This window comes from Engystomops pustulosus, chromosome 4 (assembly GCF_040894005.1).
Source record: "Engystomops pustulosus chromosome 4, aEngPut4.maternal, whole genome shotgun sequence".
NCBI classification, from domain to species: Eukaryota; Metazoa; Chordata; class Amphibia; order Anura; family Leptodactylidae; genus Engystomops; species Engystomops pustulosus.
The window spans coordinates 27,077,531-27,149,619 of NC_092414.1; the positions used below are offsets into that span (position 1 = coordinate 27,077,531).

The 72,089-nt window shown below is 47.2% G+C and overlaps 1 protein-coding gene across 1 annotated transcript; it reads left to right on the plus strand.

Annotated features, from left to right (window-relative positions):
- Positions 1-287: 287 nt before the first annotated feature.
- On the plus strand, positions 288-10,530 carry LOC140128913 (dynactin subunit 4-like). The gene is made up of 3 exons (XM_072150606.1): positions 288-376; positions 7,801-7,898; positions 9,941-10,530. Exons 1-3 carry the CDS (start codon positions 305-307, stop codon positions 10,161-10,163), a joined length of 393 nt encoding a protein of 130 aa, XP_072006707.1. The 5' UTR covers positions 288-304; the 3' UTR covers positions 10,164-10,530.
- Positions 10,531-72,089: the final 61,559 nt, after the last annotated feature.

Below are 72,089 nucleotides of genomic sequence, written 5' to 3' on the forward strand. Positions count from 1 at the left end.
ACCTAATACAAGACCCCGGGAGCTCACCCCATGCTTACTACACAGCGACCACTAGATGGCGCCTCTGCCTAAAAGACCATCTCCCTACCTGTGGGCGGTCGGGTGGTTCCATCTGCCTGTAGCTCCTCCTCTTTAGGCTATTGGCCGCTCCCCTTCTGGCTGTAGCTCCTCCTCTTTAGGATCGGGTACCGGAGTGCTCTCTCCTGGCTGTTGCTCCTCCTCTACTAACGGCTGCTCTGTCTGACGTCACAAGGTAGAACGCGTGGGCGGAGCATCTGCATGTGGTCACGTGAGTTACTGAAAAATGGCGGCGCTTATAGGAGCGTGGGCCATGGCTGCTGATTCATTCACTGTGTGCACATTGCTGTATTTAGCGGTATATACAGACTGTACTTACTGCTATGTATATGTGCAGTGTATAGCAGTATATACAGACTGTACTTAGTGCTATGTATATGGGCAGTGTATAGCAGTATATACAGACTTTACTTACTGCTATGTATATGGGCAGTGTATAGCAGTATATACAGACTGTGCTTAGCGCTATTTATATATATGGGCAGTGTATAGCAGTATATGCAGACTGTACTTAGCGCTATGTCTATGGGCAGTGTATAGCAGTATATACAGACTGTAATTAGCGCTATGTATATGGCCAGTGTATAGCAGAATATACAGACTACTTAGTGCTATGAATATGGGCAGTGTATAGCAGTATATACAGACTGTACTTAGCGCTATGTATATGTGCAGTGTATAGCAGTATATACAGACTGTACTTAGTGCTATGTATATGTGCAGTGTATAGCAGTATATACAGACTGTGCTCAGCACTATGTATATGGGCAGTGTATAGCAGTATATACAGACTGTACTTACTGCTGTGTATATGGGCAGCATATAGCAATATATACAGACTGTACTTAGCGCTATATATATGGGCAGTGTATAGCAGTATATAGCAGTATATATAGACTGTACTTACTGCTGTGTATATGGGCAGTATATAGCAATATATACAGACTGTACTTAGCGCTATGTATATTGGCAGTGTATAGCAGTATATACAGACTACTTAGCGCTATGTATATGGGTAGTCTATAGCAGTATATACAGACTGTACTTACTGCTATGTATATGGGCAGTGTATAGCAGTATATACAGACTGTACTTACTCCTATGTTTATGAGCAGTGTATAGCAGTATATACAGACTGTACTTAGCGCTATGTATATGGACAGTGTATAGCAGTATATACAGACTGTACTTAGTGCTATGTATATGGACAGTGTATAGCAGTATATACAGTTTGTGCTTAGTGCTATGTATATGGGCAGTGTATAGCAGTATATACAGACTGTACTTACTGCTATGTATATGGGCAGTATATAGCAGTATATAAAGACTGTACTTACTGCTATGTATATGGGCAGTGTATAGCAGTATATACAGACTGTACTTAGCGCTATGTATATGGGCAGTGTATAGCAGTATATACAGACTGTACTTAGCGCTATGTATATGGGCAGTGTATAGCAGTATATACAGACTACTTACTGCTACGTATATGGGCAGTGTATAGCAGTATAATCAGATTGTGCTTAGTGCTATGTATATGGGCAGTGTATAGCAGTATATACAGACTGTACTTAGTGCTATGTATATGGGCAGTGTATAGCAGTATATACAGACTGTACTTAGCGCTATGTTTATGGGCAGTGTATAGCAGTATATACAGACTGTGCTTAGTGCAATGTATATGGGCAGTGTATAGCAGTATATACAGACTGTACTTAGTGCTATGTATATGGGCAGTGTATACAGACTGTGCTTAGCGCTATGTATATGGGCAGTATATAGCAGTATATACAGACTGTGCTTAGCGCTATGTATATGGGCAGTGTATAGCAGTATATACAGACTGTACTTAGCGCTATGTATATGGGCAGTGTATAGCAGTATATACAAACTCCCCAAACCCCCCCCACCCCACCCCACCAGTCTTTACAATCAGTTTAATATACATACATTGCAGTTATTATATCCACCTCACAGGGTGAAAGGCTACATACAAAAAACACCAATTAAGGAGGAATGTAAGCACCGACATATCAGCAATACAGATCAATTACATTTATCCAATAAGGTTACTTCCCCAATTCTATCCTATCCCTCAAAAGAGTCCCTGACAGCAGACCCGGTTCATCATGACAAGGAGCCCATAGTTTTTCAAACTTAGAGGCTGTGTTATGCTTTCCATATTGTCCCCCATGACGGCCCCCTGGAGGTTGCTTCCCCTTCCTCTCTAGGGACAGGAAATTAAGAGCATTAAAAGGCCCCAGCCTCAACCTCCCACCAGTGTTTTTCCTTTCCCTACAGGGATAGGGTTGAGAGTAAAACCTCTCTCTCTCCTCCAGGAGGATCTGGTACCTCCCATGTGTGCTTGCTCCTCCGGGGCTTCCCTCGTCCGGCCTCCTTGTGAGTTCTTCTTGGGGTCTCCAGGTCCCAGATTGCCATCGGGCAGTGTCTGCGGCCATGCGGCTCACTTATCGGGTCCGTGGCAGTCTGCACATATCGCTCTTTGGCGCGTGAAGTTACTTCCGGTTTGGCTGGAAGTGACATCAGAGACCTAAGTGTCACGGCCTAGGAGACGGGCTGTAAGAGATGACGCAGACGCCCTAACCCTGGGCTCTGTAAGTAGGACGATTAGCTGAATGGCAATGTGTACATTTGGCACTATACGCTGTGATTAGGAGTTTGCTTCTAGTAAGCATAAGGCTGCATTCACGCTAACGTTGTCCGCCGTACGGTAGAGAGCGCTGCTCACCCCCGCCCCTCTTCATAGGCATACATGTGTGCTGCACCGTACCTCTCCCGTAGGGCGCTGCGCGCCCATTGGCGTCTATGGGGGACGTATATCGGCCGTATATATGTCCCCCTTGCGTTAGTGTGAATGCAGCCTTACTCCTCCAGAAGGATAGCTCTGTAAAAGAAAAGGAAAAATCTAAAGATTGTGAGAAAGATGAACCAAAAAAGGCACCTTCTAAATGTTGCCAGATTTGTAACACAAAACTTGATGTGCTGGGATTGTTTAGATAAAATATTGAAAAAAGAAAATCCATCATTTATGGATGAATTATGGGTGGTTATGTGTGACGAGATAAAAGCTTCAAGGAGTCCGCCGCATAAGAGAGTTAGGGGGAACCCTGTATGTATAGATATTGATGATCAACAGCCTTCTTGTTATGAAGTAGATATGGATAAAACTTGACATGATGATGCAACAATCCATACCTATTTCCAAATGAGGATATGGATGGACTAATCAAGACGTCAGGAGACACCTTAAATATTGAAGACACAATAGAAGAAAGATCCGTAGTAGATGAGCTGTTTGGTGGATTAAGGCGAAAAAAAGGTTAGAGTTTTTCCTATTATTGATAATCTTAAAGATCTTATCCTGGATGAGTGGAAGGATTCGGAAAAACACTTAACAAGTGTTAACAAGAAATTTAAAAACCGCCTATTGTTTGACCCGGAAGAGACAAAGATCTGGGATAATGTACCTAAGGTAGATGTTCCTATAGCCAAGGTAGTCAAGAAAACTGATCTTCTGTTTGAAGATTCCACTCAGCTAAAAGATGCCATGGATCGGAAATCAAATTGTCTGCTTTGGGAAACCTCAATGGCGACACTAAAAATGGATATAGCAACTACCTCGATGTCCTGTACTCTTCTTTTCTGGTTAAGACAGCTTGAAGATCATCTTAGAGAAGGTACGTCTGGAGAAGAAATTTTAGACTCTTTTCCGTTACTAAAATCACTTGCGGCTTTTCTAGCGAATGCATCAGCAGAAACCATTCGTTTCTCAGCAAGAGAAGCTGCATTATCAAATGCGACTAGAAGAGCACTTTGGCTAAGGCTGCATTCACACTACAGTATGGGGGACGTATATACGGCCGATATAAGTCCCCCATACACTTCTATGGGCTCGCGGCGCCCTACGGGAGCGGTACGGTGTCCTATCTTTTCCTGTATTACGGCGCTGCGCTCACCTCCTCCTCCTCTCCCCGCGCTGCCGTTTGCCTGCCGTGCTACGGTGCGGCGGGCTCACGGCAGTGTGCATGCAGCCTAAGGCAGTGGTCTGGAGATGTGCGATCTAAGGCGAAGTTATGTAGCCTTCCATTTTCCGGTGACTTTTCTGTTTGCATCATAATTGGATGAAATCCTAGACAAATAAAAAGGGATTTCCGGAGGCTAGACAACAACCTAAGAAACAGTTTTTTTTGTAACTTTCGATCAACCAAAGAACAGCCAAAGTTCAAAAATAGACCTGGAAACAGAGATTCTGGAATACATCTAGAGGAGGGAAGGGCAAGCCTTTTCTTTTCATTTTCTCAAACAAGCAGAAGAAAAGACAATGACGCCAGAGTGGGGAGAAGAATGAAAAATTTTCTCCCCCAATGGGAACATATAACATCAAACAGGTGGGTACTCTCTATATTCAAAAATGGTTATTTTTTTAGAGTTTGTATCGCCTCCTCCTCATCGGTTTATTCTATCCAGGCAATCATCCAACAGGTTATCATGTCACTTTTGGAAGGAAGTATCCGGCATGTTGAAGCTGAACATGATCAGTCCAGTCCATCCAGAAGAAAAAGGTACGGGTTATTACAGGAGGTCCTCTACTTATGGACACCGGACTTACAGACGACCCCTTGTTACAGATGTACAGATGTTACAGCTTTATTGATAATCCTTAGTCACATTACAGCAAAAACTTTGAAACTCCAATTGTCACCGGGGCAAAAAAAAAAAAAAATGTCTGTTACTATAATTATAAAATATACAGTTTCGACTTGCATACAAATTCAGCTTAAGAACAAACCTATAGAACCTATCTTGTATGTAACCCAGGGACTGCCTGTATTCTGCTTTATTTTTTATTTAAAGACCAAATGGAACCTTCAGACTCATTACAAATTTGAAATCTCTGAACAGATGGGTAACATATGTCAAATTCAAAATAGAATCGGTAAGATCTGCCACTCCATTCATATCTTACAAAACCCTTTTATGCACCTTGGATCTCAAGGATGCATATTATCATGTGCCTATTCGCGTGTTTTGGTTTGGACGGCAATGAGTCTTCTGGGGACCATGACATCATGCATTCAGAGTGTGGCCTGGTGCCAAAATCACTCAAGAAGAATCCCAGGAACCTACAGAAAGGTGTAGACTGGGGGCAATGGCCATTAATTCCGATTCAAACAGATGCCAGTAGCTCCAGATGGGGGGGGGGGGGCTCTCCTGCCAGGAAAATATGTTCAGGGCCACTGGTCCTGGAAAATGGCTCAAATCTCTTCAAACGAAAGACACTAGAAGCCTGCGCCAATGATCTGAAGGGACAACACATGAAAATCATGTCAGACAATACCACTACAGTTCTAAAAAGACAAGGCGGAACCAGATCGGGGAAACTACTAAAAATATCACAAAAAATATATTTGTGGGCAGAGGAAAACATTCAATCGATTTCAGCCATCCATCTGAAGGGCTCGGAGAATGTGGTGGCAGATTACCTCAGGAGGTCTCAGATCCTTCCCCATGAATGGAGCCTGAACGAGCCTGACAATATCTGTCAGATCCTTGATTTGAAAAAGGACTATGACCTAGTACCATGAAAGTCCAAGACTCGGCTCTGAGCACCTTTTTTGACACAGTTCTAGCAGAACACAGGTGGGTAAAAAAAATTTCCAGGCCTGTACGCGCTTACCTCCTACTATTAAAGAGTCATCCCCTCAGTGGGAATTATCTTTAGTCTTGGACGCTTTTTGAACCAAATGACCCCTACAACATGCGTTTCTTAACACTAAAAAACGCTTTCCTAATAGCCATCACATCGGCTAGAAGGCTAAGTGAGTTGCAAGCCTTGTCTATCTGTCAATCACAGAAGATAGGATTACGCTTAAAGAGAACCCGTCATGCAAAATAACCCCCCTAAACTAAATATATTTTCATAACCTGCCATTAGAGAGCATTGCCTTTATCCCTTCATTGTCCCTCTACATGCCTGCAAACCTAAGCAATGAGGTCCTAAAGCTGTATGCAAATGACCTGTGAAATGTCCAATGAAGCATTAGCATATTCAAGCTGTCCACTCTATTCATGAGTGGGAGGCACAGCCACACCCCCAGTGCTTGACTGACAGCCTGTATAATGATGTGAGGCTGTATAATGATGTGCTTCCTGGTGCTGATGGCCACACCCCCTGCAGCCTGTGTGTGTGCATGTGTGTGTGTGTTTAGGAGAGATATAGCAGCTCCAGACAGCCATGTTACAGCAGAACATGTCAGGTACATGTGTAGCTGATGTCTGTGTATTAGGAGGATGCAGCATGTCAGCAGATGCAGCACACACACTAGCCATGCTTTACTATACATTACATACAGACATGAGCAGGGGGAGGAGAGGGGTAACAGGTGTGACATCACTGCCTCTGACCATGTGACCAGCCTCATTTACATGATAAAAAATAGATGATTTTACAATGAATAATGTATGAAATAACTAGATAAAGGCTGGGATGGGATCCTTGTGAGCTGCTCCAACAGGTAGTAGTGACAGGAGAAGTGACACAGACCTGATGACAGGTGACCTTTAAGCTTCACAGCAATTTTTTTGCCTAAAGTTGTTTCTTATTTCCATAGGAATCAGGAAATTATTTTGCCAACATTTTGTTATCATCCAAAATATCCTATGGATTAAATATCTTGAAGCTTCCAGTACTTGGAGAAAGGATTTAAATTTATTTATTCAATTTGCAGGAAAAAATAAAAGGCAAGAAAGCTTCAAAGGCCACGATTGGGCGATGGATTACAGATGCCATCAAGGAATGCTATAAAATTAAGTGTTCCGCTACCACTCTCAGTCACAGCCCATTCTACTAGGGCTAGATCTACATCTTGGGCTGAGAGAGGAGGAGCATCTATTGAAGAAATCTGTAAAGCTGCCACATGGAGCACAAATATCACATTTGTAAGGCACTATAGACTGAACGTCTCAGCTTCCAGAGTTCTTGTGGACCCTCCCTAACTGGGCATAATTTGGTATGTCTCCAGGGGGCCGTCATGGGGGACGATATGGAAAAAAGGAATTAGTCACCGTGACGGCCCTTAGATTTTCCCTCCCATTTGTGGAAAGAAAGTTGATATTATTACCTATGTATGTGAAATTAACATACTAAATAAAATTGAGGTGACACCTATACTGGTGTAGTTATTTGGTAAAACACTGGTGGGAGATTTAGGCTGGGGCCTTTTCATGCTGTTAATTTCCAGTCCCCACAGAGGAAGGGGAAGCAACCTCCAGGCGGCCGTCATGGTGGACTTATGGAAACCGAATTCCTTTTTTTGTGCCGCGTGGTGGGTATTTTCATACCCTCTGTTTCTATGAGAAGTTATTATGGTTACTGTGCTGCATCCACTTGTATGTTGCATATTAGTATTAATGGAATATTTACTATTCTGGAATAATTACTACAGCCATGTGGTAGTGTTAAAGGGGCTGGCAACCAATTACTATGTTCTGCCACCACATTATGGCCATAGGTCTCCATACACACTGCAGATATCCTGAGCTACCCCCCCCCCCCTTATTTTCTATTGAGTAGAGAACAGTTTAGGATCAAATCTACTATTAGGCCTACGCTACTACACTGCTACATCCACCGGGCGGCGCCACTGACTACAGGATCGGTGACTCACATGAGAATCCTCTAACACTTTCCTTGTATAACAGGTGATTGTACCAACTAAGGAGCTGGTCCTGGCTGGCAAAGTTGCCACCGCAGAATATGATGAGCTGGCAGAACCACAGAATTTCCAGGATGACCCGGAGTGAGTCTTTATCAAAAAATAAATAAATTGCAGCATTGGTTTTAACCCTTTTCCATCACCAGGCCATATTTAGCAGTTCTGTTCTGCTTGTCCTTAAAGGACATCTACCACCAGGACTGAATGGAGCCTGGAGCCCCTCGGGCTCATTTGCATAAACACCTATGGAGACTGCATCCCCTTAGGCTCGTTTGCATACAGTCCTTCATGCTGGTGGTAGATGACCTTTAAATGGCGATAACTTTGGAAATGTTTTTTTTTAATAATGACATGTGAGACTGTAACAGATGCAGGGGGTGCAAGTACTTCTGATACTGTCAGCTCTGTCTCCCTGCAGCTTCTCCATTCTGCTTTCAGTTAACAGGATGGGGGGGGGGGGGACTTCTGGTACTAAATAGGAGATTATCTCCCTTTAACAGGGTAGATATCCTCTGTTGGTCAAGAATTGTGGTATAAAAAAATATTTGACTGAAATTTAACAGTGGATATCTCTTGCAACATTCTTGCCTTTAAGATGACACCAGAACTGTGTTTCGATTTGCCCTGGTTCAAAAGATATAGCTGTTTGACATCCGCCACTGTCATTAGTCCTGCCTTCAAACTCTCAGTGGGTCATTTTTTGCCCATGTAAGCGATTCTACATAGGTCAAACTACCAGAGCCATGTTCACAAGATTCAGGGAACATAAACACTCAATCATAAGTGGCAAAGGAGCACCACGCCTGATTGAGCACATACAATCAATACATAAAGGGAACGTTAACCTACTTACATTTGCAGGCTTGGAACAAGTTCCCATACCTACATACGGAGGAGATCGACACAAGTTATTATTGAGAAAGGAAGCCCAATGGATTATAAAAACAGAGGCGTTAGGCCAGTTAGGCTTAAACGACAAAAACTACATGGGAGTATTCTTATAGAAGTATAAGGAATGCTAAAACCAATTGCTACTATATGTCTATACGTGTATCTTTTGGCTTCACCACCTTGCCTACTATACATGTTTTAAAATACAAAAGTGTCGTCTGCAAACAAATGTTATAAAACGCAGTATCTAGATAGCGTCTAAACAGGGCTCAAAATGTGATAGATGATCATGTTATGTTTTACAATAGAACTGCAAAGTATCGGGATAGATGATCATGCTATGCTTTACAATAGAATTGCAAAATATTGTTGTGCAAAATGTGAATTTAGATGGATGGAATGAGAACTAGCTCACCTTAGACATATGCACTGTGTAATTCCACCTCCCCTTCACGTTTGTAGGACGATAAAAATGTATAAAAACGCCCTCCCAGAATGTATCTCGATTTAGCCCAGCCTCCCCTCGGTCCCTCCCCCTAACTTGATCAGCAATGCCCATACCTCGTGACGCTAGCAAGTATTGTTTCCTCTCAGGTCCGCTCTTGCTATTCAGCTAAGCCCCTCCTACTCGCTAGTAACACTCTGATCCGATTGGCTGCGAATAGCGCAGCAGTTCTCATTCAGGTCCGACCACGCATCCTGCTAGACTAAAAGGGCGGAGTTGACGTGACGTCACCCCGCCCCACTCTGTTTTTAACCAATCACATATCTATTAAGGTGAAGGTGTGTCCAAGCTACCCTGGGCGGCCTGATTTAAATCAGGCGCGAACGCCAAGGGTTTCAGGCAAGATGAAGCGTTGACAGTAACGCGAAACGACTCGTCCCTGGAACGCTCCATAGCATGCTATCCTCCCTTCCCTGTGTGTGCCAACTTTTAAAGATGTTTTGAATAAAAGAAGAATTTTTAAGAAAACGTGGTGAGTGCCTACCTTCCCTCTCTTCTATAATTTATATGATCTTTGTTTACATGTCTGAGCTCAGCTGAGTAGGAGGAGCTGTAGAAGGAGAGTTAATACTCGTCCTGCTCCCTCCGCTTTCTTAAAGGCTGGTCTTGTAGCGATGATACTGGGACATGCCATCCCTTCATAAGTTGGGGATACGTCGTTCAGCAATTTCTAAACTGCACGTTCACCCCTCTGGTTAATCTCCTGCCTCCCGTTTCATCTCTCCTGCAGCGTGGTCGCCTTCAGAAAGGCTAATAAAGTCGGCGTCTTTATCAAGGTGACTCCTCTCCAAGAGAAAGGAAAGGTGATTGTGAGCTTCAAGCTGAGACACGACTTCAGGAACCAGCCCATCCCCATCCGACCGGCAGAAGACACCGAATCCAGCTCTGAGGCCGTGTGGCTGAGTCATCACGTGGAGCTGGACCTGGGGCCCGTGGTACCTGCCGCCCCTTAGTGTTATGGGTTCCTGTGCAGGAAAGGGTTACTGGGCCGTACGCTCATGAGAAATGGCTGCTCTATGCACTTGTTCTGGGAGGATTGTGCACAGGTTGTGCCCAGGAGGGAATAACTTGTTGTGTCATCTCTGTGATCCCTTTAACCAGGGGGAAAGACACTGAGTAAGAGGCACAGACGCATGAAACCATAGGGAGACCTTGTATCGTTACTGATGAGGAATTTCTCTTAAAGTATTTAATTATCTATTGGGGATCCCCCAACATATAAGCGGGGGCAGGGGAACTAATGACAAGTCACTGCCCTCCTCTTCCTCAGTAATCTCGTGGTTGCACTTCCATCTGCAGCCTACAGGGGTCACTATACTTAAGCGGCTGCATTTTACCCCAATAGCCCTGGCATTAGTTATTTACATCTAGCATAGTATTTATGGAAATTAAATATATATATATATTATTTCTATTTCTAGAAGGTTGTTACTGAGAAGCGTATGGTCAGAGGCTGGTGATATCTCACATTAATGGCCCGGGGGTATCCTGCCTAAAAGTACATCCACCATCAAGGACACCAAGCACTTACACACTGGTGTGTGCCCCCTCTGGCAGGATCCATCCCCCTTTAGCTTCTTATGTCCTTGGTTTTGAGAATAAAAGGCTTAAAAAATTATGCAAATGAGCCTGAGGGGCTACAGACTCTATTAAAACCTATGTAGCCCAGAGCCCCTCAGGTTCATTTGCAGTGTTAACATCATTTTTTTGTACAAACAAGGGCATACGAAGCTAAAAGAAGAGCGGATCCTGCCAGAGGGGGCACACACCAGTATGTCAGTGTGCTTGGTTTACAATCCTTGATGTTAGATGTCCTTTACAAGTGATGTGTGAGAAGAGGGAGAGGTTGTAACTGCTAAAGTAAAAGGCTCCGTAAAAACTGAAAATAATATCCCTCTGCCTAAGGTCCTTCCATTCTGTGCCCCTCCTGCTTGTGGAACCAGTAAATCATCTTGATTAAATACTTTCTTCTGTACCTAATATCGGTCTTGTGTCTCCGTGGTAACAGACTACAGATGAACCCTGTGTGGTCTGATGCTTCAGCCTCACTCCCATTCATATTTGTGGCTTTGCCGTTTAAGATAACAACAAAAAAAGTTTACATTTATAGTTTACAATACTCAGTTCTTGTATAAAATGATCTTGGGTTCTGGTTCTGTTCACTTGATGCTGTCGAATGCTTTTAGGTCTTTAAAGTAAATGTCAGATGGTTCCTCTTGTCCTATCTGAGAGGAGGAGGAGGAGAGGATAGAGGGGGAGAAGCTGAGATCTGTGCTGTAAAGGTTTATAAAGATTCAATAGAGCTTGTACTTTAGTCATTGTGATACATGTTCTTTCTAGGAGTCCGGTGGGTGGTCCTGTCTGTATACACAGGTATACAAGGAATACAGAGTAGGACCGCCCACTTTATTCCTAAAGAATGATACCAAAACAACATGTTAAATCCTTCCGCCGTGCTGTGCGTTACCATGGAAGCAGACTACAGGGAAACCCCGTGTAGTCCCATCTCCTTCTCCTAGTCCAGTTCTAGGGGAATGGCTCCGATGTCCTTATTTGTACTACATAAAAGCTGAAATATTTTGTATACAGTGTTGCACAGATGGGAGTATGACTCTACAAGATCCGACTACAGTGTTTTCTCTGTAGTCTGTTACCATGGAGACACTCAGGACTGAAAGCCTGGTAGCCAGAAATCAATACAATCTTACAAATAGGATCAGGTATTTAGGGGAGGCCTTGACGACAGCTACATATGATATATATAATCTGTCATTACTGTTGTGGTTAAACCCCCGACTTCACGTCACCGCACCTGGATAGTGCCACAACAAATACTGAATAGAAACCAAAGATACTCTCCAATCAAGAAGGGAAAGAAGGGACACTATTGCAATACACAATTGAATTAAAATATGAAAATAACCTTTATTAATGATACAGGGTATAATGCAGTGAAAAGACCATGGTTAAAGGTTATTTTCATATTTTAATTCAATTGTGTATTGCAATAGTGTCCCTTCTTTCCCTTCTTGATTGGAGGGTATTTCTGGTAGCCAGAAATGTATAGGGCGTCCTTGGTCTTAGGATTTCTCAATTGTTTCTGAGCAAAGTTCTGGGTAAATAAAGAATTCCTTCAGCTTTCTTAAATCACACGTTTGAGAACAGAGAACTTAACGGGCATCAACCACCAGGATGAAGGAATGCATGAAATGAGCCTGAGGGGCTCCAGGCTCTGTAGGCTCTGTAGCCCTTCAGGCTCATTTGCATACAGTCCTTCATCCTGGTGGTAGATGCCCTTTAAGGAAGGCCTCTTCATGGATGGAGTAAATGTACACTCCAGTCCTGATCCACCGGGTCCCAGTTTAGGTTCTCAGACATATCAATGTTTTCTCGCAGGATCACAGAGTAATTGCCACCACTTCTAAGATATTTGCCCCTGCTGGTAGGTAATGGCTGCCAGGTTACAGTGTGGCAGCTCTTAGAGCACAACCTCCATGCGTGGCCTATATTTATTACACTATAGTATTACCGTACATTGTCTGCTTATTGTACACTATGTATAACACGGGCCTCACCTGCTGCACCTCTTCTTACTTTCTCTTCCACTTCTGTGCTGCTCCATGAAGACAAGTTCTTGCTGTAGTCGGGTCTCTAAGGACTTTAAGACTTTGTACATACAACGAGCCCAATGTACCGCTACTGGTAGGACACGACCACCATCACGTGGTGCGGTGTATGAGGTCGGTAGTGTCTATGGATGACTTACTATTGCAATGCACAGACTTGTACAAGGTCAGTGACCCCCCCCAGGCTGGACATATTGGGGTCTCAGCTCTTGCACATTCACTATATGCCGGATGATAAGTAACCGGTGACTACTGTGAGACTTGTCAGCGGATGGATGGTTCACCTTATTGCTTATATATAATGTTGTGACCGTGCAGTAATGTCAATAAAGTTGATAAAACTGGTGTGAGTTTGTATGTCTTTTTGGCAACTTTTGTAGTCATTTAAAGGGGCTTGGCTACTTATAGCAAACCTTAGCAGGGTAAGTATAATACCATAATAGGATCACCCATGTTATATGTACCCTGGTAAAGAAATTCTTTCAGAGATGAGGACATTGTAAACCTTATAAGGAGGTATTTATCTCTATAAGAATTCTCTACTTTATGAATTTTTTACTGCACGGCTCTTTTTGTAAAGAATTTTTCACAAGATAAAATATGGATTTTTGTGATACTAACTTATGGTGGTCATTAGTTTTCTTCTAATCTGTACTATTGGACAGTGAAATGGGTCCAGTACTGACCACATATATATTGCCACAATAGCAAGTCCTGCTGCCAGCAGCTCATGGTGACCCACATCAAACATTAACAGGGTACCATATATACTTGAGTATAAGCGGAGGCCTCTATTTTTGCCACAAAAAACTGGCAGAACCTATTGACTTAAGTATAAGCCGAGGGTGGGAAATGCATTGGTCACAACTGGCTACTGGGGGCAGAGGGCTCTCCAGCTATATATAGCTAGCCAGACCCCTGCCCCCCCCCCCCCCAGTATATAGGTAGCCAGCCAGTCCTGCACATATAAATAATAAACTCTGTACTTACCTTTCTGACGCCAGAGTCACCCCCCCCCCCCCCCTCCCCCCCACAGGTCCACTACTTCATTCAGTCCCGGCGGCAGCCCAATGTCCGTGTGTACTGGCGGCGCACAGATTATGATTTCAGCTGTTTGCCAATATCGCAGTCTGTGTGCTGCTAGCGGGACTGAATGAGGTAGTGGACCTGCGGGGGGGAGGACAGAGGTTTTTTTTTTTTTATATAGCTGAGTGGGAAAAAAATTCTGGAATATAACTGGCCAACCCCTTTAAGGGGTCATTCTGGTAATGAATGAACCTGATAAAGTTCTGATTATGGGGAACACTACTGATAACATGCATGGATGGTTTATTACAGCTAAATTTACTAAAGCTAAATTTGTAATTAAAATGTAGTGCCTTTCAAATTATAATATTGTGCCTCTCATGATTTATTATAATTGGATTTACATATATATTTCACCAGAACAAAGCTTGGTACATAAATACAGCACCAGAATGTAGTCCAAAACGCACGTACAGTACTAGAACAAAGCTCTGTACAGAAACACAGCACCAGGTCCCTATATGCCTATATACAGTATCCCACATGATTCTACATATGTACAGAGCCCTCTGATTTACATGTATACAGAACCCCCATAATGAATTAATACATGCAGTCCCCCCTTTTTTTTTATATTTCGTACTGTGACTGTGCCCCCTGTAATAAATACCATCTTCCCTTCATTAGATGTATATATACTGTGCCTCTCTCTAAGATATATATGATGATGATGCATCTGTATACACTGCAGACCCCCTAGTATATAGATATCCACATCACACTGCGCCCCTCCCAGTATATAGATATCCATCACACTGAGCCCCTCCCAGTATATAGGTAGCCCGCCCACTACAGCTCCCCCCCCAGTATATAGATATCCAGCACACTGCAGCCCCTCTACCCCAGTGTATAGATATCCATCAAACTTCGCCCCTCCGTAGGTTGCTATGAGTACATGGATAACCAGCACACTGTACCCCTCCCAGTATATAGGTAGCCCCAGAAAATCAGTTCTCGGCTCCCTTTGCTCCAGTGTCATAGTGTGGCACAGGCAGAGCGGACTTGGCTCTGCCCGAACTGCTAAAGAAGACAGTAAAGGAGTCGTGGGGAGCCTCTAATGGGGAGTTCTGATTTTATTTTTAACTTGTGGCAGAGTGCAGCTGCCGGCGCCCTGAATTTCCTCCACCAGGTGGCGCTCGGGCCCTCGCACTTTCCGCCCAGTGGAAGGAATGGGCCTCCTAAATGGTCAGAATTTCACAATGTAACTTTTGTTCCCCTGTCCCTAAGATGGTGGGAAACTACTGCAATACTTAGAAGGAATATGCTGGATATTTTTAGGGAATAGCTGCTTCCTGATTAGTTTGGTTTCATGACTGAGACTCCACCATTCATGATAAGGGGATAAGGCTCAGTTCACACTACGGTTGTGATTTTCGTCTCTAGTATCCGTCTAGAAAAGTAAAAAACTGAAAAGGAAAGGATCAGTTTTAAATCCCATTGATATCAATGTAAATTTTTAGGTCATCATATGTCATCGATTTTACAGTGATCCGCTTTGGATCAGTTTTTTTCACGGAACAAGAGACGGAGCTTGCAGTACTTTCTTCTGTTCCAAAACTGATGGTGCCAAACTGACCACAACTGATGACATTTAGGTTTTGTTTTTTTTTTTTACATTTAGGTCAATAGGACCAATAGTAAGCGTCAGTTTTTAAAAAATTTTTTAGATGAAGACAATAGACAGAAATAGTTAATACATAGATAGAAAAAGAGATGATGGATAGATTATAGATACATGTGAGACATAGAAAGAAAGATGGGCAAATAGAAATGTGAGATCAATAGGTAGATAAGCAGGGGAGTAACAACAGCACCCTCTGTGCCCACGACTGAGCCCGGGACCTGCAGCGCTACACTGCCATGCCCCACCCGATGCCACAGCCCGCCCGTGTGTGTGCGCGCTGTGTGTATATGGTGTGTGCGTATGTGCTATATGAGTGTATGCTGTATACACTGTACATCTGTATGTATAGATTTCATGTGTATGTATATGCAGCATGTCTATATATGCTGTATGTGTGTGTACATGTATAGAAATGTGTGTATATGAAAGTGTGTAAATGTTCGTGATTGTATAAACATGTGTACAAATACTTGGGACCTTCTGGTGGTTCTCTACATTTGGCAGTGTCTATGCCTGGCACTTCATCTAAAGTGAATGGAGCTTAGGTGTAATACCTGGTAAACAGTAGTCTGGATGTGGTGCTCACTGCAGCCATGAAGCAATTATTTTAGCACTGGGGATGTCTCTTTCTCTCTCTCTTCCAGGGGAGGAGGGGGAGGTAACGTCTCTTATCTTTCTGGGGTGCCTGCTCCTCCGGATCCCCCCTCGTCCAAACCTTCTAACGTACCACCCAGGGCTCCAAGGTCTTAGTGTGTCTGGGTCTTCGTGGGATGTGCCGGCTGCCATACGGCTTCTTCATCCATGATGCCTCACTTCTGGTGGGACTGGATGTAATGTCACATATGGCCTAGGTTACAGGAAGTGGAACTGGCTGCAGGTGATGACATTGTATGCCGAAAGGTAGGTATAAATTTCCTGAGGCATTGTCACATGTCTGCTGAAGTCTCCTCCTCTCTGTCTTCCTACCATGGCTGAGAAGTGCTCTATTTTCATGGGCTCTAAAAGTTTCATGAATTGCAAGGGAATTGGTAGAGGCCCCTTTCATTTCAGTAACCTATGTCACTAAGAAATGGAAAACTAGGATGTGTCTTCCATTTTTGGACTGCAGGGAAGATGCAAGGGAAATGGTAGAGGCGCAAAAATAACAAAAAGTAAAGAATTAATACGAAGCAAATACCATAACATGACATAAGACGCACCAAAGTTGTCCTGTTTTGGGACCATCAAAGTGCCAAGGTCCTTCCTATCCATTAAAGGTAAGTCCTTTTGCGTCCTCAGTGCAGATCCTAATGTTTTTTCTTTTTGCCTAAAAAAAAAACCCCATTCTCTGTCGGCAGAGCGAGCAAGAGACTGGGGAACAACCGCAATACAAAGCAAATACCCTAACATGACATAAGACGCCCCAAAGTTGTCCAGTTTTGGGACCATCAATCTGCACAGACTATAAAATTAACATTATGTGTGTAGGCTTCATGCCTTGCACACATGATGTTAAAAACCTCCAGCCTCCTCCATCCCCTTACAGCTGGCCCATTTACCTCCAGAGTCGGCTTGATGGTCCAAAAACTGGAAAATCTGAAACAAAAACTAAAACAAATACAGTTGTGAAGGGGAATATTTGTACATGAGCTTTATAGTTTTATACTTTTATATTCTTATATACCTTGCAAATACTAAAGTTTTTCCTCCTCAGCACTATGCTCAGATATGTTACTTAAGATGGCGCCGGCATCCACTGACACAACACAGCCAGCACCCTATTTCCGGGAATAGGTCAACACGCCCGATTCCAAGAAGGCGTCGTGACTCGCATCTAAATGCCTAGGACACTATCTGCCCAGATACTGGAACTGACCAATCGGGGTGCACTGGATGCTAGACATATATGCTTAATCCTTGCCTACTATGATGCTGTATGACGTATAACCACGCTTTTTACCCTTCTGTATAAAATCTGCTAACACGGAAATAAACGCCAGTCTTGTTGTGCTGGGTAGTACGAGCTTGTCTCGAGAGTAAAACTGAACAACTTTGTATCAGAGTCTTTCTTGAGAGTGTGCACGCTTGCTCTGTCTGATTCGAGGTGACTGACTGGACCGGCTGTTTGTCGATTATGACCCCGACAACCTCGCACCCAACGTGGAGCGTTGCCTAAGCCTTTGAGCCCCCGAGGACACGCGCTAACACCCAGTGGGCGACCCCTGACGCTCCCGGAGAAGATCTGATCAATCTCACAGGAACACGGCCCTCTGCAAAGGTTTTCACGGTCATTGATCTTGCCAATGCCTTCTTCAGTGTACCTCTACACCCAGATTGCCGTTATCTGTTTGCTTTTACCTCCTGTGGAATCCAACTCACCTGGACAAGGTGTCCACAGGGTGCCCAGAACAGCCCTAACCAATTCACCCAGGCCATGAAAACTGTTTTGTCTCCCTGGATTGCTGAACATTCCCAGGTTACTCTTCTACAGTATGTGGATGATCTTCTTCTCTGTGCTGACTCCAAGCAACTACTGGAACAAGAGTCACTGTCTCTTCTACTGTTTCTCTCTACAATCAACTGCAAAGTTTCCAAGGATAAAGTTCAGTGGTGTCACACAAAGGTTATCTTTCTCGGACATTGTGTCTCCCAAGGGGCCAGACACCTCACTGAAGACAAGAAATCGGCCATTGCCAAGTTACCATTTCCATCTACTACCAACCAACTCCAGTCCTTCCTGGGACTCATCACCTACTGCAGACAATGGATTCTAGATGCATCCAGACTTATGCAACCCTTGTACGATTGCCTAAAATCAGGAGGACCACAAGATGTCTTACCTCTGGTCCTCCCACATCTACAAGACTGTCATCATCAACTCAAGATTGCCATTTCCAGAGCACCTGCTCTAGGACTTCCAGACTACACTCAGCCTTTCAACTTGTTTGTTTCTGAAAGTGAAGGGCATGCAACTGGTGTCCTGGCACAGCAACATGCTGGAAGACAACGTCCTATTGGATACTACTCCTGCCGTCTGGACCCCGTAGCTCGGACCTCTCCTACCTGTTTGAAAGCAGTCCATGCCGCCCATGCTCTTCTGGATAAAACTGCTGATATTGTCCTGGGACATGACCTCGTCATTCAAGCTTCTCATGATTTGGCGGCAGTCCTTACTCAGACCCAACCTAGGCATTTGGCCCATCAGAGACACCTTAGACTTCAGTATTCTTTGCTTCTACCATCTTATATCACCTTTAAACGTTGTTTAGTTATCAATCCAGCCACTCTTCTTCCACATTCCAGGGGGGGAGAAGGTGACCCAGAACCAGAAGATGATAATTTTGATCCCCATGACTGCCTACAGGTTCTTCTTGATGACACTTCAACACCTCCAGGAGTAACTAACTGTGGACAGATGGCTCCAGGTTTGCCGACCTGTCTGGGAGGTACCACACAGGTTATGCGGTAACCACTGAAACACAGGTGGTAAAAGCAGAAGCCATACCAGCCTCCATGTCAGCGCAAGAGGCAGAACTGATAGCCCTCAAGGAAGCCTGTACTTTGGCCAAAGAAAAAAACAGTGAACATCAGAACTGACTCAAGGTATGCCCATGGCATTACCCAAGATTTTGGAATAATCTGGAAGAACAGAGGCTTCATCACAGCTGCAGATAGCCCAGTGAAGCATGCAGACCTCATCAAGAGCCTGATGGAAGCTCTGCAACTGCCTACCAAGGTGGCAGTGATCAAGGTAAAAGCTCATGGAAAAGTGAACTCCAAAGCAGCCAGAGGAAACTACCTAGCTGACTGTGCAGCCAAAGAAGCCGCCATGGGGAATGTGTCATCCGAGTGGCTGGAAAGGATCCTGGAGGAGGAACAAGAGACATTCTATCCCTACGTGGTGGCTACTAGAGCCCAGAGGAAGAAGGAGGAAGAAGGAAGGACCACCTCTCCTACCCTTGCGCAGTTACAAAAAGAACAAAGGATGGCCCCAGCAGAAGAACATAAAGCATGGAAAGCATGGGGTGCTGCTTATGAGAATGGACTCTGGACAGTACAAGGACTTGTCTGTCTCCCTAGAAAGTTGTACCCCGCCATTGCTACCTGGGCTCATGGGGTAACACACAGAGGAAAGAACCAAGCACTAACCTATGCCAAGAAGACGTATTTTGCTCCAGGACTATCTACAGCTGTGAATGCCTACACCAAGGCCTGCTCCATTTGTGCTGCTTGTAACCCAGCCCCCACAACCAAAGTGCCCTACCAGCACCTGGCCAAGCCAGACTACCCTTTCCAAAGGATCCAAGTTGACCACATCCAGCTGCCCAAGTCAGGAAGATATGAATATGCCTTAGTAGCGGTGGACATGTTCTCAGGATGGCCAGAGGCCTACCCAGTCGCCAACATGACTGCTAGACTTACAGCCAAGAAACTGATTACTGAAATTGCCTGCAGATTTGGAGTACCTTAGGTAATAGAAAGTGATCAAGGACCAGCCTTCACTGGCCAGATCTACACTGAACTATGGCAGATGCTAGGAGCTAATATAGGACTCCACACGCCATATCACCCTCAAAGTTCTGGGAAGGTTGAAAGGATGAATGGGACTTTGAAGAACAAACTGCTCAAGACAACACAAGAAAACCCTAAAGAATGGCCAGAACTTTTGCCCATTGCCCTGTACCATGTCAGACATACCCCTCAAGCCAAACATGGTCTCACTCCCTATGAAATTTTGTTTGGGTCACCTCCTAAGTTGTCAGAAGTAAGGGAACAGCAGTTAGCTGAAGGGATGGATAAAGTTGTCAAGTTTGTTGTCCGTTTGTCTAAGGAATTGTCTAACACACATTCAGCAGTTTCTGCTTCTATTCCTGAATCTACAGGTGATACAGTTCACGATTTCCAACCAGGTGACAAGGTGTATGTAAAGAAACACATCCGGAAGAACTGCTTGGACCCGAGGTTTGATGGTCCATACACTGTGGTTCTTGTTACCCCCACTGCAGTTAAACTTGAAGGGAAAACCACCTGGACACAAGCCTCCCACTGCAGAAGAGACCCGGCCTCACCATGAAGAAACATATCCCTATATACATGATGTTCTTTAGCTTGTGCTACATTGGTTCAGGGTTAACCACATTATGGGTTAATATGTCCCAGCCTGTGCAAACTTATCGGTTTGATTATTGCAATATAGTTTCTTGCACTAGGACAGATTGGCGTCACAACATAGACAAGGGACAGTACTACCTTTGTGTTACGAGACCTGGTAATGAAAACTGTTATTACTGGTCGGATGTGGGGTGGAATACTGGGAACAATTGGAATTACAAACCCCAGGAAGCCCAAAACAGAAAAGACAGTAGTGGTAGATCATTCCTTACCCGGATGACCTTGACAAAGGGTGTCCAGAACTGGGAAGGATGTACGCATCCGGGTAATTGTCTCCCGATCTATTTGAATTTAGAAAACCCTTCCATAGGAGACATGGTAAGGTATGTGTTGGGGTTATATATGACTGGGGACCTTTCGCGTGTCTGGCTAAAGGGGGGAGTTGGAGAAAACATAGGAATTATCGAACTCAAAGAAATTTCCCTTAAGTCTACCAGAAAGCCAGCAGTTAAGCCTACCCCAAAGCCCCAAGAAGGCAGAAAGGATACTATGATTCAGAATGTAATACCCCTATCAGGTCTCTCATGGGATCAAGTCTTTTCCATCGAAACAGGAACCGCCCCCAGGAAAAATTTGTGGTTAGAATGGGTCAGGTACTCTGTAAGAGCTAGTAACATGACAGTAGGATGTGTAGCCTGTGCTGCTGTCAATCCTCACTTGAGTACCACCCCTTTCCCTATACCACAGAATAAATCATTAGTGCAGTGCCTTATGACTCTACTAAAGGGAGGGGCAGATGTTAAGTGTCCCCAATACCAGCCCCTAATTACCAGAAAACCCAAAATAAGACCACCAGGAGAAATATATGTACGTCCTGCCAATTATACTTGTTTCAACAGTGATGACCAATCAGGAATCTCTCTGGGGATATTTGCAGATGGATTTTGTGCGAAAAACTCTACTGAGGACCGTGACCTATTGACCAATCACACCGGTATTCTAATGGACTGCTACTGGTTATGTGGTATTGGTAGACTTAGAAGTAAGTTGCTCTTCTCCTGGAAAGGACAATGTACCCTAGTTAAACTCCTCCTCCCCTTCAAAATATTACCCTGGGACCCCAAAGTAAAAGATGAAAGGTCAAAGAGAGCCATTGAGTCCCTTAAAGGATATAAGGAAGACCCTGAAGTGTACATTGATTCTATAGGAGTCCCAAGGGGGGTCCCTAATAGATACAAAGCCCAAGACCAAATTGCTGCAGGATTTGCCTCTATCATTCCCCAAATTCAGATCAACAAAAATGTGGATTGGATTAATTACATTTATTACAATGAACAGAGATTTGTAAATTATAGTGTTGAGGCCCTCACAGGTATAGTCGAAGAACTAGGCCCTAATACTCGAATGACTCTCCAAAATAGAATGACCCTTGATATGATTTTGGCTGAAAAAGGAGGAGTCTGTGGGATGATAGGAGAAGGGTGTTGCACTTACATCCCCCAGAATAGTTGTGCTGATGGCAAAACCACAGTAGCACTAAACAGCCTCAAAAATTTGGCCTTAGAGATGAAAAAGAATTCAGGAGTAGATACCTCCTGGGCCGATTGGCTACTGAATTGGACTGGAGGATGGAAAAAGTTTTTTCAACAAATAGGCGTAGTCCTACTGGGAATGTTTATCCTTTGACTTGTCTTCTTTGTTGTTGCATCCCGGTTTACAAGTCTTTGATCAGGCGTATTGCAGAAAGTAAGTCCAATATTTTGATGGCCCAGGAAAGAGAGGCCCTGATAGGAACGGAAGAGGAAGAATTAACCGATATGCCCCAAATCAAACCACGACCACCTAATCCCCCATCCATGGAAGAGCTAATCTAGGGAAAGATGGGAGGGCTCCATGAGTGTAAGTTAGTGTAGTGCAAACAGGAGGTGAGGTTTTGCTGAAAGGGCAGGCCTTGTCCGAAGTTTGTGAAGCAACCCCACTCCGACCTATCCCCACTCATGGACAACCTCGAAGGTACATTAGGGGAAAAATTTAGTATTTAGGGGGGATTGTGAAGGGGAATATCTGTATATGAGCTTTATAGTTTTATACTTTTATATTCTTATATACCTTGCAAATACTAAAGTTTTTCCTCCTCAGCAATATGCTCAGATATGTTACTTAAGATGGCGCCAGCATCCACTGACACAACACAGCCAGCACCCTATTTCCGGGAATAGGTCAACACGCCCGATACCAAGAAGGCGTCATGACTCGCATCTAAACTTAAGGTTTTCTCAACGCCTAGGACCAGGGCCGCATCTGCCATGAGGCGAGATGAAAATCTCGCCTCAGGCGGCAGAATGCGGATCCCTGTAAAGGGCGGCGAAATTCGCCGATCTAAAGTGGGCGATTCGGGCGCCCGTTAACGCCGAATCGCCCACCAGCTAAATAATTCTATGTGGCTAATAAGGGGGAGTGGGGAGGTGTCATGTTATCGTGGGAGGGGGAAAGTACTGTATATTTTATATGGGACCATAATTGTTTTATACTGGGGGGGGGGTATATATTATATGGGGCCATAATTGTTTTATACTGTGGGGGGGGGGGTATATATTATATGGGGCCATAATTGTTCTACACTGGGGGGTGCTGTATACATTATATGTGGCCATACTTGTTTTATACTGGGGGGGGGGGTGCATATATTATATGTGGCCATACTTGTTTTATACTGTGTGTGAGGGGGGGGGGGTGCATATATTATATGGGGCCAGAATTGTTGTATACTGTGTGTGTGGGGAGGGGGTGCTGTATTTATTATATGGGGCAAGAATTGTTTTATACTGGGGGGGGGGTGCTGTATATATTATATGGGCCCAGAGTCATTTATACTGGGACGGGGGGTGCTCTATATATTATATGGGGCCAGAATAATTTTATGCTGGATGCTGTATATATTATATGAGGCCAGATTCTTCTTTTCCTGGGGGGTTATATATTTATATGGGGTCAGATTTCAGCTGGGGGGTACAGTATATTACCAAGCTGCGGGGCTGTATATGGGATACAATATATTACTAAGCTGGGGGGCTGTATATGGGATACAGTATATTACTAAGCTGGAGGGCTGTATATGGGATACAGTATATTACTAAGCTGGGAGGGGGCTGTATATGGGATACAGTATATTACTAAGCTGGGGCTGTATATGGGGTACAGTATATTACTAAGCTGTGGGGGGGGGCTGTATATGGGATACAGTATATTACTAAGCTGGGTGGGATGTATATGGGATACAGTATATTACTAAGCTGGGGGGCTGTATATGGGATACAGTATATTACTAAGCTGGGGAGCTGTATATGGGATACAGTATATTACTAAGCTGGGGGGGATGTATATGGGATACAGTATATTACTAAGCTGGGGGATGTATATGGGATACAGTATATTACTAAGCTGGGGAGCTGTATATGGGGTACAGTATATTACTAAGCTGGGGGGCTGTATATGGAATACAGTATATTACTAAGCTGGGGGGATGTATATGGGATACAGTATATTACTAAGCTGGGGGGTTGTATATGGGGTACAGTATATTACTAAGCTGGGGAGCTGTATATGGGGAACAGTATATTACTAAGCTGGGGGGCTGTATATGGGATACAGTATATTACTAAGCTGGGGGATGTATATGGGATACAGTATATTACTAAGCTGGGGGGCTGTATATGGGGTACAGTATATTACTAAGCTGGGGGCTGTATATGGGGTACAGTATATTACTAAGCTGGGGGGCTGTATATGGGATACAGTATATTACTAAGCTGGGGGGCTGTATATGGGATACAGTATATTACTAAGCTGGGGGATGTATATGGGATACAGTATATTACTAAGCTGGGGGGCTGTATATGGGGTACATTATATTACTAAGCTGGGGGGGCTGTATATGGGATACGGTATATTAACTAAGCTGGGAGGACTGTATATGGGATACAGTATATTACTAAGCTGGGGGGCTGTATATGGGGTACATTATATTACTAAGCTGGGGGATGTATATGGGATACAGTATATTACTAAGCTGGGGAGCTGTATATGGGGTACAGTATATTACTAAGCTGGGGGGCTGTATATGGAATACAGTATATTACTAAGCTGGGGGGATGTATATGGGATACAGTATATTACTAAGCTGGGGGGTTGTATATGGGGTACAGTATATTACTAAGCTGGGGAGCTGTATATGGGGAACAGTATATTACTAAGCTGGGGGGCTGTATATGGGATACAGTATATTACTAAGCTGGGGGATGTATATGGGATACAGTATATTACTAAGCTGGGGGGCTGTATATGGGGTACAGTATATTACTAAGCTGGGGGCTGTATATGGGGTACAGTATATTACTAAGCTGGGGGGCTGTATATGGGATACAGTATATTACTAAGCTGGGGGGCTGTATATGGGATACAGTATATTACTAAGCTGGGGGATGTATATGGGATACAGTATATTACTAAGCTGGGGGGCTGTATATGGGGTACATTATATTACTAAGCTGGGGGGGCTGTATATGGGATACGGTATATTAACTAAGCTGGGAGGACTGTATATGGGATACAGTATATTACTAAGCTGGGGGGCTGTATATGGGGTACATTATATTACTAAGCTGGGGGATGTATATGGGATACAGTATATTAATAAGCTGGGGGGCTGTATATGGGATACAGTATATTACTAAGCTGGGGGTGCTGTATATGGGATACAGTATATTACTAAGCTGGGCGGATGTATATGGGATACAGTATATTACTAAGCTGGGGGGCTGTATATGGGATACAGTATATTACTAAGCTGGGGGGGATGTATATGGGATACAGTATATTACTAAGCTGGGAGGGCTGTATATGGGATACAGTATATTACTAAGCTGGGGCTGTATATAGGATACAGTATATTACTAAGCTAGAGGGGCTGGATATGGGATACAGTATATTACTAAGCTGGGGGATGTATATGGGATACAGTATATTAATAAGCTGGGGGTGCTGTATATGGGATACAGTATATTACTAAGCTGGGGGGATGTATATGGGATGCAGTATATTACTAAGCTGGGGGTGCTGTATATGGGATACAGTATATTACTAAGCTGGGGGGCTGTATATGGGATACAGTATGTTACTAAGCTGGGGGGGGCTGTATATTGGATACAGTATATTACTAAGCTGGGGGGGCTGTATATTGGATACAGTATATTACTAAGCTGGGGTGGGCTGTATATTGGGGGGTGCTATATATTCACATTGGTCAGAGGAGCACTGTATGTAAAATCATGTAACGTAATAACAGGGTGCGATATATTAATTATAGGATACCATAGATCAGTGGTGGCGAACCTATGGCACGGGTGCCAGAGGCGGCACTCCGAGCCCTTTCTGTGGGCACCTGGGCCATCACCCCAGCACTCCAGACAGGACTCAAAGAATTTTCCTGCAGTTCCAAGCAACTTGGAAGCAAAGAAGCTGCTTTCAGTGATATTTTAAAGTGATACTTGCTTGGCTATTTGGGACTGTAGGAAGAGGGAGAAGGTGTAGAAATGGCCTAATTATGTTTGGAGGACCTCCTGCTGCCCCATGATTCTCTTTGTACAGAGGGACACTGGAAAGAAGCTAAAATGATGCAAATTTCCCCTCCTTTCTACTGTGTTGGTGTCCTCAGGAGGCCAGTATGATTGAACATTGTTGAAGAACAGGCAGCAATAACTTACTGCTTTTTGTTTGGCACCTCGCGATAAATGAGGGTTTGCGGTTGCAGTTTGGGCACTCGGTCGCTAAAAGGTTCGCCATCACTGCCATAGATTACTTTTAGAGATGAGCGAGCACTAAAATGCTTGGGTACTCGTTATTCGAGACGAACTTTTCCCGATGCTCGAGTGCTCGTCTCGAATAACGAGCCCCATTGGAGCATTTTTCAAGGGGACCAAGGCTCTGCACAGGGAAGCTTGGCCAAACACCTGGAAACCTCAGAAAAGGATGGAAACACCACGGAAATGGACAGGAAACAGCAGGGGCAGCATGCATGGATGCCTCTGAGGCTGCTTAAATGCACCATGAAGCTAGATAACATCTAAAACATCCAATAATTGACCCTGACACTATAGGGGACGGCATGCAGAGGCAGCGGCAGCAGCGGCAGGCTAGAGAGTGGCATGGCGACATACCCTAAATGGACTCAGGCTTCAAACCAATGGGTGGCAGAGAGGAACCAAAGGAGGTGAGCAAGAAGCGCTGAAATTATTTCCTCTGTGAACAAAAAGTTGACGGTATATTTAGTCGATAACACAGCATGATGGCGACATAGTGACCAAGTTCCATAACGTATCTGGTGAAACACCCGAAAAATGAGCCTGACACAGCTCGTTTGATAAGGGGACGACATTTGGAGGCAGCCATGGAGAGGACTTCAATGATTAAGAGCGACAGTATGGGGCATCCATATTGCGCTTCTATGATTGCAACTGCAGGTCTCCAGCATGGCGGCGACAGACGCGCCGAGTTCCACTATGTATGTGGTGAAACACCTGAAAATTCTGCCTGACACAGCTCGTTTGATAAGGGGACCATGTATGGAGGCAGTGAACTAGTAGTAGATTAAAGGTGCTGCAGTTAAAACTATGTTCGTTGGATCTTGGGATGGAGCTGGCGCTCCGCTGCCAGGCGAGCTTTCGCCAATCCAAGCCCATGCCCACGGATGGTAATTCGGAGGAGGAGGAGGTGGAGGAGGGGTGGGAGGAGGAGGAGGTATAGTAGGCCTTTGAGACCTGGACCGAGGTAGGCCCCGCAATCCTCGGCGTCGGCAGTATATGACCAGCCCCAGGGTCAGACTCGGTCCCAGCCTCCACCAAGTTAAGTGTAGTGGCGTTCTTATAAGTTTGGGATATGGCGGGTGAGGGGAATGTAAACAGATGCGCAAGAAGCGCTGAAATAATATCGGTTAATCATAAAAGTTTGCCAGTATATTTTGTGGATAACACAGCAGGGTGGCGACAAAGTTAACAACTTTGATGTGGAATCCATGAAAACAACCCAAATTTCTGCCTGACACACCTCGTTTGATAAGGGGACGATGTATGGAGGCAGCTATATGGACGACTTTTGGAGGTAGCAATGGAGACAACGTGTGGAGGCTGCTATGGAGACAATTTAATTTGGATAGTGCCTGTATGTGGCAGTCCAAAAAAGTTTTCAAACCAGAGGAGCAGGTAGGTGGCCCTCCAGAAAAATGAAATAGATTGAGTGCCTGTATGTGGCAGTCCAAAAAAGTTTTCAAACCAGAGGAGCAGGTAGGTGGCCCTCCAGAAAAATGAAATAGATTGAGTGCCTGTATGTGGCAGTCCAAAAAAGTTTTCAAACCAGAGGAGCAGGTAGGTGGCCCTCCAGAAAAATTTTATAGATTGAGTGCCTGTATGTGGCAGTCCCAAAAATTGTTTAAAACAGAGGACCGGGTAGGTGGCCCTCCAGAAAAATTAAATGCATAAAGTACTATAGCTAGAGCCAGTGGGCCCTGTCAAAAAATAGCCAGTTTCCTCTGCTTTAGTGTACAAAGAGGAGGAGAAGGAGGAAAATGAGGAGGAGGAGTGCATAAATTATTCAGGTTGAGCTTCCTTCACCTGGTGGAGATTGGAAATTATGAGAAATCCAGGCTTTATTCATCTTAATAAGCGTCAGCCTGTCAGCGCTGTCAGTCGACAGACAGACGTGTACGCTTATCGGTGATGATGCCACCAGCTGCACTGAAAACCCGCTCGGACAACACGCTAGCGGCAGGGCAGGCAAGAACCTCCAAGGCGTACAGCGCCAGTTCGTGCCACATGTCCAGCTTTGAAAGCCAGTAGTTGTAGGGAGCTGTGTGATCATTTAGGACGATGGTATGGTCAGCTACGTACTCCCTCACCATCTTTCTGTAAAGATCAGCCCTACTCTGCCGAGACTGGGGACAGGTGACAGTGTCTTGCTGGGGTGACATAAAGCTGGCAAAAGCCTTGTAAAGCGTACCCTTGCCAGTGCTGGACAAGCTGCCTGCTCGCCTACTCTCCCTCGCTACTTGTCCCGCAGAACTACGCACTCTGCCGCTAGCGCTGTCAGAAGGGAAATACTGTTTCAGCTTGTGCACCAGGGCCTGCTGGTATTCATGCATTCTCACACTCCTTTCCTCTCCAGGGATGAGAGTGGAAAGATTTTGCTTGTACCGTGGGTCCAGGAGAGTGAATACCCAGTAATCGGTGCTGGAATAAATTCTTTGAACGCGAGGGTCACGGGATAGGCAGCCTAGCATGAAATCTGCCATATGCGCCAGAGTCCCAACGCGCAAGAATTCACTCCCCTCACTGGCCTGACTGCCCATTTCCTCCTCCTCCAACTCCTCTTCTTCTGCCCATACACGCTGAACAGTGAAGGACTGAACAATGGCCCCCTCTTGTGTCTCGCCAACATTCTCCTCCTCTTCCTCCTCATCCTCCTCCACCTCCTCCGATATGCGCTGAGAAACAGACCTGAGGGTGCTTTGGCTATCAACAAGGGAATCTTCTTCCCCCGTCTCTTGTGACGAGCGCAAAGCTTCCGACTTCATGCTGATCAGAGAGTTTTTCAACAGGCCAAGCAGCGGGATGGTGAGGCCGATGATGGCGGCATCGCCACTGACCATCTGTGTTGACTCCTCGAAGTTACTCAGCACCTGACAGATATCAGACATCCACGTCCACTCCTCATTGTAGACTTGAGGAAGCTGACTGACCTGACTACCAGTTCTGGTGGAAGTTGACATCTGGCAGTCTACAATCGCTCTGTGCTGCTGGTAAACTCTGGATAACATGCTTAATGTTGAATTGCACCTCGTGGGCACGTCGCACAACAGTTGGTGAGCGGGCAGTTGGAGGCGGCGCTGCGCTGCCCTGAGAGTGGCAGCATCTGTGCTGGACTTCCTGAAATGCGCACAGATGCGGCGCACCTTCGTGAGCAAATCAGACAGATTGGGGTATGTCTTGAGGAAACGCTGAACTATCAGATTTAACACATGGGCCAGGCATGGCACATGTGTCAGTCTGCTGAGTTGCAGAGCCGCCACCAGGTTACGGCCGTTGTCACACACAACCATGCCTGGCTTCAGGTTCAGCGGTGCCAGCCACAGATCAGTCTGCGCCGTGATGCCCTGTAATAGTTCTTGGGCGGTGTGCCTTTTATCGCCTAGGCTCAGCAGTTTGAGCACCGCCTGCTGTCGCTTAGCGACGGCACTGCTGCTGTGCCTAGAGCTAGCGACTGATGGAGCCATGCCCACGGATGGTATTTCGGAGGAGGAGGTGGAGGAGGGGTGGGAGGAGAAGGAGGCATAGTAGGCCTGAAAGACCTGGACCGAGGTAGGCCCCGCAATCCTCGGCGTCGGCAGTATATGACCAGCCGCAGGGTCAGACTCGGTCCCAGCCTCCACCAAGTTAACCCAATGTGCCGTCAGCGATATATAGTGGCCCTGCCCGGCAGCACTCGTCCACGTGTCCGTGGTCAGGTGGACCTTGTCAGAAACGGCGTTGGTCAGGGCACGGATGATGTTGTCTGACACGTGCTGGTGCAGGGCTGGGACGGCACATCAGGAAAAGTAGTGGCGGCTGGGGACCGAATACCGAGGGGCGGCCGCCGCCATGAGGTTGCGAAAGGCCTCGGTCTCTACTAGCCTATAGGGCAGCATCTCCAGGCTAAGCAATCTGGAGATGAGGACATTAAGGGCTTGGGCGTGCGGGTGGGTTGCACTATATTTCCTTTTCCGCTCCAGCGTCTGGGGTATGGAGAGCTGAACGCTGGTGGATGCTGTGGAGGATCGTGGAGGCGACGATGGGGTTTTTGTGCCAGGGTCCTGGGCAGGGGGCTGACTATCAGCTGACACAGAGGAAGGAGCAGTGGTGTGCACGGCCGGAGGTGAACGGGCTTGGTGCCACTGAGTGGGGTGTTTAGCATTCATATGCCTGCGCATACTGGTGGTAGTTAAGCTAGTAGTGGTGGAACCCCTGCTGATCCTGGTTTGGCAAAGGTTGCACACCACAGTCCGTCGGTCATCCGCTGTTTCCTTAAAGAACCTCCAGACTTCTGAAAATCTAGCCCTCGCCGCGGGAGCCCTCGCCACGGGAGCTTCACTACGTGACACATTTGGCGCTGATGCACCAGCTCTGGCCCTGCCTCTCCGTCTGGCCCCACCACTGCCTCTTCCAACCTAGTTTCATAGTTTCTACGGTTGAAAAAAGACACTTGTCCATCAAGTTCAACCAAGGAAGGGAAGGGATTGGATGAGGAAGGGATTTAGGGGAAACAATTCTATATAACATAACCATCAATGTTATTTAGGTGTAAAAAGGCATCTAGACCCTTCTTGAAGCTATCCGCTGTCCCTGCTGTGACCAGCGCCTGAGGCAGGCTATTCCACAGATTGACCGTTCTCATAGTAAAAAAGCCCTGTCGCCTCCGGTGATTAAACCTTGATTTCTCCAAACGGAGACAGTGCCCCCTCGTCTTTTGATTTGATCTAATCTGAAACAACTTACCACCATATTTTTTGTATGGACCATTCATATATTTAAATAAATTAATCATGTCCCCTCGTAGTCGTCGTCTCTTCTCCAGACTAAATAAATCTAATTGTTTTAATCTTTCCTCATAACTAAGACCCTCCATACCCCTTATCATTTTTGTGGCTCTACGTTGAACCCTCTCCAGCTCCAGGGCATCCTTTTTATGGACCGGTGCCCAGAACTGGACAGCATATTCCAGGTGTGGCCGAACCAGTGCCTTGTATAGTGGCAATATTACATCCCTATCACGAGAGTCCATACCACTTTTGATACATGACAAGATCCTACTGGCTTTAGAGGCAGCTGATTGACATTGCATGCTGTTATTCAATTTATGATCTACTAGTACCCCCAGGTCCTTCTCAACAAGGGATTCTCCCAGATTTACTCCCCCAAGGACATATTTTGCCTTTGGATTATTGGCCCCCAGGTGCATAACCTTACATTTATCCACATTAAACCTCATTTGCCAAGTGGATGACCAAACATTCAGTTTGTCCAAGTCACCCTGCAGCCTATGAACATCCTCCAACCTGTTCTGGTCGAGGACTCTCCTCCGTCTCAGAAGCACTGTGTTCACCCGGCCTCTCAACCCAGCTTGGGTCTGTCACCTCATCATCCTCTGATCCCTCAGTCTGCTCCCCCCTCGGACTTCCTGCCCTGACAACAACTTCACCACTGTCTGACAACCGTGTCTCCTCATCGTCGGACACCTCTTTACACACTTCTTCCACTACGTCAAGAAGGTCATCATCACCCACAGACTGCGACTGGTGGAAAACCTGGGCATCGGAAAATTGCTCAGCAGCAACCGGACAAGTGGTTTGTGACTGTGGGAAGGGTCCAGAAAACAGTTCCTCAGAGTATGCCGGTTCAAATGCCAAATTTTCCTGGGAGGGGGCAGACTGGGGGGGAGGAGGCTGAGGTGCAGGAGCTGGAGGAGTGCCGATTTCGGTGACATGGGTGGACTGCGTGGAAGACTTACTGGTGGACAAATTGCTCGAAGCATTGTCGGCAATCCATGACATCACCTGTTCGCACTGTTCTGGCCTCAACAGTGCTCTACCACGAGTCCCAGTAACTTCAGACATGAACCTAGGGAGTGTAGCTCTGCGGCGTTCCCCTGCTCCCTCATCAGCAGGTGGTGTCTCACCCCGCCCAGGACCACGGCCTCTGACCCCTGCAGTAGTTGGAAGCCCACGTCCCCGCCCTCGTCCTCTACCCCTAGCCCTCGGGTTAAACATTTTGAAAATGAAAGTTATAACTTTAATTTTTTTTTTACTTTTTTTTTGTGTTTTTTTTGTGTTTTTTTTTTGTGTTTTTTAGTTTTTAAAACCAAACGATGCTATCCTATTGCTATGGCTATTTTCTAGCCAACTATGAAAGCACACTGCTATGCCAGATGAGATGACGCTGAGTTATGAAAAAATAAACGTAAAATAAAAAGTAAATGGCAGACTGTGCCTAATTTCAATCCAACCCCTAATAAATTGTCCCACTTCGGTCTTTGCGATGGATATGTGCGTCACTAAGCGCTAAACACAACGGTCGCAAGTCTCCCTGCAAATTCCTCACAGTATGGTTGTAGATGCACTACAGCAAGGCAACCAGCAGCTCAACCAGAAATAAAATATATAACGCTATTGTAGGCCTAAGTAAGCCGTTTGGATTCTCCTATGGCTGTTTTCTAGCCAAGTATGAAAGCACACTGCTATGCCAGATGAGATGACGCTGAGTTATGAAAAAATAAACGTAAAATAAAAAGAAACTGGCAGACTGTGCCTAATTGAAATCAAACCCCTAATAAATTGTCCCACTTTGGTGTTTGAGGTGGATATGTGCATCACTAAGAGCTAAACACAACGGTAGCAAGTCCCCCTGCAAATTCCTCACAATATGGTACTAGCTGCAAATAAAAAAAAAAATGTATATCATTATTGTAGCCCTAAGAAGGGCTGTTGGGTTCTTGTAGAATCACTCCTGCCTAACACTATTCTAATAGAACAGCCTAACGCTTTCCCTGACCAGCAGCAGCTCTCTCCCTAGCGGCATCCAGACACAGAATGATCCGAGCAGCGCAGGCAGGGGCTAGTCTATTCCAGGGTCACCTGATCTGGCCAGCCAACCACTGCTATCGACGTGTAAGGGTACCACGTCATGCTGGGTGGAGTGCAGAGTCTCCTGGCTTGTGATTGGCTCTGTTTCTGGCCGCAAAAAAGCAAAACGGCGGGAGATGCCATTTTCTCGAGCGGGCGAAGTATTCGTCCGAGCAACGAGCAGTTTCGAGTACGCTAATGCTCGAACGAGCATCAAGCTCGGACGAGTATGTTCGCTCATCTCTAATTACTTTGCATCATTTAAACTAAATGTTAGGGGTCTGTATTAATAAATTAGGGGTGTTGTATATTGTTAGGTGCTGTGTATGCTATAATTCCAGTAGAAATATTTATATAATGAAGTAATGTTTGATATGTGTAGAGAGTGTGGTCAGTTGTGCTGTGAGGTGTATATATTATTTAGGAGCGCAGTGTTGTTATTCAGGAGACTTTATACCGTAAGTGACTGTGGTATTTTTATTTAGGGACGCCGGGTGGAGATGCTGCAAGGAGCTGAAGATATCTGGCCGTGAACTCATCAGTGATGTGTCATGGATTAGAGAACCCGGAATAAAGTCCTACTGATGGAAGAGATTGTCATCTATAAGGTACTAGATGCCACTAATGACTCCCAGAACCTGTAGTCAGTCACACAGTGTCAGGGAGCTGCCTGTGGGGATGTTAATTGTTAATAAGGTTTTCAGCATTTACTTAACATGGAGGGGGCAGCATTTTAATATTCACCTCAGGCAGCAAATATGCTAGAATCGGTCCTGCCTAGGACACTATCTGCCCAGATACTGGAACTGACCAATCGGGGTGCACTGGATGCTAGACATATATGCTTAATCCTTGCCTACTATGATGCTGTATGACATTTAACCATGCTTTCTACCCTTCTGTATAAAGTCTGCTAACACGGAAATAAACGCCAGTCTTGTCGGGCTGGGCAGTACAAGCTTGTCTCGAGACTGAAACTGTACAACTTTGTATCTGATTCTTTCTTGAGAGTGTGCACGCTTGCTCTGTCTGATTCGAGGTGACTGACTGGAATGGTTGTTTGTCGATTATGACCCCGACACAGTCTTCCCGCGATGCAAGAGATTCAGAAAGTGCCAAGGTCCTTCCTATCCATTAAAGGTAAGTCCTTTGCGTCCTCAGTGCAGATCCTAATGTTTTTTCTTTTTGCCTAAAAAAAACCCCATTCTCTGTCCGCAGAGCGAGCAAGAGACTGGGGAACAACCGCAATACAAAGCAAATACCCTAACATGACATAAGAAGCCCCAAAGTTGTCCAGTTTTGGAACCATCAATCTGCACAGACTATAAAATTAACATTATGGGGGTCATTTACTAAGGGCCCGATTCGCGTTTTCCCGACGTGTTACCCGAATATTTCCGATTTGCGCCGCTTGTACATGAATTGCCCCGGGTTTTTGGCGCACGCAATCGGATTGTGGCGCATCGGGGCCGGCATGCGCGCGACAGAAATCGGGGGGGCGTGGCCGAACGAAAACCCGACGTATTCGGAAAAACCGCCGCATTTAAAAACCGAAAATGTGTCGCTTGGGGAGCGCTCACCTTCACCTTCTATGGGATGGTGCATTCCGGGGCGTTAAGATTATTTTCGGCGCTGCAGCGCCACCTGGTGGACGGCGGAGGAACTACCATCTTAAATCCCAGCCGGACCCGAATCCTGTGCAGAGAACGCGCCGCTGGATCGCGAATGGGCCGGGTAAGTAAATGTGCCCCTATGTGTGTAGGCTTCATGCCTTGCACACATGATGTTAAAAACCTCCAGCCTCCTCCATCCCCTTACAGCTGGCCCCTTTACCTCCAGAGTCGGCACGATGGTCCAAAAACTGGAAAATCTGAAACAAAAACTAAAACAATGCCCTGTTCCCCTTGCATCAGAGTACTCTCTGTGACCAAGTAATGGAGACAAAGGATGTGTCTTCCATTTTTGGACTCCAGGGAACATGCAAGGGAAATGGCAGAGGCGCAAAAATAATGAAAATTAAAGAATTAATGTGCCTTCCATAAAACCATTTGATGGTCCAGGAGACCCATCAATCTGACATGCAATGAACTTCAGATGTGTCCTTACAGTCTTCCCGCGATCCAAGAGATTCGCAAAGTGCCAAGGTCCTTCCTATCCATTAAAGGTAAGTCCTTTTGCGTCCTCAGTGCAGATCCTAATGTTTTTTCTTTTTGCCTAAAAAAAACCCCATTCTCTGTCGGCAGAGCGAGCAAGAGACTGGGAAACAACCGCAATACAAAGCAAATACCCTAACATGACATAAGACACCCCAAAGTTGTCCAGTTTTGGGACCATTAATCTGCACAGACTATAAAATTAACATTATGGGGGTCATTTACTAAGGGCCCGATTCGCGTTTTCCCGACGTGTTACCCGAATATTTCCGATTTGCGCCGCTTGTACATGAATTGCCCCGGGTTTTTGGCGCACGCGATCGGATTGTGGCGCATCGGGGCCGGCATGCGCGCGACAGAAATCGGGGGGGCGTGGCCGAACGAAAACCCGACGTATTCGGAAAAACCGCCGCATTTAAAAACCAAAAATGTGTCGCTTGGGGAGCGCTCACCTTCACCTTCTATGGGATGGTGCATTCCGGGGCGTTAAGAATATTTTCGGCGCTGCAGCGCCACCTGGTGGACGGCGGAGGAACTACCATCTTAAATCCCAGCCGGACCCGAGTCCTGTGCAGAGAACGCGCCGCTGGATCGCGAATGGGCCGGGTAAGTAAATGTGCCCCTATGTGTTTAGGCTTCATGCCTTGCACACATGATGTTAAAAACCTCCAGCCTCCTCCATCCCCTTACAGCTGGCCCCTTTACCTCCAGAGTCGGCTTGATGGTCCAAAAACTGGAAAATCTGAAACAAAAACTAAAACAATGCCCTGTTCCCCTTGCATCAGAGTACTCTCTGTGACCAAGTAATGGAGACATAGGATGTGTCTTCCATTGTTGGACTGCAGGGAACGTGCAAGGGAAATGGCAGAGGCGCAAAAATAATGAAAAGTAAAGAATGAATGTGCCTACCTTAAAACCATTTGATGGTCCAGGAGACCCATCAATCTGACATGCAATGAACTTCAGATGTGTCCTTACAGTCTTCCAGCGATCCAAGAGATTCGCAAAGTGCCAAGGTCCTTCCTATCCATTAAAGGTAAGTCCTTTTGCGTCCTCAGTGCAGATCCTAATGTTTTTTCTTTTTGCCTAAAAAAACCCCATTCTCTGTCCGCAGAGCGAGCAAGAGACTGGGGAACAACCGCAATACAAAGCAAATACCCTAACATGACATAAGACGCCCCAAAGTTGTCCAGTTTTGGGACCATCAATCTGCACAGACTATAAAATTAACATTATGGGGCACATTTACTTACCCGGTCCAGTCGCGATCCAGCGGCGCGTTCTCTGCTCTGGATTCGGGTCCGGCCGGGATATATGAATGTAGTTCTTCCGCCGTCCACCAGGTGGCGCTGCTGCGCTGAAAGTCATCTCATCGCGCCGGAATGCACCAACTCGGACCAAGTGAAGGTAAGCGCTCCCCAAGCGACACTTTTTCGGTTTTTAAATGCGGCGGTTTTTCCGAATACGTCGGGTTTTTGTTCGGCCACGGCCCCCGATTTCCGTCGCGCGCATGCCGGCGCCGATGCACCACAATCCGATCGCGTGCGCCACAATCCCGGGGCAATTCAGGTACAATCGGCGCAAATCGCAAATATTCGGGTAACACGTCGGGAAACCGCGAATCGGGCCCTTAGTAAATAACCCCCTATGTGTTTAGGCTTCATGCCTTGCAGACATGATGTTAAAAACCTCCAGCCTCCTCCATCCCCTTACAGCTGGCCCCTTTACCTCCAGAGTCGGCTTGATGGTCCAAAAACTGGAAAATCTGAAACAAAAACTAAAACAATGCCCTGTTCCCCTTGCATCAGAGTACTCTCTGTGACCAAGTAATGGAGACATAGGATGTGTCTTCCATTGTTGGACTGCAGGGAACATGCAAGGGAAATGGCAGAGGCGCAAAAATAACAAAAAGTAAAGAATAAATGTGCCTACCTTAAAACCATTTGATGGTCCAGGATACCCATCAATCTGACATGCAATGAACTTCAGATGTGTCCTTACAGTCTTCCCCTGATCCAAGAGATTCAGAAAGTGCCAAGGTCCTTCCTATCCATTAAAGGTAAGTCCTTTTGCGTCCTCAGTGCAGATACTAATGTTTTTTCTTTTTGCCTAAAAAAAAACCCCCATTCTCTGTCGGCAGTGCGAGCAAGAGACTGGGGAACAACCGAAATACGAAGCATATACCCTAATATGACATAAAACTAACCAAAGTTGGCCAGTTTTGGGACCATCAATCTGCACAGACTATAAAATTAACATTATGTGTGTAGGCTTCATGCCTTGCACACATGATGTTAAAAACCTCCAGCCTCCTCCATCCCCTTACAGCTGGCCCCTTTACCTCCAGAGTCGGCATGATGGTCCAAAAACTGGAAAATCGGAAGACAAAACTTAAACAATGCCCTGTTCCCCTTGCATCAGAGTACTCTCTGTGACCAAGTAATGGAGACATAGGATGTGTCTTCCATTTTTGGACTCCAGGGAACATGCAAGGGAAATGGCAGAGACGCAAAAATAACGAAAAGTAAAGAATGAATGTGCCTACCTTAAAACCATTTGATGGTCCAGGACACCCATCAATCTGACATGCAATGAACTTCAGATGTGTCCTTACAGTCTTCCCCTGATCCAAGATATTCAAAAAAGTGCCAAGGTCCTTCCTATCCATTAAAGGGAAGTCGTTTTGTGTCCTCAGTGCAGATCCTAATGTTTTTTCTTTTTGCCTAAAAAAAAACCCCATTCTCTGTCCGCAGAGCGAGCAAGAGACTGGGGAACAACTGCAATACAAAGCAAATACCCTAACATGACATAAGACGCCCCAAAGTTGTCCAGTTTTGGGACCATCAATCTGCACAGACTATATAATTAACATTATGTGTGTAGGCTTCATGCCTTGCACACATGATGTTAAAAACCTCCAGCCTCCTCCATCCCCTTACAGCTGGCCCCTTTACCTCCAGAGTCGGCATGATGGTCCAAAAACTGGAAAATCGGAAGACAAAACTAAAACAATGCCCTGTTCCCCTTGCATCAGAGTACTCTCTGTGACCAAGTAATGGGGACATAGGATGTGCCTTCCATTTTTGGACTGCAGGGAACATGCAAGGGAAATGGCAGAGGCGCAAAAATAACGAAAAGTAAAGAATGAATGTGCCTACCTTAAAACCATTTGATGGTCCAGGAGACCCATCAATCTGACATGCAATGAACTTCAGATGTGTCCTTACAGTCTTCCCGCGATCCAAGAGATTCGCAAAGTGCCAAGGTCCTTCCTATCCATTAAAGGTAAGTCCTTTTGCGTCCTCAGTGCAGATCCTAATGTTTTTTCTTTTTGCCTAAAAAAAAAGCGAGCAAGAGACTGGGGAACAACCGCAATACAAAGCAAATACCCTAACATGACATAAGAAGCCCCAAAGTTGTCCAGTTTTGGGACCATCAATCTGCACAGACTATAAAATTAACATTATGTGTGTGTTAGGATCAGTGGATCCTCTGGACCACCGCGTGAGAAGTAACTAGCCAACACCCGGAACCGGAGCCCAGCGGCACCTGGTATTCACCAGAGCCCGCCGCAAAGCGGGTTGGACTTGTTGCGGCAGGATACCACTGGGTCGCTCCCAGGTGTGACTAGCCCACGGTGGCAGCCGAGGTCGAGGTACCTTAGCGGATGACAATCTCGTAGACAGGTCCAGGCACAGGGTCAGGGCAGGCGGCAGAGATGCAACGTCAGGTCCAAGTCCGGGGTCAGCAACGGGAGGTCCAGGCAGGTGGGAACGGGAACACAGGCACACGGAATACAGCAACACGGAGGAACTCAGGTAACACAGGACTCAGGAGCGGGAATACACAGGAATACACAGGAACGCAGGAATACACGGGAACGCAGGAATACTCGCTTGGAAGCTTTCTCTAAGGCTATGAGGCACAAAGATCCGGCAAGGAACACAGGAAGAGGCAGATTCTTAAAGGTGAGGTGTTCAGCCAGTGCACCAATTAGCGGTGCGCTGGCCCTTTAAATGTTCGGCCGGAGCCGCGCGCGCCCTAGGAGGCGGGGACTGCGCGCACGGCAGTCCGAGGAAGTGCAGGAGCTGGGAGAGGTAAGAGACTCCGGGCAGCAGCGGGGGCACATGAAGGAGCACGGATGCGCCCGCGATCCGTGACAGGGATCGCGGGAGCACCCGTGACAGTACCCCCCCCTTCGGCCTCCCTCTCTTCTTGGGCCTGAGAAAACGTTGGAGCAGGCTCTTGTCCAGGATGTTATCCTCTGGCTCCCAGGATCTCTCCACAGGACCAAATTCTTTCCAGTCTACCAGAAACAACCGTCTACCTCTCACAGTCTTAGTATCCAGGATCTCTTTCACCTCGAAGACATCGGTGGAATCAGCTTGTGGTACCGGAGGAGGAGTAATTTGTCGGTTGAAGCGGTTGAAGATGACTGGCTTAAGGAGAGAAACGTGGAAAGAATTAGGAATGCGCATGCTGGGAGGCAGACGCAACTTGTAAGCCACCGGGTTGATGCGGCCGAGAATTTCAAATGGACCCAAGAACCGAGGTCCCAATTTATAGCTCGGGATCTTCAGCCGAACATACTTGCCGGACAGCCAAACCTTGTCACCAGGAGCTAAAACAGGGAATGGTCAGCGTTAGAGATGAGCGAACATGCTCGTCCGAGCTTGATGCTCGGTCGAGCATTAGGGTACTCGAAACTGCTCGTTACTCGGACGAATACTTCGCCCGCTCGAGAAAATGGCAGCTCCCGCCGTTTTGCTTTTTGGCGGCCAGAAACAGAGCCAATCACAAGCCAGGAGACTCTGCACTCCACCCAGCATGACGTGGTACCCTTACACGTCGATAGCAGTGGTTGGCTGGCCAGATCAGGTGACCCTGGGATAGACTAGCCGCTGGCCGCGCTGCTCGGATCATTCTGTCTCTGGATGCCGCTAGGGAGAGAGCTGCTGCTGCTCAGGGAAAGCGTTAGGGTGTTCTATTAGCTTACTGTTAGGCAGGAGTGATTCTCAAAGAACCCAACAGCCCTTCTTAGGGCTACAATAACGTTCTACTTTTTTTATTTTAATTTGCATCTTTTACCATTTTGTGAGGAATTAGCAGGGGGACTTGCTACCGTTGTGTTTAGCTCTTAGTGGCACACATATCCATAGCAAAGACCGAAGTGGGAAAATTCAGTAGGGGTTGGATTTCTATTAGGCAATAACTCAGTGTCATCTCATCTGGCATAGTACTGTGCTTCCTTTGATACTTGGCTAGAAAATAGCCATAGGAGAATACAAACAGCTTCTTGAAGCCTACAGTAGCGTTCTATATATTTGATTTCTGGTTGATCTGCTGGTGACTGTAGTTTCTGCAGTGCATGTACTTGCCAATTCTGAGCAATTTGTAGTGGGACTTGCGACCGCTGTGTTCTGCGCTTAGTGGCGCACATATCCATAGCAAAGGCTGAAGTGGCAAAATTCAGTAGGGGTTGGATTTCTATTAGGCAATAACTCAGTGTCATCTCATCTGGCATAGTACTGTGCTTCCTTTGATACTTGGCTAGAAAATAGCCATAGGAGAATACAAACAGCTTCTTGAAGCCTACAGTAGCGTTCTATATATTTGATTTCTGGTTGATCTGCTGGTGACTGTAGTTTCTGCAGTGCATGTACTTGCCAATTCTGAGCAATTTGTAGTGGGACTTGCGACCGCTGTGTTCTGCGCTTAGTGGCGCACATATCCATAGCAAAGGCCGAAGTGGCAAAATTCAGTAGGGGTTGGATTTCTATTAGGCAATAACTCAGTGTCATCTCATCTGGCATAGTACTGTGCTTCCTTTGATACTTGGCTAGAAAATAGCCATAGGAGAATACAAACAGCTTCTTGAAGCCTACAGTAGCGTTCTATATATTTGATTTCTGGTTGATCTGCTGGTGACTGTAGTTTCTGCAGTGCATGTACTTGCCAATTCTGAGCAATTTGTAGTGGGACTTGCGACCGCTGTGTTCTGCGCTTAGTGGCACACATATCCATAGCAAAGGCCGAAGTGGCAAAATTCAGTAGGGGTTGGATTTCTATTAGGCAATAACTCAGTGTCATCTCATCTGGCATAGTACTGTGCTTCCTTTGATACTTGGCTAGAAAATAGCCATAGGAGAATACAAACAGCTTCTTGAAGCCTACAGTAGCGTTCTATATATTTGATTTCTGGTTGATCTGCTGGTGACTGTAGTTTCTGCAGTGCATGTACTTGCCAATTCTGAGCAATTTGTAGTGAGACTTGCGACCGCTGTGTTCTGCGCTTAGTGGCGCACATATCCATAGCAAAGGCTGAAGTGGCAAAATTCAGTAGGGGTTGGATTTCTATTAGGCAATAACTCAGTGTCATCTCATCTGGCATAGTACTGTGCTTCCTTTGATACTTGGCTAGAAAATAGCCATAGGAGAATACAAACAGCTTCTTGAAGCCTACAGTAGCGTTCTATATATTTGATTTCTGGTTGATCTGCTGGTGACTGTAGTTTCTGCAGTGCATGTACTTGCCAATTCTGAGCAATTTGTAGTGGGACTTGCGACCGCTGTGTTCTGCGCTTAGTGGCGCACATATCCATAGCAAAGGCTGAAGTGGCAAAATTCAGTAGGGGTTGGATTTCTATTAGGCAATAACTCAGTGTCATCTCATCTGGCATAGTACTGTGCTTCCTTTGATACTTGGCTAGAAAATAGCCATAGGAGAATACAAACAGCTTCTTGAAGCCTACAGTAGCGTTCTATATATTTGATTTCTGGTTGATCTGCTGGTGACTGTAGTTTCTGCAGTGCATGTACTTGCCAATTCTGAGCAATTTGTAGTGGGACTTGCGACCGCTGTGTTCTGCGCTTAGTGGCGCACATATCCATAGCAAAGGCTGAAGTGGCAAAATTCAGTAGGGGTTGGATTTCTATTAGGCAATAACTCAGTGTCATCTCATCTGGCATAGTACTGTGCTTCCTTTGATACTTGGCTAGAAAATAGCCATAGGAGAATACAAACAGCTTCTTGAAGCCTACAGTAGCGTTCTATATATTTGATTTCTGGTTGATCTGCTGGTGACTGTAGTTTCTGCAGTGCATGTACTTGCCAATTCTGAGCAATTTGTAGTGGGACTTGCGACCGCTGTGTTCTGCGCTTAGTGGCGCACATATCCATAGCAAAGGCCGAAGTGGCAAAATTCAGTAGGGGTTGGATTTCTATTAGGCAATAACTCAGTGTCATCTCATCTGGCATAGTACTGTGCTTCCTTTGATACTTGGCTAGAAAATAGCCATAGGAGAATACAAACAGCTTCTTGAAGCCTACAGTAGCGTTCTATATATTTGATTTCTGGTTGATCTGCTGGTGACTGTAGTTTCTGCAGTGCATGTACTTGCCAATTCTGAGCAATTTGTAGTGGGACTTGCGACCGCTGTGTTCTGCGCTTAGTGGCGCACATATCCATAGCAAAGGCCGAAGTGGCAAAATTCAGTAGGGGTTGGATTTCTATTAGGCAATAACTCAGTGTCATCTCATCCGGCATAGTACTGTGCTTCCTTTGATACTTGGCTAGAAAATAGCCATAGGAGAATACAAACAGCTTCTTGATCTTGAAGCCTACAGTAGCGTTCTATATATTTGATTTCTGGTTGATCTGCTGGTGGCTGTAGTTTCTGCAGTGCATGTACTTGCCAATTCTGAGCAATTTGTAGTGGGACTTGCGACCGCTGTGTTCTGCGCTTAGTGGCGCACATATCCATAGCAAAGGCCGAAGTGGCAAAATTCAGTAGGGGTTGGATTTCTATTAGGCAATAACTCAGTGTCATCTCATCTGGCATAGTACTGTGCTTCCTTTGATACTTGGCTAGAAAATAGCCATAGCAATAGGATAGCATAGTTTGGTTTTAAAAACTCAAAAAAAAACAAAAAACACAAAAAAAAAAAAAAAAAAGTAAAAAAAAAAATAAAGTTATAACTCTCATTTTAAAAATGTTTAACCCGAGGGCTAGGGGTAGAGGACGAGGGCGGGGACGTGGGCGTCCAACTACTGCAGGGGTCAGAGGCCGTGGTCCTGGGCGGGGTGAGACACCACCTGCTGATGAGGGAGCAGGGGAACGCCGCAGAGCTACACTCCCTAGGTTCATGTCTGAAGTTACTGGGACTCGTGGTAGAGCACTGTTGAGGCCAGAACAGTGCGAACAGGTGATGTCGTGGATTGCTGACAATGCTTCGAGCAATTTGTCCACCACCAGTCAGTCTTCCACGCAGTCCACCCATGTCACCGAAATCGCCACTCCTCCAGCTCCTGCACCTCAGCCTCCTCCCCCCCAGTCTGCCCCCTCCCAGGAAAATTTGGCATTTGAACCGGCATACTCTGAGGAACTGTTTTCTGGACCCTTCCCACAGTCACAAACCACTTGTCCGGTTGCTGCTGAGCAATTTTCCGATGCCCAGGTTTTCCACCAGTCACAGTCTGTGGGTGATGATGACCTTCTTGACGTAGTGGAAGTGTGTAAAGAGGTGTCCGACGATGAGGAGACACGGTTGTCAGACAGTGGGGAAGTTGTTGTCAGGGCAGGAAGTCCGAGGGGGGAGCAGACTGAGGGATCGGAGGATGATGAGGTGACAGACCCAAGCTGGGTTGAGAGGCCGGGTGAACACAGTGCTTCTGAGACGGAGGAGAGTCCTCGACCTGAACAGGTTGGAAGAGGCAGTGGTGGGGCCAGACGGAGAGGCAGGGCCAGAGCTGGTGCATCAGCGCCACTGTCAACTAGTGAAGCTCCCGTGGTGAGGGCTCTTGCGGCGAGGGCTAGATCTTCAGAAGTGTGGAGGTTCTTTAAGGAAACACCGGATGACCGACGGACTGTGGTGTGCAACATTTGCCAAACCAGGCTCAGCAGGGGTTCCACCACTACTAGCTTAACTACCACCAGTATGCGCAGGCATATGAATGCTAAGCACCCCACTCAGTGGCAACAAGCCCGTTCACCTCCGGCCGTGCACACCACTGCTCCTTCCCCTGTGTCAGCTGCTAGTCAGCCCCCTGCCCAGGACCCTGCCACAAAAACCCCATCGTCGCCTCCACGATCCTCCACAGCATCCACCAGCGTTCAGCTCTCCATACCCCAGACGCTGGAGCGGAAACGCAAATATAGTGCAACCCACCCGCACGCCCAAGCCCTTAATGTGCACATCTCCAGATTGCTTAGCCTGGAGATGCTGCCCTATAGGCTAGTAGAGACCGAGGCCTTTCGCAACCTCATGGCGGCGGCCGCCCCTCGGTATTCGGTCCCCAGCCGCCACTACTTTTCCCGATGTGCCGTCCCAGCCCTGCACCAGCACGTGTCAGACAACATCATCCGTGCCCTGACCAACGCCGTTTCTGACAAGGTCCACCTGACCACGGACACGTGGACGAGTGCTGCCGGGCAGGGCCACTATATATCGCTGACGGCACATTGGGTTAACTTGGTGGAGGCTGGGACCGAGTCTGACCCTGGGGCTGCTCATATACTGCCGACGCCGAGGATTGCGGGGCCTACCTCGGTCCAGGTGTTTCAGGCCTACTATGCCTCCTCCTCCTCCCACCCCTCCTCCACCTCCTCCTCCGAACTACCATCCGTGGGCACGGCGCCATCAGTCGGTAGCTCTAGGCACAGCAGCAGTGCCGTCGCTAAGCGACAGCAGGCGGTGCTCAAACTGCTGAGCCTAGGCGACAAAAGGCACACCGCCCAAGAGCTATTACAGGGCATCACGGCGCAGACTGATCTGTGGCTGGCACCGCTGAACCTCAAGCCGGGAATGGTTGTGTGTGACAACGGCCGTAACCTGGTGGCGGCTCTGCAACTCGGCAGACTGACACATGTGCCATGCCTGGCCCATGTGTTAAATCTGATAGTGCAGCGTTTCCTCAAGACATACCCCAATCTGTCTGATTTGCTCACGAAGGTGCGCCGCATCTGTGCGCATTTCAGGAAGTCCAGCCCAGATGCTGCCACTCTCAGGGCAGCGCAGCGCCGCCTCCAACTGCCCGCTCACCGACTGTTGTGCGACGTGCCCACGAGGTGGAATTCAACACTGACCATGTTATCCAGAGTTTACCAGCAGCGCAGAGCGATTGTAGACTGCCAGATGTCAACTTCCACCAGAACTGGTAGTCAGGTCAGTCAGCTTCCTCAAGTCTACAATGAGGAGTGGACGTGGATGTCTGATATCTGTCAGGTGCTGAGTAACTTTGAGGAGTCAACACAGATGGTCAGTGGCGATGCCGCCATCATCAGCCTCACCATCCCGCTGCTTGGCCTGTTGAAAAACTCTCTGGTCAGCATGAAGTCGGAAGCTTTGCGCTCGTCACAAGAGACGGGGGAAGAATATTCCCTTGTTGATAGCCAAAGCACCCTGAGGTCTGTTTCTCAGCGCATATCGGAGGAGGTGGAGGTGGAGGAGGATGAGGAGGAAGAGGAGGAGAATGTTGGCGAGACACAAGAGGGGACCATTGTTGAGTCCTTCACTGTTCAGCGTGTATGGGCAGAAGAAGAGGAGTTGGAGGAGTTGGAGGAGGAGGAAATGGACAGTCAGGCCAGTGAGGGGAGTGAATTCTTACGCGTTGGTACTCTGGCGCATATGGCAGATTTCATGCTAGGCTGCCTATCCCGTGACCCTCGCGTTCAAAGAATTTATTCCAGCACCGATTACTGGGTGTTCACTCTCCTGGACCCACGGTACAAGCAAAATCTTCCCACTCTCATCCCTGGAGAGGAAAGGAGTGTGAGAATGCATGAATACCAGCAGGCCCTGGTGCACAAGCTGAAACAGTATTTCCCTTCTGACAGCGCTAGCGGCAGAGTGCGTAGTTCTGCGGGACAAGTAGCGAGGGAGAGTAGGCGAGCAGGCAGCTTGTCCAGCACTGGCAAGGGTACGCTTTACAAGGCTTTTGCCAGCTTTATGTCACCCCAGCAAGACACTGTCACCTGTCCCCAGTCTCGGCAGAGTAGGGCTGATCTTTACAGAAAGATGGTGAGGGAGTACGTAGCTGACCATACCATCGTCCTAAATGATCACACAGCTCCCTACAACTACTGGGTTTCAAAGCTGGACATGTGGCACGAACTGGCGCTGTACGCCTTGGAGGTTCTTGCCTGCCCTGCCGCTAGCGTCTTGTCCGAGCGGGTTTTCAGTGCAGCTGGTGGCATCATCACCGATAAGCGTACACGCCTGTCGACTGACAGCGCTGACAGGCTGACGCTTATTAAAATGAATAAAGGCTGGATTTCTCAGAATTTCCAATCTCCACCAGGTGAAGGAAGCTCAACCTGAATAATTGATCCACTCCTCCTCCTCCTCCTCATTTTCCTCCTTCTCCTCCTCTTTGTACAGTAAAGCAGAGGAAAATGGCTATTTTTTGACAGGGCCCACTGGCTCTTGCTATAGTACTTCATGCATTTAATTTTTCTGGAGGGCCACCTACCCGGTCCTCTGTTTGAAACAATTTTTGTGAGTGCCACATACAGGCACTCAATCTATTCCATTTTTCTGGAGGGCCACCTACCCGGTCCTCTGTTTTAAAAAATTTTTGGGACTGCCACATACAGGCACTCAATCTATTCCATTTTACTGCAGGGCCACCTACCTGCTCCTCTGGTTTGAACAATTTTTGGGACTGCCACATACAGGCACTCAATCTATTCCATTTTACTGCAGGGCCACCTACCTGCTCCTCTGGTTTGAACAATTTTTGGGACTGCCACATACAGGCACTCAATCTATTCCATTTTACTGGAGGGCCACCTACCTGCTCCTCTGGTTTGAAACATTTTTGGGACTGCCACATACAGGCACTCAATCTATTCCATTTTACTGCAGGGCCACCTACCTGCTCCTCTGGTTTGAACAATTTTTGGGACTGCCACATACAGGCACTCAATCTATTCCATTTTACTGGAGGGCCACCTACCTGCTCCTCTGGTTTGAAACATTTTTGGGACTGCCACATACAGGCACTCAATCTATTCCATTTTACTGCAGGGCCACCTACCTGCTCCTCTGGTTTGAACAATTTTTGGGACTGCCACATACAGGCACTCAATCTATTCCATTTTACTGGAGGGCCACCTACCTGCTCCTCTGGTTTGAAACATTTTTGGGACTGCCACATACAGGCACTCAATCTATTCCATTTTACTGCAGGGCCACCTACCTGCTCCTCTGGTTTGAACAATTTTTGGGACTGCCACATACAGGCACTCAATCTATTCCATTTTACTGGAGGGCCACCTACCTGCTCCTCTGGTTTGAAACATTTTTGGGACTGCCACATACAGGCACTCAATCTATTCCATTTTACTGCAGGGCCACCTACCTGCTCCTCTGGTTTGAACAATTTTTGGGACTGCCACATACAGGCACTCAATCTATTCCATTTTACTGCAGGGCCACCTACCTGCTCCTCTGGTTTGAACAATTTTTGGGACTGCCACATACAGGCACTCAATCTATTCCATTTTACTGGAGGGCCACCTACCTGCTCCTCTGGTTTGAAACATTTTTGGGACTGCCACATACAGGCACTCAATCTATTCCATTTTACTGGAGGGCCACCTACCTGCTCCTCTGGTTTGAAACATTTTTGGGACTGCCACATACAGGCACTCAATCTATTCCATTTTACTGCAGGGCCACCTACCTGCTCCTCTGGTTTGAACAATTTTTGGGACTGCCACATACAGGCACTCAATCTATTCCATTTTACTGCAGGGCCACCTACCTGCTCCTCTGGTTTGAACAATTTTTGGGACTGCCACATACAGGCACTCAATCTATTCCATTTTACTGCAGGGCCACCTACCTGCTCCTCTGGTTTGAACAATTTTTGGGACTGCCACATACAGGCACTCAATCTATTCCATTTTACTGGAGGGCCACCTACCTGCTCCTCTGGTTTGAAACATTTTTGGGACTGCCACATACAGGCACTCAATCTATCCCATTTTACTGGAGGGCCACCTACCTGCTCCTCTGGTTTGAAAAATGTTTGGGACTGCCACATACAGGCACTATCCAAATTAAATTGTCTCCATTGCAGCCTCCACACGTTGTCTCCATTGCTACCTCCAAAAGTCGTCCATATAGCTGCCTCCATACATCGTCCCTTTATCAAACGAGGTGTGTCAGGCAGAAATTTGGGTTGTTTTCATGGATTCCACATCAAAGTTGTTAACTTTGTCACCACCCTGCTGTGTAATCCCCAAAATATACTGGCAAACTTTTACCATTTAGGGATATTATTTCAGCGCTTCTTGCGCATCTGTTTACATTCCCCTCACCCGGCATATCCTAAACTTATAAGAACGCTACTACACTTGATCTTATACAAAAGGTTCTTAGAAGTGCTGTTTGGGGAGTAGCCTAGAGACAGGGGCTTGGATTGGCGAAAGCTCGCCTGGCAGCGGAACGCCAGCTCCATGCGCATCATGCGCTTCTTGCGCATCTGTTTACATTCCCCTCACCCGCCATATCCCAAACTTATAAGAACGCTACTACACTTAACTTGGTGCAGGCTGGGACCGAGTCTGACCCTGGGGCTGGTCATATACTGCCGACGCAGAGAATTGCGGGGCCTACCTCGGTCCAGGTCTCAAAGGCCTACTATACCTCCTCCCACCCCTCCTCCACCTCCTCCTCCTCCGAATTACCATCCGTGGGCATGGCGCCATCAGTCGGTAGCTCTAGGCACAGCAGCAGTGCCGTCGCTAAGCGACAGCAGGCGGTGCTGAAACTGCTGAGCCTAGGCGATAAAAGGCACACCGCCCAAGAGCTATTACAGGGCATTCCACATCAAAGTTGTTAACTTTGTCGCCACCCTGCTGTGTAATCCCCAAAATATACTTGCAAACTTTTACCATTTAGGGATATTATTTCAGCGCTTCTTGCGCATCTGTTTACATTCCCCTCACCCGGCATATCCTAAACTTATAAGAACGCTACTACACTTGATCTTATACAAAAGGTTCTTAGAAGTGCTGTTTGGGGAGTAGCCTAGAGACAGGGGCTTGGATTGGCGAAAGCTCGCCTGGCAGCGGAGCGCCAGCTCCATGCCAAGATCCAACTAACATAGTTTTAACTGCAGCACCTTTAATCTACTACTAGTTCACTGCCTCCATACATGGTCCCCTTATCAAACGAGCTGTGTCAGGCAGAATTTTGGGTTGTTTTCATGGCTTCCATGTTAACTTTGTCGCCACCCTGCTGTGTAATCCACAAAATATACTGGCAAACTTTTATCATGTACCGATATTATTTGAGCGCTTCTTGCTCACCTCCTTTGGTTCCTCTCTGCCACCCATTGGTTTGAAGCCTGAGTCCATTTAGGGTATGTCGCCATGCCACTCTCTAGCCTGCTGCCGCTGCCTCTGCATGCCGTCCCCTATAGTGTCAGGGTCAATTATTGGATGTTTTAGATGCTATCTAGCTTCATTCTGTCACTCTGTCATGGCCATGCTGTTGCCCATAATTTTGGCATAATGGTGCGATTATGCAGCCTCAGAGGCATCCATGCATGCTGCCCCTGCTGTTTCCTGTCCATTTCCGTGGTGTTTCCATCCTTTTCTGAGGTTCCCAGGTGTTTGGCCAAGCTTCCCTGTGCAGAGCCTTGGTCCCCTTGAAAAATGCTCGAGTCTCCCATTGACTTCAATGGGGTTCGTTATTCGAGACGAGCACTCGAGCATCGGGAAAAGTTCGTCTCGAATAACGAGTACCCGAGCATTTTAGTGTTCGCTCATCTCTAGTCAGCGTCTTTTGTCTGCTTGACGCTTGGTCTGGGCTGTAGCTCGGAGCAATGAGGTGTGGACTTGCTCCCAGATGGCTTTCAGATCACATACCAGGTCTTCCACAGCAGGAACATCTGCAGACGTAGGTAACGGAAGAGGAGGCCGAGGATGCAGTCCATAGTTAATAAAAAAGGGAGCAGAACCGGCAGAAGTGGAGTCCAGGGAATTGTAAGAGAACTCCGCCAATGGTAGAAGAGATGCCCAGTCGTCCTGACGGGCAGAGACGAAGTGGCGGAGATAGCAACCTAAAGTCACCCTCTCCACTTGGCCGTTAGTCTGTGGGTGATAGGCAGAAGAGAAGTCCAAGTTCACCTGCAACTGGTTGCACAAAGATCTCCAGAATTTGGACACAAACTGAACTCCTCGATCCGAGACGATGTGCTGAGGGAGACCATGAAGCCGGAAAATATGCTGGAAGAAGAGGCTGGCGAGACGTGGAGCAGAAGGCAAACCTTGTAGAGGGACAAAGTGAGACATCTTCGAAAAGCGGTCAGTCACCACCCAGATAACGGTGTTGCCAGAAGATGGCGGTAGATCCGTAACAAAGTCCATAGCCACATGAGACCATGGGCTGGTAGGCACGGGTAACGGCAACAGAAGACCAGCAGGTTTAAGTCGTGAAGGCTTGTTGCGGGCACAAGAGGCACAGGAACCCACAAAATCCCGAACGTCCTTGACCAAATCAGGCCACCAGTAGAATCGGGAAATTAAGGCCACAGAGCGCTGCACCCCAGGGTGCCCAGCCACACGAGAAGAATGTCCCTAGGTCAGAATCCTCTTTCAGAGACCAGGTCGCACATAAGTCTTGCCGGGAGGCAGCTGCCGGAGGTCCACCGGCGCGGCAAGCACAAGTCTCTCTGGAGGAACAATATGCCTTGGAGCAGAGTCCTCCCCCATAACATCAGAAGCACGGGACAAGGCGTCAGCCTTGATGTTTTTCTCTGCAGGGCGAAAATGGAAAAGAAGAGGGACCACCGGGCTTGACGTGGATTCAAACGCTGAGCCGTCTGAAGGTACTGAAGGGTTTTGTGGTCCGTGAAAATGCTGACTGGAAATCGGGCTCCCTCCAGCAGATGACGCCACTCTTCCAAAGCCAGCTTGATGGCTAGAAGCTCCCGATCTCCAATGGAATAATTTCTCTCCGCGGAAGAGAAAGTTTTGGAGAAGAAACCACAAGTGAGTGTTCGTCCCCTGGGACCCTTCTGGGTAAGGACTGCCCCAGCACCCACGGAGGAGGCATCAACCTCCACCAGGAACGGCTTTTCAGTATCCGGTCGGGTAAGGACTGAAGCGGAGGAAAAAGCAGTTTTTAATTTCGTGAAGGCTTCTTCTGCTGCTGGTGGCCAGACACGGGGATTAGCACCCTTTTTCGTAAGCGCCACCATCGGCGCGACCAAAGATGAGAAGTGTGGGATAAATTGCCTATAATAATTAGCAAAGCCCAGAAATCTTTGTATAGCTCGCAGTCCCACTGGGCGTGGCCACTGAAGAACCGCAGATAACTTGGCAGGATCCATCTGCAAACCCCTAGCAGAAATTATGTAGCCGAGGAATGGAAGGCTCCTCTGATGAAAGTGGCACTTCTCCAGCTTGGCATAGAGGTGGTTTGTCCTGAGGCGGCTGAGAACCTCCCGTACATGAGACTGGTGGGACTCCAGATTGGCAGAATACACAAGGATGTCGTTCAGGTACACCACGACACAACTGTACAATAGGTCCCGGAAAATATCATTTACAAACTCCTGGAAAACGGCTGGCGCATTACAAAGTCCGAAGGGCATAACTAGATATTCAAAATGCCCATCACGGGTGTTAAAGGCGGTCTTCCACTCGTCACCCTTCCTGATGCGGATGAGGTTGTAGGCCCCACGAAGATCCAATTTGGAAAAAATTCTTGCACCCCGCAGATGATCAAATAGCTCCGTGATAAGCGGCAGAGGATAGCGGTTCTTAACGGTGACCTTGTTAAGACCGCGATAGTCTATAAAGGGGCGGAGAGAGCCATCCTTTTTTGTGACAAAAAAGAAACCAGCGCCAGCTGGTGAGGAGGATTTGCGGATGAAACCTCTTTGCAGATTTTCCTTAACATATTCCGACATAGCGGCAGTCTCAGGAACCGAGAGCTGATACACCCGACCCCGTGGTGGAGAAGATCCAGGCAGCAGGTCAATGGGGCAATCATAGGGACGATGTGGAGGAAGGATCTCGGCTTGTTTTTTGGAAAACACGTCTGAAAAGTCCCGGTACGGAGCTGGAAGTCCCTCCAGAGGCTTGGGAGACAAGGTAGCAGTCCTGACAGGAAGCGGATGTGGAACCGTCATGCAGCGTGAGGGGCAATCCGGACCCCAACGGAGAATCTCCCCAGAAGACCAGTCCAGAACAGGGGCATGATGCTGCAACCAGGGGAGACACAGCAGGAGAGTGGAAGTGCACTGTGGCAGCACAAAAAAGGAGAGTCTCTCTTTATGCAATGCACCAACTTGAAGGAGCAGGGGTTCAGTGCGAAACCAGATAGGCACGGAGAGAATCTGGCCACTGACTGAGGCAATGGACAAGGGCTTCTCAAAACGAACCACCGGGAAGTGATGCAGGGCGACCAGTGCAGCATCTACAAAGTTCGCTGTGGAGCCCGAATCCAGGAAAGCGGAAACCTGGACCGGAGTACCGGTGCCAATGCTGAGGAGTACAGGGAGAATCAAGCGTGGAGAAGCTTTATTCACATCTAGGGACGCTTCTCCTGAGAAGCCTAGGTGCTGGCGTTTCCCGGGCGTTGGGGGCGTACAGGGCAAATCCCGACGAAGTGCTGTGGGCTGGCACAATACATGCACAAGTTCTCCTGACGTCGTCTGGAACGCTCTTGTAGAGTGAGCCGGGTTCGGTCAACCTGCATGGGTTCCTCAACAGAAGATTCAGGCGGGACCTGGAGCGGCCAGGTGAGGAATGCGTCTAACACGGCCTTGGGGATACTCGGAGCGTAGTTCCTCAGCTCGCTCCTTAAACCGAACATCAATTCGAGTGGCCAAGGTGATGAGGTCACTCAGCGTAGATGGAAGATCCCGAGCTGCCAGTGCGTCCTTGACCTGCGCAGAGAGCCCTTTCTTAAATGTAGCGATAAGGGCTTCATCGTTCCAAGCAAGTTCAGAAGCCAGGGTGCGGAATTGAACTGTATACTCTCCCACCGATGAGTTGCCCTGACGCAAGTTCAACAATGCAGACTCCGCAGAGCCAGGGCTTTCCCGGAAAGAAGGCTGAGGACAAATGCCACCTTGGACCGCTCTGTGGCAAATTGCGACGGCATGAGTTCTATGTGCAAGGAGCACTGGGTTATGAAGCCCCTGCACATCTTGGGATCTCCATCATACTTGCCGGGCAAAGAGAGGCGTAGCCTGGGTTCAGCAGCAGGAAGATAAGCCGGGGTAGCAGGGGTCGCAGCGGCCGCTTCAGGAGACTGTTGCTGATGTTGGGTAGCAAGTAGTTGTTGTAGCATGGCGGTGACTTGCTCTAGCTGATTCCGCTGTGCTGCAATCTGCCGGGACTGGTGGATCACGATGGTGGCGAGATCAGGTTGACTGGGAGAAGGAGCCTCGGCGGGATCCATGGCCGGATCTTACTGTTGGGATCAGTGGATCCTCTGGACCACCGCGGGAGATGTAACTAGCCAACACCCGGAACCGGAGCCCAGCGGCACCTGGTATTCACCAGAGCACGCCGCAAAGCGGGTTGGACTTGTTGCGGCAGGATACCACTAGGTCGCTCCCAGGTGTGACTAGCCCACGGTGGCAGCCGAGGTCGAGGTACCTTAGCGGATGACAATCTCGTAGACAGGTCCAGGCACAGGGTCAGGGCAGGCGGCAGAGATGCAACGTCAGGTCCAAGTCCGGGCTCAGCAACGGGAGGTCCAGGCAGGTGGGAACGGGAACACAGGCACACGGAACACAGCAACACGGAGGAACTCATGTAACACAGGACTCAGGAGCGGGAACACACAGCAATACACAGGAATACACAGGAACGCAGGAATACACGGGAACGCAGGAATACTCGCTTGGAAGCTTTCTCTAAGGCTATGAGGCACAAAGATCCGGCAAGGAACACAGGAAGAGGCAGATTCTTAAAGGTGAGGTGTTCAGCCAGTGCACCAATTAGCGGTGCTCTGGCCCTTTAAATTTTCAGCCGGAGGCGGGGACGCGCGCGCACGGCAGTCCAAGGAAGTGCAGGAGCTGGGAATGGTAAGAGACACCGGGCAGCAGCAGGGGCACATGAAGGAGCACGGATGCGCCCGCGATCCGTGACAGGGATCGCGGGAGCACCCGTGACAGTGTGTAGGCTTCATGCCTTGCAGACATGATGTTAAAAACCTCCAGCCTCCTCCATCCCCTTACAGCTGGCCCCTTTACCTCCAGAGTCGGCATGATGGTCCAAAAACTGGAAAATCTAAATTAAAAACGAAAACAATGCCCTGTTCCCCTTGCATCAGAGTACTCTCTGTGACCAAGTAATGGAGACATAGGATGTGTCTTCCATTTTTGGACTGCAGGGAACATGCAAGGGAAATGGCAGAGGCGCAAAAATAACGAAAAGTAAAGAATGAATGTGCCTACCTTAAAACCATTTGATGGTCCAGGAGACCCATCAATCTGACATACAATGAACTTCAGATGTGTCCTTACAGTCTTCCAGCGATCCAAGAGATTCGGAAAGTGCCAAGGTCCTACCTATCCATTAAAGGTAAGTCCTTTTGCGTCCTCAGTGCAGATCCTAATGTTTTTTCTTTTTGCCTAAAAAAACCCCCATTCTCTGTCCGCAGAGCGAGCAAGAGATATGGGAACAACCGCAATACAAAGCAAATACCCTAACATGGCATAAGACGCCCCAAAGTTGTTCAGTTTTGGGACCATCAATCTGCACAGACTATAAAATTAACATTATGTGTGTAGGCTTCATGCCTTTCACACATGATGATAAAAACCTCCAGCCTCCTCCATCCCCTTACAGCTGGCCCCTTTACCTCCAGAGTCGGCATGATGGTCCAAAAACTGGAAAATCTAAATTAAAAACTAAAACAATGCCCTGTTCCCCTTGCATCAGAGTACTCTCTGTGACCAAGTAATGGAGACATTGGATGTGTCTTCCATTTTTGGACGGCAGGGAACATGCAAGGGAAATGGCAGAGGCGCAAAAATAACGAAAAGTAAAGAATGAATGTGCCTACCTTAAAACCATTTGATGGTCCAGGAGACCCATCAATCTGACATGCAATGAACTTCAGATATGTCCTTACAGTCTTCCCGCGATCCAAGAGATTCGCAAAGTGCCAAGGTCCTTCCTATCCATTAAAGGTAAGTCCTTTTGCGTCCTCCGTGCAGATCCTAATGTTTTTTCTTTTTGCCTAAAAAAAAACCTATTCTCTGTCGGCAGTGCGAGCAAGAGACTGGGGAACAACCGCAATACAAAGCAAATACCCTAACATGGCATAAGACGCCCCAAAGTTGTCCAGTTTTGGGACCATCAATCTGCACAGACTATAAAATTAACATTATGTGTGTAGGCTTCATGCCTTGCAGACATGATGTTAAAAACCTCCAGTCTCCTCCATCCCCTTACAGCTGGCCCCTTTACCTCCAGAGTCGGCATGATGGTCCAAAAACTGGAAAATCGGAAGACAAAACTAAAACAATGCCCTGTTCCCCTTGCATCAGAGTACTCACTGTGACCAAGTAATGGAGACATAGGATGTGTCTTCCATTTTTGGACTGCAGGGAACATGCAAGGGAAATGGCAGAGGCGCAAAAATAACGAAAAGTAAAGAATGAATGTGCCTACCTTAAAACCATTTGATGGTCCAGGAGACCCATCAATCTGACAATTAATGAACTTCAGATGTGTCCTTACAGTCTTCCCGCGATCCAAGAGATTCGCAAAGTGCCAAGGTCCTTCCTATCCATTAAAGGTAAGTCCTTTTGCGTCCTCAGTGCAGATCCTAATGTTTTTTCTTTTTGCCTAAAAAAAACCCCCACTCTCTGTCTGCAGAGCGAGCAAGAGATATGGGAACAACCGCAATACAAAGCAAATACCCTAACATGGCATAAGACGCCCCAAAGTTGTCCAGTTTTGGGACCATCAATCTGCACAGACTATAAAATTAACATTATGTGTGTAGGCTTCATGCCTTGCACACATGATGTTAAAAACCTCCAGCCTCCTCCATCCCCTTACAGCTGGCCCCTTTACCTCCAGAGTCGGCTTGATGGTCCAAAAACTGGAAAATCTGAAACAAAAACTAAAACAATGCCCTGTTCCCCTTGCATCAGAGTACTCTCTGTGACCAAGTAATGGAGACGTAGGATGTGTCTTCCATTGTTGGACTGCAGGGAACATGCAAGGGAAATGGCAGGGGCGCAAAAAAATACGAAAAGTAAAGAATGAATGTGCCTACATTAAAACCATTTGATGGTCCAGGAGACCCATCAATCTGACAATTAATGAACTTCAGATGTGTCCTTACAGTCTTCCCGCGATCCAAGAGATTCGCAAAGTGCCAAGGTCCTTCCTATCCATTAAAGGTAAGTCCTTTTGCGTCCTCAGTGCAGATCCTAATGTTTTTTCTCTTTGCCTTAAAAAAACCCCATTCTCTGTCTGCAGAGCGAGCAAGAGATATGGGAACAACCGCAATACAAAGCAAATACCCTAACATGGCATAAGACGCCCCAAAGTTGTCCAGTTTTGGGACCATCAATCTGCACAGACTATAAAATTAACATTATGTGTGTAGGCTTCATGCCTAGCACACATGATGTTAAAAACCTCCAGCCTCCTCCATCCCCTTAGAGCTGGCCCCTTTACCTCCAGAGTCGGCATGATGGTCCAAAAACTGGAAAATCTAAATTAAAAACTAAAACAATGCCCTGTTCCCCTTGCATCAGAGTACTCTCTGTGACCAAGTAATGGAGACGTAGGATGTGTCTTCCATTTTTGGACTGCAGGGAACGTGCAAGGGAAATGGCAGAGGCGCAAAAATAACGAAAAGTAAAGAATTAATGTGCCTACCTTAAAACCATTTGATGGTCCAGGAGACCCATCAATCTGACATGCAATGAACTTCAGATGTGTCCTTACAGTCTTCCCGCGATCCAAGAGATTCGCAAAGTGCCAAGGTCCTTCCTATCCATTAAAGGTAAGTCCTTTTGCGTCCTCAGTGCAGATCCTAATGTTTTTTCTTTTTGCCTAAAAAAAACCCCCATTCTCTGTCGGCAGAGCGAGCAAGAGACTGGGGAACAACTGCAATACAAAGCAAATACCCTAACATGACATAAGACGCCCCAAAGTTGTCCAGTTTTGGGAACATCAATCTGCACAGACTATAAAATTAACATTATGTGTGTAGGCTTCATGCCTTGCACACATGATGTTAAAAACCTCCAGCCTCCTCCACCCCCTTACAGCTGGCCCCTTTACCTCCAGAGTCGGCTTGATGGTCCAAAAACTGGAAAATCTGAAACAAAAACTAAAACAATGCCTTGTTCCCCTTGCATCAGAGTACTCTCTGTGACCAAGTAATGGAGATGTAGGATGTGTCTTCCATTGTTGGACTGTAGGAAACATGCAAGGGAAATGGCAGAGGCACAAAAATAACGAAAAGTAAAGAATGAATGTGCCTACCTTAAAACCATTTGATGGTCCAGGAGACCCATCAATCTGACATGCAATGAACTTCAGATGTGTCCTTACAGTCTTCCCGCGATCCAAGAGATTCGCAAAGTGCCAAGGTCCTTCCTATTTATTAAAGGGAAGTCCTTTTGCGTCCTCAGTGCAGATCCTAATGTTTTTTCTTTTTGCCAAAAAAAAAAACCCCATTCTCTGTCCGCAGAGCGAGCAAGAGACTGGAGAACAACCGCAATACGAAGCAAATACCCTAACATGACATAAGATGCCCCAAAGTTGTCCAGTTTTGGGACCATCAATCTGCACAGACTATGAAATTAACATTATGTGTGTAGGCTTCATGCCTTATACACATGATGTTAAAAACCTCCAGCCTCCTCCATCCCCTTACAGCTGGCCCCTTTACCTCCAGAGTCGGCTTGATGGTCCAAAAACTGGAAAATCGGAAGACAAAACTAAAACAATGCCCTGTTCCCCTTGCATCAGAGTACTCTCTGTGACCAAGTAATGGAGACATAGGATGTGTCTTCCATTTTTGGACTCCAGGGAACATGCAAGGGAAATGGCAGAGGCGCAAAAATAACGAAAAGTAAAGAATGAATGTGCCTACCTTAAAACCATTTGATGGTCCAGGAGACCCATCAATCTGACATGCAATGGACTTCAGATGTGTCCTTACAGTCTTCCCGCGATCCAAGAGATTCGCAAAGTGCCAAGGTCCTTCCTATCCATTAAAGGTAAGTCCTTTTGCGTCCTCAGTGCAGATCCTAAAGTTTTTTCTTTTTACCTGAAAAAAACCCCCCATTCTCTGTCGGCAGAGCGAGCAAGAGACTGGGGAACAACCGCAATACATAGCAAATACCCTAACATGACATAAGAGGTCCCAAAGTTGTCCAGTTTTGGGACCATCAATCTGCACAGACTATAAAATTAACATTATGTGTGTAGGCTTCATGCCTTGCAGACATGATGTTAAAAACCTCCAGCCTCTTCCATCCCCTTACAGCTGGCCCCTTTACCTCCAGAGTCGGCTTGATGGTCCAAAAACTGGAAATCGGAAGAAAAAATTAAAACAATGCCCTGTTCCCCTTGCATCAGAGTACTCTCTGTGACCAAGTAATGGAGACATAGGATGTGTCTTCCATTTTTGGACTGCAGGGAACATGCAAGGGAAATGGCAGAGGCGCAAAAATAACGAAAAGTAAAGAATTAATGTGCCTACCTTAAAACTATTTGATGGTCCAGGAGACCCATCAATCTTACATACAGTGAACTTCAGATGTGTCCTTACAGTCTTCCCGCGATCCAAGAGATTCGCAAAGTGCCAAGGTCCTTCCTATCCATTAAAGGTAAGTCCTTTTGCGTCCTCAGTGCAGATCCTAATGTTTTTTCTTATTGCCTAAAAACCCCCCCATTCTCTGTCCGCAGAGCGAGCAAGAGACTGGGGAACAACCACAATACGAAGCAAATACCCTAACATGGCATAAGACGCCCCAAAGTTGTCCAGTTTTGGGAACATCAATCTGCACAGACTATAAAATTAACATTATGTGTGTAGGCTTCATGCCTTGCACACATGATGTTAAAAACCTCCAGCCTCCTCCATCCCCTTACAGCTGGCCCCTTTACCTCCAGAGTCGGCTTGATGGTCCAGAAACTGGAAATCGGAAGAAAAAACTAAAACAATGCCCTGTTCCCCTTGCATCAGAGTACTCTCTGTGACCAAGTAATGGAGACATAGGATGTGTCTTCCATTTTTGGACTCCAGGGAACATGCAAGGGAAATGGCAGAGGCGCAAAAATAACGAAAAGTAAAGAATGAATGTGCCTACCTTAAAACCATTTGATGGTCCAGGAGACCCATCAATCGGACATGCAATGAACTTCAGATGTGTCCTTACAGTCTTCCCGCGATCCAAGAGATTCAGAAAGTGCCAAGGTCCTTCCTATCCATTAAAGGTACGGTAAGTACTTTTACGTCTTCAGTGCAGATCCTAATGTTTTTTCTTTTTGCCAAAAAAAAAGCCCCAGTCTATGTCCGCAGAGCGAGCAAGAGACTGGCGAACAACCGAAATACAAAGCAAATACCCTAACATGGCATAAGACGCCCCAAAGTTGTCCAGTTTTGGTACCATCAATCTGCACAGACTATAAAATTAACATTATGGGGGTCATTTATTAAGGGCCCGATTCGCGTTTTCCCGACGTGTTACCCGAATATTTCCGTTTTGCGCCGCTTGTACTTAAATTGCCCCGGGATTTTGGCGCACGCGATCGGATTGTGGCGCATCGGCGCTGGCATGCGCGCGACGGAAATCGGGGGGGCGTGGCCGAACGAAAACCCGACGTATTCGGAAAAACCGCCGCATTTAAAAACCGAAAATGTGTCGCATAAGGACCGCTTACCTTCACCTGGTCCAGCTCGGTGCATTCCGGCGCGATGAGTTTACTTTCAGCGCAGCAGCGCCACCTGGTGGACGGCGGAAGAACTACCTTATTAAATCCCGGCCGGACCCGAATCCAGAGCGGAGAAGCCGCCGCTGGAACGCGAATGGACCGGGTAAGTAAATTTGCCCCTATGTGTGTAGGCTTCATGCCTTGCACACATGATGTTAAAAACCTCCAGCCTCTTCCATCCCCTTACAGCTGGCCCCTTTACCTCCAGAGTTGGCGTGATGGTCCAAAAACTGGAAAATCTAAATTAAAAACTAAAACAATGCCCTGTTCCCCTTGCATCAGAGTTCTCTCTGTGACCAAGTAATTGAGACATAGGATGTGTCTTCCATTTTTGGACTGCAGGGAACATGCAAGGGAAATGGCAGAGGCGCAAAAATAACGAAAAGTAAAGAATGAAAACAGAAGTTTGGCAGCTTGCTCCAAGGGTGACTTTGGAGTATTGCAACTTGTAAATGGTGGTGATCTAGAAGTCTTCCAGACTCTTCTGTAAGTGAACCAGGTCTCTTACAGCCTCCTTTGGGGGTGACTACTGAGTCATACATGAAGCACTGTTGGTGACCAAGGAGTCTTACAGCCTGCTCTAGGGGTGGCTTGGAGTTTGACAGGCCTATCTAGGGGTGGCTCAGCAGTCTGACAGTCTGCTCTAGGGGAAGCTAAGGAATCTAACAGCCCACTCTTGGGTTTACCCAAGAGTCTCACAGTCCACTCAGGGGATGAACCAAAGGTCTGACAGCACATTCTGGGTATGACCCAGAAGTCTAAAAGCATGATCAGAGGGTGGCCCAGGCAGAGGACAGCCTGCCCTGGGAAGTAACAAATGAGTTTAAGAGCCCACTTTAGGGGTGGCCCAAGAGTTTTAAAGTCCACTCTGGTGGTGGCCCAAGAAACTGAAAGCATGCTCTGGGGCTGGGCCAAAAGTCTGACTGCACATTCTGGGAATGACACAGAGGTCAGACAGTGTGTGCTGGAGGGTGGCAAAGAAGTCTTACTGCCACATCTAGGTGGGGCCCAAAAGTCTCACAGTCCACCCTGGGGGTGGACCAAGAGATGGTCAGCTAGCTCTAGGGGTGATACCAATGTCTGAATGCACATTCTAGGGAATAACCAGGAGTGTGACACCATGCTCTGAGAGTTAAACCAGAGGTCTGACAGCATGATCTGAAGGTGGCCCAGGCAAAGGATAGCTTGAACTGAGAGTTGGCCAAGGAGCCCACTCTAGGGGTGGACCAAGAAAATGACAGCCTGCTCTGGGATTGTGCCAAAAGTCTGAATGCACATTCTGGGGTTGAAACAGTGCTCAGCCAGCACAATCTCAGGGTGACCCAGGAGTCAGACAGCCTGCTCTGGAAGGCAGCCAAGGAGTCTGACAGCCATTGGGCCCAAAAGTCTCACAGTTTACCCTGAGGGTGGACAAGGAAACTGACAGCCTGCTCTAGGGGTGCCAATAAAGTCTGGCAGCACATTCTGGGGATGAAACAGAGGTCAGACAGCTCGATCTCAGGATCGTCCCGGGAGTCAGACAGCCTGCTCTGGAGGGCGGACAAGGAGTCTAACAGTCTGACAAAATTCAGACTGGGGCGGACAAGGAGTCTGACAGTCTGACAAAATTCTTTTAGTCCACCCTGGGGGTGGACCAAGAAATGGACAGCCAGCTCCGGGAGTGGCACAAAAGTATGACTGCACATTCTGGGGAAGACCAAGAAGACTGACAGCACACTCTGAGGGTGTGGCCCAGGAGTCAGACAACCTTCTCTTGGAGGGGATCCAGGAGTCTGTCAACCAACTCTTGGGTTTGACTCAGAAGTCTGACAGCCCACTATGGGAATGGCCCAGAAGTCTGACAGCTGGCTCTGGGGAGGGCAAAGTATTTTACCAGTGCTAAACACGTATTTCAGGGCAAAACCAAATACAAAGTGGTTGATTTTAATCCTGCCAATTTTTATGAAAACCAATTAAATTGATTAAAGTTCACCTATTAAAAAACGGCCTCCTCCATAAACCCCTACAGCCGTCCTAACCATCACCAGAATAGGTGAATATTCCACCATTATAGATAGAAAAACCTTTAATCAATTTACTAAAAATATGGACAAAGTGAAAAGATTATATACCATAGAAATCTGCTAAATAAACTGTTAATAACTATCTAACTTACATTGTAAAATTTATTACAGATAACATACTCAGTCTTTGCTTTACTTGTTATTTCTTCATTATGGGTGGCCACGGAGTTCCATTGCCATGAGCTAGGGATGCCCCAGAAGTTTGGCAGCTTGCTCCGAGGGTGACTTTGGAGTATTGCAACTTGTAAATGGTGGTGATCTAGAAGTCTTCGAGACTCTTCTGTAAGTGAACCAGGTCTCTTACAGCCTCCTTTGGGGGTGACTACTGAGTCATACATGAAGCACTGTTGGTGACCAAGGAGTCTGACAGCCTGCTCTAGGGGTGGCTTGGAGTTTGACAGGTCTATCTAGGGGTGGCTCAGCAGTCTGACAGTCTGCTCTAGGGGAAGCTAAGGAATCTAACAGCCCACTCTTGGGTTTACCCAAGAGTCTCACAGTCCACTCAGGGGATGAACCAAAAGTCTGACAGCACATTCTGGGTATGACCCAGAAGTCTGAAAGCATGATCAGAGGGTGGCCCAGGCAGAGGACAGCCTGCCCTGGGAAGTGACCAATGAGTCTAAGAGCCCACTTTAGGGGTGGCCCAAGAGTTTTAAAGTCCACTCTGGGGGTGGCCCAAGAAACTGAAAGCATGCTCTGGGGCTGGGCCAAAAGTCTGACTGCACATTCTGGGAATGACACAGAGGTCAGACAGTGTGTGCTGGAGGGTAGCAAAGAAGTCTTACTGCCACGTCTAGGTGGGGCCCAAAAGTCTCACAGTCCACCCTGGGGGTGGACCAAGAGATGGTCAGCTAGCTCTAGGGGTGATACCAATGTCTGAATGCACATTCTAGGGAATAACCAGGAGTGTGACACCATGCTCTGAGAGTTAAACCAGAGGTCTGACAGCATGATCTGAAGGTGGCCCAGGCAAAGGATAGCTTGAACTGAGAGTTGGCCAAGGAGCCCACTCTAGGGGTGGACCAAGAAAATGACAGCCTGCTCTGGGATTGGGCCAAAAGTCTGAATGCACATTCTGGGGTTGAAACAGTGCTCAGCCAGCACAATCTCAGGGTGACCCAGGAGTCAGACAGCCTGCTCTGGAGGGCAGCCAAGGAGTCTGACAGCCATTGGGCCCAAAAGTCTCACAGTTTACCCTGAGGGTGGACAAGGAAACTGACAGCCTGCTCTAGGGGTGCCAATAAAGTCTGGCAGCACATTCTGGGGATGAAACAGAGGTCAGACAGCTCGATCTCAGGATCGCCCCGGGAGTCAGACAGCCTGCTCTGGAGGGCGGACAAGGAGTCTAACAGTCTGACAAAATTCAGACTGGGGCGGACAAGGAGTCTGACAGTCTGACAAAATTCTTTTAGTCCACCCTGGGGGTGGACCAAGAAATGGACAGCCAGCTCCGGGAGTGGCACAAAAGTATGACTGCACATTCTGGGGAAGACCAAGAAGACTGACAGCACACTCTGAGGGTGTGGCCCAGGAGTCAGACAACCTTCTCTTGGAGGGGATCCAGGAGTCTGTCAACCAACTCTTGGGTTTGACTCAGAAGTCTGACAGCCCACTATGGGAATGGCCCAGAAGTCTGACAGCTGGCTCTGGGGAGGGCAAAGTATTTTACCAGTGCTAAACACGTATTTCAGGGCAAAACCAAATAAAAGGTGGTTGATTTTAATCCTGCCAATTTTTATGAAAACCAATTAAATTGATTAAAGTTCACCTATTAAAAAACGGCCTCCTCCATAAACCCCTACAGCCGTCCTAACCATCACCAGAATAGGTGAATATTCCACCATTATAGATAGAAAAACCTTTAATCAATTTACTAAAAATATGGACAAAGTGAAAAGATTATATACCATAGAAATCTGCTAAATAAACTGTTAAAAACTATCTAACTTACATTGTAAAAATTATTACAGATAACATACTCAGTCTTTGCTTTACTTGTTATTTCTTCATTATGGGTGGCCACGGAGTTCCATTGCCATGAGCTAGGGATGCCCCAGAAGTTTGGCAGCTTGCTCCGAGGGTGACTTTGGAGTATTGCAACTTGTAAATGGTGGTGATCTAGAAGTCTTCCAGACTCTTCTGTAAGTGAACCAGGTCTCTTACAGCCTCCTTTGGGGGTGACTACTGAGTCATACATGAAGCACTGTTGGTGACCAAGGAGTCTGACAGCCTGCTCTAGGGGTGGCTTGGAGTTTGACAGGTCTATCTAGGGGTGGCTCAGCAGTCTGACAGTCTGCTCTAGGGGAAGCTAAGGAATCTAACAGCCCACTCTTGGGTTTACCCAAGAGTCTCACAGTCCACTCAGGGGATGAACCAAAAGTCTGACAGCACATTCTGGGTATGACCCAGAAGTCTGAAAGCATGATCAGAGGGTGGCCCAGGCAGAGGACAGCCTGCCCTGGGAAGTGACCAATGAGTCTAAGAGCCCACTTTAGGGGTGGCCCAAGAGTTTTAAAGTCCACTCTGGGGGTGGCCCAAGAAACTGAAAGCATGCTCTGGGGCTGGGCCAAAAGTCTGACTGCACATTCTGGGAATGACACAGAGGTCAGACAGTGTGTGCTGGAGGGTGGCGAAGAAGTCTTACTGCCACATCTAGGTGGGGCCCAAAAGTCTCACAGTCCACCCTGGGGGTGGACCAAGAGATGGTCAGCTAGCTCTAGGGGTGATACCAATGTCTGAATGCACATTCTAGGGAATAACCAGGAGTGTGACACCATGCTCTGAGAGTTGAACCAGAGGTCTGACAGCATGATCTGAAGGTGGCCCAGGCAAAGGATAGCTTGAACTGAGAGTTGGCCAAGGAGCCCACTCTAGGGGTGTACCAAGAAAATGACAGCCTGCTCTGGGATTGGGCCAAAAGTCTGAATGCACATTCTGGGGTTGAAACAGTGCTCAGCCAGCACAATCTCAGGGTGACCCAGGAGTCAGACAGCCTACTCTGGAGGGCAGCCAAGGAGTCTGACAGCCATTGGGCCCAAAAGTCTCACAGTTTACCCTGAGGGTGGACAAGGAAACTGACAGCCTGCTCTAGGGGTGCCAATAAAGTCTGGCAGCACATTCTGGGGATGAAACAGAGGTCAGACAGCTCGATCTCAGGATCGCCCCGGGAGTCAGACAGCCTGCTCTGGAGGGCGGACAAGGAGTCTAACAGTCTGACAAAATTCAGACTGGGGCGGACAAGGAGTCTGACAGTCTGACAAAATTCTTTTAGTCCACCCTGGGGGTGGACCAAGAAATGGACAGCCAGCTCCGGGAGTGGCACAAAAGTATGACTGCACATTCTGGGGAAGACCAAGAAGACTGACAGCACACTCTGAGGGTGTGGCCCAGGAGTCAGACAACCTTCTCTTGGAGGGGATCCAGGAGTCTGTCAACCAACTCTTGGGTTTGACTCAGAAGTCTGACAGCCCACTATGGGAATGGCCCAGAAGTCTGACAGCTGGCTCTGGGGAGGGCAAAGTATTTTACCAGTGCTAAACACGTATTTCAGGGCAAAACCAAATACAAGGTGGTTGATTTTAATCCTGCCAATTTTTATGAAAACCAATTAAATTGATTAAAGTTCACCTATTAAAAAACGGCCTCCTCCATAAACCCCTACAGCCGTCCTAACCATCACCAGAATAGGTGAATATTCCACCATTATAGATAGAAAAACCTTTAATCAATTTACTAAAAATATGGACAAAGTGAAAAGATTATATACCATAGAAATCTGCTAAATAAACTGTTAAAAACTATCTAACTTACATTGTAAAAATTATTACAGATAACATACTCAGTCTTTGCTTTACTTGTTATTTCTTCATTATGGGTGGCCACGGAGTTCCATTGCCATGAGCTAGGGATGCCCCAGAAGTTTGGCAGCTTGCTCCGAGGGTGACTTTGGAGTATTGCAACTTGTAAATGGTGGTGATCTAGAAGTCTTCCAGACTCTTCTGTAAGTGAACCAGGTCTCTTACAGCCTCCTTTGGGGGTGACTACTGAGTCATACATGAAGCACTGTTGGTGACCAAGGAGTCTGACAGCCTGCTCTAGGGGTGGCTTGGAGTTTGACAGGCCTATCTAGGGGTGGCTCAGCAGTCTGACAGTCTGCTCTAGGGGAAGCTAAGGAATCTAACAGCCCACTCTTGGGTTTACCCAAGAGTCTCACAGTCCACTCAGGGGATGAACCAAAAGTCTGACAGCACATTCTGGGTATGACCCAGAAGTCTGAAAGCATGATCAGAGGGTGGCCCAGGCAGAGGACAGCCTGCCCTGGGAAGTGACCAATGAGTCTAAGAGCCCACTTTAGGGATGGCCCAAGAGTTTTAAAGTCCACTCTGGGGGTGGCCCAAGAAACTGAAAGCATGCTCTGGGGCTGGGCCAAAAGTCTGACTGCACATTCTGGGAATGACACAGAGGTCAGACAGTGTGTGCTGGAGGGTGGCGAAGAAGTCTTACTGCCACATCTAGGTGGGGCCCAAAAGTCTCACAGTCCACCCTGGGGGTGGACCAAGAGATGGTCAGCTAGCTCTAGGGGTGATACCAATGTCTGAATGCACATTCTAGGGAATAACCAGGAGTGTGACACCATGCTCTGAGAGTTGAACCAGAGGTCTGACAGCATGATCTGAAGGTGGCCCAGGCAAAGGATAGCTTGAACTGAGAGTTGGCCAAGGAGCCCACTCTAGGGGTGGACCAAGAAAATGACAGCCTGCTCTGGGATTGGGCCAAAAGTCTGAATGCACATTCTGGGGTTGAAACAGTGCTCAGCCAGCACAATCTCAGGGTGACCCAGGAGTCAGACAGCCTACTCTGGAGGGCAGCCAAGGAGTCTGACAGCCATTGGGCCCAAAAGTCTCACAGTTTACCCTGAGGGTGGACAAGGAAACTGACAGCCTGCTCTAGGGGTGCCAATAAAGTCTGGCAGCACATTCTGGGGATGAAACAGAGGTCAGACAGCTCGATCTCAGGATCGCCCCGGGAGTCAGACAGCCTGCTCTGGAGGGCGGACAAGGAGTCTAACAGTCTGACAAAATTCAGACTGGGGCGGACAAGGAGTCTGACAGTCTGACAAAATTCTTTTAGTCCACCCTGGGGGTGGACCAAGAAATGGTCAGCCAGCTCCGGGAGTGGCACAAAAGTATGACTGCACATTCTGGGGAAGACCAAGAAGACTGACAGCACACTCTGAGGGTGTGGCCCAGGAGTCAGACAACCTTCTCTTGGAGGGGATCCAGGAGTCTGTCAACCAACTCTTGGGTTTGACTCAGAAGTCTGACAGCCCACTATGGGAATGGCCCAGAAGTCTGACAGCTGGCTCTGGGGAGGGCAAAGTATTTTACCAGTGCTAAACACGTATTTCAGGGCAAAACCAAATACAAGGTGGTTGATTTTAATCCTGCCAATTTTTATGAAAACCAATTAAATTGATTAAAGTTCACCTATTAAAAAACGGCCTCCTCCATAAACCCCTACAGCCGTCCTAACCATCACCAGAATAGGTGAATATTCCACCATTATAGATAGAAAAACCTTTAATCAATTTACTAAAAATATGGACAAAGTGAAAAGATTATATACCATAGAAATCTGCTAAATAAACTGTTAAAAACTATCTAACTTACATTGTAAAAATTATTACAGATAACATACTCAGTCTTTGCTTTACTTGTTATTTCTTCATTATGGGTGGCCACGGAGTTCCATTGCCATGAGCTAGGGATGCCCCAGAAGTTTGGCAGCTTGCTCCGAGGGTGACTTTGGAGTATTGCAACTTGTAAATGGTGGTGATCTAGAAGTCTTCCAGACTCTTCTGTAAGTGAACCAGGTCTCTTACAGCCTCCTTTGGGGGTGACTACTGAGTCATACATGAAGCACTGTTGGTGACCAAGGAGTCTGACAGCCTGCTCTAGGGGTGGCTTGGAGTTTGACAGGCCTATCTAGGGGTGGCTCAGCAGTCTGACAGTCTGCTCTAGGGGAAGCTAAGGAATCTAACAGCCCACTCTTGGGTTTACCCAAGAGTCTCACAGTCCACTCAGGGGATGAACCAAAAGTCTGACAGCACATTCTGGGTATGACCCAGAAGTCTGAAAGCATGATCAGAGGGTGGCCCAGGCAGAGGACAGCCTGCCCTGGGAAGTGACCAATGAGTCTAAGAGCCCACTTTAGGGATGGCCCAAGAGTTTTAAAGTCCACTCTGGGGGTGGCCCAAGAAACTGAAAGCATGCTCTGGGGCTGGGCCAAAAGTCTGACTGCACATTCTGGGAATGACACAGAGGTCAGACAGTGTGTGCTGGAGGGTGGCGAAGAAGTCTTACTGCCACGTCTAGGTGGGGCCCAAAAGTCTCACAGTCCACCCTGGGGGTGGACCAAGAGATGGTCAGCTAGCTCTAGGGGTGATACCAATGTCTGAATGCACATTCTAGGGAATAACCAGGAGTGTGACACCATGCTCTGAGAGTTGAACCAGAGGTCTGACAGCATGATCTGAAGGTGGCCCAGGCAAAGGATAGCTTGAACTGAGAGTTGGCCAAGGAGCCCACTCTAGGGGTGGACCAAGAAAATGACAGCCTGCTCTGGGATTGGGCCAAAAGTCTGAATGCACATTCTGGGGTTGAAACAGTGCTCAGCCAGCACAATCTCAGGGTGACCCAGGAGTCAGACAGCCTACTCTGGAGGGCAGCCAAGGAGTCTGACAGCCATTGGGCCCAAAAGTCTCACAGTTTACCCTGAGGGTGGACAAGGAAACTGACAGCCTGCTCTAGGGGTGCCAATAAAGTCTGGCAGCACATTCTGGGGATGAAACAGAGGTCAGACAGCTCGATCTCAGGATCGCCCCGGGAGTCAGACAGCCTGCTCTGGAGGGCGGACAAGGAGTCTAACAGTCTGACAAAATTCAGACTGGGGCGGACAAGGAGTCTGACAGTCTGACAAAATTCTTTTAGTCCACCCTGGGGGTGGACCAAGAAATGGACAGCCAGCTCCGGGAGTGGCACAAAAGTATGACTGCACATTCTGGGGAAGACCAAGAAGACTGACAGCACACTCTGAGGGTGTGGCCCAGGAGTCAGACAACCTTCTCTTGGAGGGGATCCAGGAGTCTGTCAACCAACTCTTGGGTTTGACTCAGAAGTCTGACAGCCCACTATGGAAATGGCCCAGAAGTCTGACAGCTGGCTCTGGGGAGGGCAAAGTATTTTACCAGTGCTAAACACGTATTTCAGGGCAAAACCAAATACAAGGTGGTTGATTTTAATCCTGCCAATTTTTATGAAAACCAATTAAATTGATTAAAGTTCACCTATTAAAAAACGGCCTCCTCCATAAACCCCTACAGCCGTCCTAACCATCACCAGAATAGGTGAATATTCCACCATTATAGATAGAAAAACCTTTAATCAATTTACTAAAAATATGGACAAAGTGAAAAGATTATATACCATAGAAATCTGCTAAATAAACTGTTAAAAACTATCTAACTTACATTGTAAAAATTATTACAGATAACATACTCAGTCTTTGCTTTACTTGTTATTTCTTCATTATGGGTGGCCACGGAGTTCCATTGCCATGAGCTAGGGATGCCCCAGAAGTTTGGCAGCTTGCTCCGAGGGTGACTTTGGAGTATTGCAACTTGTAAATGGTGGTGATCTAGAAGTCTTCCAGACTCTTCTGTAAGTGAACCAGGTCTCTTACAGCCTCCTTTGGGGGTGACTACTGAGTCATACATGAAGCACTGTTGGTGACCAAGGAGTCTGACAGCCTGCTCTAGGGGTGGCTTGGAGTTTGACAGGTCTATCTAGGGGTGGCTCAGCAGTCTGACAGTCTGCTCTAGGGGAAGCTAAGGAATCTAACAGCCCACTCTTGGGTTTACCCAAGAGTCTCACAGTCCACTCAGGGGATGAACCAAAAGCCTGACAGCACATTCTGGGTATGACCCAGAAGTCTGAAAGCATGATCAGAGGGTGGCCCAGGCAGAGGACAGCCTGCCCTGGGAAGTGACCAATGAGTCTAAGAGCCCACTTTAGGGGTGGCCCAAGAGTTTTAAAGTCCACTCTGGGGGTGGCCCAAGAAACTGAAAGCATGCTCTGGGGCTGGGCCAAAAGTCTGACTGCACATTCTGGGAATGACACAGAGGTCAGACAGTGTGTGCTGGAGGGTAGCAAAGAAGTCTTACTGCCACGTCTAGGTGGGGCCCAAAAGTCTCACAGTCCACCCTGGGGGTGGACAAAGAGATGGTCAGCTAGCTCTAGGGGTGATACCAATGTCTGAATGCACATTCTAGGGAATATCCAGGAGTGTGACACCATGCTCTGAGAGTTAAACCAGAGGTCTGACAGCATGATCTGAAGGTGGCCCAGGCAAAGGATAGCTTGAACTGAGAGTTGGCCAAGGAGCCCACTCTAGGGGTGGACCAAGAAAATGACAGCCTGCTCTGGGATTGGGCCAAAAGTCTGAATGCACATTCTGGGGTTGAAACAGTGCTCAGCCAGCACAATCTCAGGGTGACCCAGGAGTCAGACAGCCTACTCTGGAGGGCAGCCAAGGAGTCTGACAGCCATTGGGCCCAAAAGTCTCACAGTTTACCCTGAGGGTGGACAAGGAAACTGACAGCCTGCTCTAGGGGTGCCAATAAAGTCTGGCAGCACATTCTGGGGATGAAACAGAGGTCAGACAGCTCGATCTCAGGATCGCCCCGGGAGTCAGACAGCCTGCTCTGGAGGGCGGACAAGGAGTCTAACAGTCTGACAAAATTCAGACTGGGGCGGACAAGGAGTCTGACAGTCTGACAAAATTCTTTTAGTCCACCCTGGGGGTGGACCAAGAAATGGACAGCCAGCTCCGGGAGTGGCACAAAAGTATGACTGCACATTCTGGGGAAGACCAAGAAGACTGACAGCACACTCTGAGGGTGTGGCCCAGGAGTCAGACAACCTTCTCTTGGAGGGGATCCAGGAGTCTGTCAACCAACTCTTGGGTTTGACTCAGAAGTCTGACAGCCCACTATGGGAATGGCCCAGAAGTCTGACAGCTGGCTCTGGGGAGGGCAAAGTATTTTACCAGTGCTAAACACGTATTTCAGGGCAAAACCAAATACAAGGTGGTTGATTTTAATCCTGCCAATTTTTATGAAAACCAATTAAATTGATTAAAGTTCACCTATTAAAAAACGGCCTCCTCCATAAACCCCTACAGCCGTCCTAACCATCACCAGAATAGGTGAATATTCCACCATTATAGATAGAAAAACCTTTAATCAATTTACTAAAAATATGGACAAAGTGAAAAGATTATATACCATAGAAATCTGCTAAATAAACTGTTAATAACTATCTAACTTACATTGTAAAAATTATTACAGATAACATACTCAGTCTTTGCTTTACTTGTTATTTCTTCATTATGGGTGGCCACGGAGTTCCATTGCCATGAGCTAGGGATGCCCCAGAAGTTTGGCAGCTTGCTCCGAGGGTGACTTTGGAGTATTGCAACTTGTAAATGGTGGTGATCTAGAAGTCTTCCAGACTCTTCTGTAAGTGA

Coding starts and splice junctions, on each gene's coding strand:
- LOC140128913 (XM_072150606.1), top strand. CDS start 305: ATGGCGGCGCTTATAGGAGCGTGGGCCATGGCTGCTGATTCATTCACT. Junction 377..7,800: donor GCACATTGCTGTATTTAGCG/GTATATACAGAC, acceptor CTTGTATAACAG/GTGATTGTACCAACTAAGGA. Junction 7,899..9,940: donor AATTTCCAGGATGACCCGGA/GTGAGTCTTTAT, acceptor TCTCTCCTGCAG/CGTGGTCGCCTTCAGAAAGG.